The sequence below is a fragment of the Asterias amurensis genome, chromosome 9 (genome assembly GCF_032118995.1).
Source record: "Asterias amurensis chromosome 9, ASM3211899v1".
Taxonomy (NCBI): Eukaryota; Metazoa; Echinodermata; class Asteroidea; order Forcipulatida; family Asteriidae; genus Asterias; species Asterias amurensis.
The window spans coordinates 13090956-13156204 of record NC_092656.1 but is presented as its reverse complement, the minus strand read 5'-3'; the positions used below and the strand labels follow the sequence as shown (position 1 = coordinate 13156204).

The 65249-nt window shown below is 38.3% G+C and overlaps 4 protein-coding genes across 8 annotated transcripts; 2 read left to right on the top strand and 2 right to left on the bottom strand.

Moving 5' to 3' along the window:
* Positions 1-4515: 4515 nt before the first annotated feature.
* On the bottom strand, positions 4516-32638 carry LOC139942032 (uncharacterized). 3 transcript variants are annotated; one of them, XM_071938704.1, is made up of 10 exons: positions 32493-32638; positions 27402-27711; positions 17852-18009; positions 17321-17552; positions 13592-13816; positions 12479-12577; positions 10979-11115; positions 9332-9432; positions 8131-8483; positions 4516-7463 (listed from the first exon to the last, which is right to left on the bottom strand). In XM_071938704.1, exons 2-10 carry the CDS (start codon positions 27478-27480, stop codon positions 5929-5931), a joined length of 2919 nt encoding a protein of 972 aa, XP_071794805.1. In that variant the 5' UTR covers positions 27481-27711; positions 32493-32638; the 3' UTR covers positions 4516-5928. The 3 variants fall into 3 exon arrangements, with proteins under 3 accessions (XP_071794805.1, XP_071794807.1, XP_071794806.1); XM_071938706.1 differs by having other exon boundaries at positions 8131-8480; XM_071938705.1 differs by having other exon boundaries at positions 27402-27708.
* A 75-nt stretch (positions 32639-32713) lies between these two features.
* Positions 32714-39203, top strand: LOC139942033 (uncharacterized). Its single transcript, XM_071938707.1, has 6 exons — positions 32714-32737; positions 33740-34308; positions 34998-35081; positions 35416-35860; positions 36597-37247; positions 37449-39203. The coding sequence occupies exons 2-6, from the start codon at positions 33742-33744 to the stop codon at positions 38450-38452; spliced, it is 2751 nt and encodes a 916-aa protein (XP_071794808.1). The 5' UTR covers positions 32714-32737; positions 33740-33741; the 3' UTR covers positions 38453-39203.
* A 194-nt stretch (positions 39204-39397) lies between these two features.
* LOC139942036 (splicing factor Cactin-like) lies at positions 39398-59141 on the bottom strand. Of its 2 annotated transcripts, XM_071938711.1 has the most exons (19): positions 58958-59141; positions 57442-57717; positions 56577-56700; positions 55601-55666; positions 54613-54693; positions 54106-54177; positions 52360-52422; positions 51538-51592; positions 51151-51242; positions 49552-49705; positions 48958-49104; positions 48323-48432; positions 47112-47290; positions 45815-45853; positions 45143-45332; positions 43278-43433; positions 42751-42834; positions 42276-42389; positions 39398-41338 (listed from the first exon to the last, which is right to left on the bottom strand). In XM_071938711.1, exons 1-19 carry the CDS (start codon positions 59035-59037, stop codon positions 41213-41215), a joined length of 2208 nt encoding a protein of 735 aa, XP_071794812.1. In that variant the 5' UTR covers positions 59038-59141; the 3' UTR covers positions 39398-41212. The 2 variants fall into 2 exon arrangements, with proteins under 2 accessions (XP_071794812.1, XP_071794813.1); XM_071938712.1 differs by lacking the exon at positions 45815-45853 and having other exon boundaries at positions 39399-41338; positions 58958-59139.
* Positions 59142-59506: 365 nt separating this feature from the next.
* Positions 59507-63147, top strand: LOC139942044 (uncharacterized). Of its 2 annotated transcripts, XR_011786639.1 has the most exons (4): positions 59507-59628; positions 60406-60911; positions 61352-62460; positions 62618-63146. XR_011786639.1 is itself a non-coding variant. In XM_071938728.1 (3 exons), the coding sequence occupies exons 2-3, from the start codon at positions 60417-60419 to the stop codon at positions 61448-61450; spliced, it is 594 nt and encodes a 197-aa protein (XP_071794829.1). In that variant the 5' UTR covers positions 59507-59628; positions 60406-60416; the 3' UTR covers positions 61451-63147. The 2 variants fall into 2 exon arrangements, 1 of the variants encoding a protein (XP_071794829.1); XM_071938728.1 differs by having other exon boundaries at positions 61352-63147.
* Positions 63148-65249: the final 2102 nt, after the last annotated feature.

Sequence of the window (65249 nt, the reverse complement as noted above, 5' to 3'; positions counted from 1 at the left end):
AAAAATTGTATCTCGCACGATAAAGCCTTGTGTGAATGAACATCGTAGCTCAGCCAATGTATCTATTTTGACAAACTCACATGTATAGTAAGTGCTATTTTAGGAGATACACAATTTTTGGCACTGAAACAATAAACTGTTCAAGTACACTGTTCCTATATATGCTGCAGTGCATTCATTATTGCTGCATTTTCATACAACAAAAAATAATAGTTGAAACACTAAGAGAAGAAATTTTACAAAATAGGTTAACTACAACACGAAGTACCAGCAACAACAAAAAGCACTAACATACATTTCCAAAAAATTTAAGTACAGAATGGAAACATTGTCGTTGTCAATCGGAATTATTAAATAGTCAATGCATAAGATCGGTAACCATCAGCGAATACAAAAGTATACATTCTCAATACATCTTTAAAATAAACTCAAATGATAATTTACAGTGTGATTTTGTATGTTTATCTTTGGTTGTTGCAAACTGTCATTCAACAGGTGTTTCTGCAAATACTTTAACCGTATAACAAAACAACTTTTTAAAATTCTGACCCCACTTCTCTGTACAAAGAAATTAATTTCAGCAAACCGTTTTAACTCATTCAGTTAAGAACCCTATGGCACTATGGTTTTCTAGTATTCAGTCTTGATGACATAACACACAAACATTTTGGCTCAATATGTGGATCATTGTATTCTACTTTTAAAACCTCTTTCTAACCATATGCATTTTATAACAAAAAGTTACAAACGCTTTTCAAAGACCAACTCGAACGATCCAAGGCAACGTATTCCTTTAAGTTGGATCTAGATCAAGTCCTTTTTGAACACCCTTTTACACTCTTTAATAAAGACATACACACCCACTTTTGTCAACCCCATTATACCACGGACTTCTCTTTGTTCTGCCAATGTTAGGACTCATTTATTTTAATCAATGTCCCAACTGATTTTTTGCTCACTGACGTGAGACTTTCTCGATCAGTCCAGTCACACAATCCGGATCCATATCACCTAAGTCCCAAGTGTCTACGAATAGCACCCCCCTCACACACAAACAGATCCGAAGCAAAATCAAATTTCAAACACTGCTCTAGAATTGCAAGGGTCGTGGGTTCGAATCCCACCCGAGTAACATGCCTGTGATATTTTTTCACAGGACTCGGGAAAGTACTGAGTATACAGTTGACATTGTTTTACTCAGCTCTCAAAAACTACATCACCTCAGCAAGTAATATTTTCAGGGAAGCTTTCTATTATCATTACTTTCAAACTGTGCAAGTTACATGTAAATCTGTGGACATTGTTTTTTTGTCCTACAAAAAAGTACATAGACCCTTTAAGAAAAATAAACATTTCCGAAGAAACTTGTCAACAAAATTATAACAATAAAACTAGGACCAGGGTGACAGAGGGAATTGTGACATTTTCATGCTCATTTGTTTAAAAGCAGGTTAAATGTACATTCATAAATACCTCAGACAGTTTCGCTATTGGTGGATAGCGCGTCATATGGGTGTGTGTAAACCTTTGTTTATGACCAGTAAAGTGTTAAAAACATAGTCGTGACACGAGAGCTTGCACCTGTGCTTATAAGACAGTTTCTTCATTCCTATTGGTCGAGAGCAACGGATGGGACAGTTGTGCCACATCACGCGATACGCGCGACGCACAACATTCCCCTATAAGGAGTTGTTTACCCGAGGGCCTTACCATTTCATAGCTGGCTGGAGGGGTGTTGTGTTGAAAGAAATCATTGAACAATTATCGTTTTTGCATTTGTTTTACTTTTTGACCAAAAAGGGTTGATGTTTTTGACTGAAAAGGTTTATGAATGGGAATCAAAGTGTGTTGAATCGGTTTTCAACTAGTGGTTTAAACCCGCCGAGGCCTGGTTCTTGATAATTTACCTCAAATTTGTCTCGGTAAAATTATCAAGCACCAGGCCTCGTTGGGTTTAAACCACTGGTTGAAAACCTCTTCACCACACATTGATTCCCTTATTTTAGCAAAATTGTAATTAGTCCGTCATATTTGTTTTAATATATACAGCTTTATAACAGAGCTAATTTTTACATCTGGCAGATTTTAATTTAATTTAGAACTATTTCAGAGAATAGAAACATGCATAGCTTATATACATTATTATTTGCACGTTATACTTTGATAACACTTTATACAATTATATGAAAGCCCTTCTTACCTAAATAGAAAAAAAATAAAATAAAAACAAAATAAGAAGCTACCTTGCTATATAAGGATTGATTAGTTTGTATAAAAACAAAAATATATGAATTTTACTCAAAGGATATTTCATGACACCGGTTTACATAAAAAGAAAACTCTAAAAGCCTTGGGCTGCCTTTTAAAGGAGCGCAATTATTTTTAAATGTTTCTTTCCAACACTTGCACAATTAATAAAGTCTCTTACACAAGACACTGGACACTATTGGCAATTGTCAAAGACTAGTCTTCTCACTTGGTGTATCTCAACATTTGCACAAAATAACAAACCTTTGAATATTTGAACCCAATTGGTCGTCAAAGTTGTGACATAATAATAAAAGAATAAAACACCCTTGTCCACACAAAGTTGTGTACTTTCAGATGCTTGATTAAGGGACCTCAAAATCTAAGTCTGAGGTCTCATAATCAAATTGTGGAAAATTACTTCTTTCTTGAAAACTATGTTACATTAGAGGGAGCCGTTTCTCACAATGTTTTATACTATCAACAGCTCTCCATTGCTTGTTACCGAGTAAGTTTTTATGCTAACTTAATTTTGAGTAATTACCAATAGTGTTTACTGCCTTTAAGCATACATCTCTATGTACTTTCCTCTTCATCTACATTACATGTATCTTTTTTTTAAGGACGAGGGTGGGTGGAGCGTAGGCTCTGAGATTAGTGAGAAAAAATGGAGTACATTTTTCAGTAAAAACACTCACAAACTTTGCTTCAAGAGTCATGTTTACCAACTGAGAAAAACATGTTTGGCAAAATAGTTGTTTTACAAAAAAAAATTAAATTACAGGGAATGGGAAAATGGGCTCTCGAAATGCTTGAGAATGAGGGTGCTGTTTTGCCCCCTTTTGGGGGGTGATTGGCCATTTGCCAAAAACTATTAAAAAGTTTATGTTTCCATAATCATTTTATCACTCAAATAAATGGTGCATGAAAAGGTTAAAGGAGCACAGTTGATACGCTTTTATTATTGCTGTTATTACCTACTTTCATCCAGGTGAAAAAACTTCACCTTTAAGAGACACATTCTTCAAGACTTTATTGTACAATATATCCATGTTCTAAGAACCTCAATCAACAGATAACGCTCATTTTCCTGAGCTTAGACTATAATTTTGTCTAGCTCCTTTTTAAAGGATTTGGGTACCATTTCAAAATGTCCATAGATTTACATTAAACTTACAGGGTTTGAAGATAATGATAGTGGAAAGCTTCCCTTCAAATATTACTTACTGAGGTGCTGTAGTTTTTGAGAAATGAGTAAAACAATGTCATGAAAATACATTTGTAAATGTTTTCATGACATTGTTTGACTCATTTCCCCAAAACTACAGCACCTCAGCATGTAATGTTTTCAGGGAAGCTTTCTACTATCATTATCTTCAAACTGTGTAAGTTTAGTGTAAATCTGTGGACATTGTGTTTTTTGTCCTACAAAAGTTACATAAACCCTTTACAGCATGTGGACAAAACATTGGTAAGTTGTAAAAGATATTTTCCAATTTAGACCAATTTAAACAAAATTTCTTTCTTGAACCATATTTTCCAGTCATTTTTTCCTGAGAATGTTGTCAATAAACACAGGTTATACTATTAGTACCAACCACCATGACCACTGACCATAATTATTACCAATGTTTCAGCTGTTTAAACTAGTGGAGACACCCTGTACATGCTAGGGCCAATTTAAAGGAGCACGATGCCTTGGATCGGTCAAGTTGGTCTTTGAAAAGCGTTTGTAACCGTTTGTTATAAAATGCAAATATGCTGTAAAAGTAGAATACAATGATCCACACAAAAATGCCTCAAAATTGCACGGCTTTCCTTCAAATTTTTTACTTCAATTAATGGCCGACCGCGTTAGTCCGCAAAGTGAAAAGAAAACCACGCAATTTTGAGGTCAATTTGTGTGGATCATTGTATTCTACTTTAAAAACATCTTTTCAACCGTATGCATTTTATAACAAACGGTTACAAACGCTTTTTATAGACCAACTCGTCTGATCCAAGGCAGCATGTTCCTTTAAAGGATTTAGGTACCTTTTCAAAATTACATTAAACTTACAGGGTTTTAAGATAATGATAGTGGAAAGCTTCCCTTCAAATATTACTTACTGAGGTGCTGTAGTTTTTAAGAAATGATTAAAACAATGTCATAAAAATACAATTTTAAATGATTAAAATAATTTTCGTCTCATGAGATGAACATTATTTTCATGACATTGTTTTACTCATTTCCCCAAAACTGCAGCACCTCAGCACGTAATATTTTCAGGGAAGCTTTCTACTATCATTATCTTCAAACTGTGTAAGTTTAGTGTAAATCTGTGGACATTGTGTTTTTTTTGTCCTACAAAAGTTACATAGACCCTTTAATAGACATGCTTTAAGCACAAAATTTGCTTAAGCATGGAAATAACTTGCTTATTAAACACATGTTACTGGCCAAAATTCCACGCAATTTACGTTGGCCGGTAAACTAATTTCACTAAGCAAGGATTTTTTTTAGCTTTAACAGCAAATGTTTTGCTTAAGCAGCTCTATTAAATTGGGCCCTGGCATGGACTCTGTCTGTTCCTGCATACTGGTAATCACTCAACAAATTTATAATTATAAAAACTTACTTGGTATTATGAGAGAAGCACTGTATAGCATGACCAGGGGTAATGATGTTGGAAGCGCTTTGAGACGCCCTTTGGGTGTGAAAAGCGCTTCATAAAAACTGGTTATTATCATTATTATTAACTTATAAGTAGCATGCTTAGTGTTGGGCGAATAAGGTACTATTAACATGACAATTACACTACATGTATAAGTTTCCCCACCTTAAGGCACTGTTACAAAATATAACTAAATAAGGAAATACTACAATAAAAAAAAACTAAGATTCTCTCAAAATGCCCTAAATCCTTGATAGCTTAACTTAAATTAAGTTTTAAATATTAACTAAACATGTACATGTACATGTATAAACACCTAAAATCTGTTACTGTTAAAAATGTGTATTGCTAAGCTTCGCAATGCGTGCAATTTATTATTTGTTTGTATTTGTTTCAAAGAGAACATTCCAGCAGCACACACGCTACAAACTTTAAACTACTTCAGGAAAATGAAGTGCTCACTGGTATGCAGTTATTTTTACGTGGTCTCTTAAAGACACTGGACACTATTGGTAATTGTCAAAAACCAGTCTTCTCACTTGGTGTATCTTAAAATATGCATCAAATAAAAAACCTGTGAAAATTAGAGCTCAATCGGTCGTCGAAGTTGCGAGGTAATAAAAATTACCCTTGTCACACGAAGTCGTGTGCGTTCCAGATGCTTGATTTCGAGACCTTAAATTTTAAATCCGAGGTCTCGGAATAAAAAAGTGAATGAAAAAAGTGAATATTTCTGCGCCTTGAACACCCAGCAGGGTGAATATGTGCGCATTACAAGTCTTATTATTATTATTATTATTATTATTATTAATGATTCAGCTGGATTTGTCAAAGTGATCGATTCAGAAGGACTTGGGTGGGTAGGCCCAAGTATTGATTGCTTATCACAGGGTCAGGTATTCCAATCTTATCCAAGTCTAAACAGGACATGGGAGAAAAGGATATGGGAGGAATGTGGTCGCATGGTAGCTAAATACCTAGTCAGTAGAGTCCAGAACAGCAGTAGCCAGCAAGACGACTGCGCAATTCATTTCCTGCCAGGTTTTAAATTCTTCTTAACATCATAACACTGGGAACAAAGATAGTCAGTGCTTTCTGTACCATAGAAATCACAGCCTTTATTCTTGCAGGGCCTTGTACCCTTTGACTTACTTTTACCTGTTGTTCCAAAGAGTCCCTTTGACTTTTTGCCGGTATCCTTTTTAGCCAGCTTTGGGGAGTCCTTTGATGGAGGAAGCAAAGAGGGGGCTTGACTGGATTGAGGCACATGAGCGGAGAGGGGTCTCTGGGGCGACTGGGGTGAACGGGGCAACTGGGGTGAACGGGGCAACTGGGGTGAATTGGGCGATTGGGGCGACCTTGAACCAGTTGGTGTGGGTTGCAGCGACAGCGACGCCATAGTGGTAGAGTGATAAGGTTGCTGCGACACCACCTGGGCGGATCTAGCGACCAGTGGTAGCATAGTGGGTTGTTGTGGTGGTGATTGCTGGTACACGCTTGTAGGCTGACGTTGCTGAATACCCTGTGTGATGCGTGTCACGCCACCAGATCTTTCCTCAAACCCTTGTTGCCTGTTGATCGGGACTTGACGTTGTGGCATGACATTTACCTTATTAACTAGCACTGTTGACTCAACCGGGGCGTCCATCTGGTAGCCTTGCTGGTAGCCTTGCTGGTATCCCAACGGTCTAACCTGGAAGCTTGTTGAGTTGGTTACAGGCGGATGGTACTGTGGATGTTGAGCCCTGTGTGACTGTGGCACAGGATTACTCATTGTCTGTGTCAAGGGAGTCTGGTAACTATTCAGATGGGTTGGCTGTGGGTTGGATCGTCGGATAGGCTCAGGGCTCGGTTGCCTATTCACGTAACCCTGGTTCTGCCTTGGGTAGTTTTGGGACAGCGTCTGGGGTGCTGGGTTACTATGATAAGCTTCTCTGCTGTTAGAGTAAGACTCATTCCAATCAGCAGGAGGCGATACACGGGTGTTCTGATGAGAGCCTGTGAGGTTTTCACGCCTTTGTCGGTCCTCTTCTCTCTGCAGTGTCTTCGATTGGCATTCCTCTTCAAATCGCTCCTTAGCCTTGTCAATGTAATTCTTAATCATCTCGTCTTGTAGTTGATGACGCCGTTCGTTCAACCTCGCCCCAACAATAATGCTAGGGTCTTCAAGCTCAGCCAGGGATACAGGCCCACTGCTGTTCCTAACCCCCGCAGAGGAGCTTCCATTCTTACTCTTTTCAAGTTTTGTAAAGTGTTTCAGTTTCCTGCCGAATGATCCCTGCCGGATCTGGCTGGAGCTAGGGATCTTTAGACCGTTGGAAGACCTCGGGGAAGACCTCGGAGAAGACTGCTCCGATGAATCTTCTCCCCATTTATTTTTGATGGGTATCTTGACTAGATTCATGTACTTGTCCAGGAGCCTGAGCTTATCTGAGGCACTTAGAGTGTAGGTCTTCTCTGCGTGGCTGCTGGGTTTGCTACTCCATTGCCATGCTGGGCCGGGATCCACTGCAAACTGCACGGTGAGCAACTTGTGATCGCAGTCTGTGATTGGAATCACAACTGAACAAACAAAAAGTAATTGATAACAAAACATTTATCAGGGGCTTAATATGGTTGTTTCTAAGCGCACATTCACTATTTTCCTGCAAGGTATTTGAGACTATGTTTAATTATGAGACCCCCTTTTACATAGCACCTTGTAATGGTTTACAAGGTGCTGTGGCGCAATATGCTGCCAATTCAACCAGGAACACTGAGGCGAACCCCTTCTCTTTTCATAAGTGGACTGGGTTATTTTACGTCGTTACACAATACACGGGACCAACAGCTTTAAGGACACAGGTGTCACGACTAGGATCAGACTCTGCTGATCAGAAACACCAGAGTTTGAGTCCTTTGCTCTTAACCACTAGCCATGACACTCCACATGACCTACGTGTATAGGCCAGGGTGCCTTACTCAAATGAGGTCAAATGCATAAGGTCTATTGTTAATGACTTGGGCTAATTTGGAATTTCCAAGCTATAGGAATTTCAATTTCTTCACTTTTCTATTCACACTCATATTGGTCATGTGGTTTACATGCAGAACTTGCAATCACAAGGTTGTGGGTTCGAAACAAACCAAATAAGTGTTTTCGTGTACTGAATCGCAAATTCTTGATTTGTGCGATTCATAACCAAATTGATGTTTGTTGAAGGAAGTTCTAAAAAAACAAACAACTCACCTGGAAGTGAAGACTGGTTCTCCTCTTGCCCCTCATAGTCAACCACATCTTGTTCCATGGGGACCAGTGCAGAAAAATGTGCCGTGTCAAAGGTCAGGACCAGCGGCGATATCTCACAGTCTCTTCTGTAGGGATTCTCCAGTGGTAGATAGATCCCACCGAAGGAGATTGGCGCGAAGGCTTCACCGTTTGCGTCCCTCAGCATGGTGTCCGAGACGATGATGATGGGCCGGCGGAGGATGTGTGCCAGTACAAAGACGTGGAACTCTTCCAGGCTTTCGTAGGTCAGTTCCTCGCCAAGGTCTGTGGGTGTGGGGGGCTTCTCTTCGGACAGCGTTGGTAAGGAGCTCCTGCTAAGGACGTTCAAAAATTAGGATACACTTTTGAGTTACGATTGTTCTTCAAAATATGGTTCAATGGAACTCCACAGCTCAGAGAAATTGTTCAGTGTTTAAACATCTGAAATGATGAAGTGTTATAAAAATGATTTTTAAATCTATCTGCGCTCTTGTTTTCCAGAAAAACAAAACTTTAAAAATACAATTTCAAGAGGAAAATCTTTATATATTTTTCAGACAGGTTTAGACAGTGCACTTAGGCTGGTTATGAAGATGCGCGATCTTGTGTTTAATCCACATGCTCCATGCCTTTGAAACTGTCCCTCTCATCAAATCCATTCTACTGAGTCAATTAAAATCAGAAAACTGTCCTATTCAATATGGTTGATTGGACCTTTATTTATTTGCTTTGCTTAAAGACATAGCCTTCACAGTTGGTGTTTCTCAACATATGCATAAAATAACAAACCTGTGAAAATTTGAGCTCAATCGGTCATCGAACTTGCGAGATAATAATTAAAGAAAAAATACCCTTGTCACACGAAGTTGTGTGCGTTTTGATTTTGAGACCTCAAGTTCTAAACTTGAGGTCTCGAAATCAAATTCGTGGAAAATTACTTCTTTCTCGGAAACTATGGCACTTCAGAGGGAGCTATTTCTCACTATGTTTTATACCATCAACCTCTCCTCATTACTTGTCACCAAGAAAGGTTTTACGCTACTATTTATTACCAATAGTGTCCACTGCCTTTAATATACTGTTTCTTGTTAAGCGCTGTGATACCCAGTGACAGAGCACTCTATGTATGTTATTGTTATGTTTACTTAGTATGGATGTATTGCGAGTGACAGTTTGTAGTTACCTTGTGCTACCGGATAACGGTGTTCTAGGTTCAGCCGAGGCTAGTCGCAGTAAAGCTTTCCATTCCTCCTCCCATTCAGCTTCAGAGAATACAAGACCAGACTTGTAAAAAGAAAATAAATAAAACTTAAAAATCTTTGAACGCAAATTTTATTAGTGTCCTATGAAAGAAACTGTACCGCATACACAGTATTCATAATCGAGAGCTGCATTTTCAATGGTTACATTCAACATGTTCAAGTGCCAAGTGCTTTTTTTTTTTTTTTTTAACTTGTTTTTAATGAAAGATGGCCTAATATGACAACACAAGGCCACTAGGTGAGGGCAACACTTAAATAAATTGTCATCAGGGGCACATTGCAATCTCACTCCTGGGGCTGAAACAGGGTTACATGTACCATCACAACAACCCTGTGCAACCTAAAATTGTGTGCAGCTTCAAAAGGAATGAACGAGATAGATTTTCTTGATTGGAAGTTTTTTATTTCTTATCCCAGCTCTGGCTAAGAGCTACATCATCAATTTTGGAGCAGGGTACATTTTGTATGATATTTCCAGCATCAAGTGAGCGCCGGCGCTGAAGTCTAAAGGCTCAAATTTTACACTGGACCAAAGGCAAGAGGCCAGTAGTTTGAGTGTCAGGCCAGTCATAAACACACCATTCCCATTATAGGAATACTTAATTGTGTAAAATCTTGAAAACACCTTATTATGTTGAAATGCTAATTTAGCATCTAACATATAGTTCTACATCAATGGCCAGAAAGACACATGCTTATAGTATACAAATATTGACTGCTTCGAGTGCTATGGTTAAAACTATGACTCCCGAGGTGATCCCCGGGAGCGTTCTATTTTCCCGAGGCGAAGCCGAGGGAAAATAGAACACTACGAGGATCACCGAGGGAGTCATAGTTTTTAACCATTGCACGAGTAAAAGCAGTCAATATTTGTTTTATAACACTCCAAACATTTCTAAATACTGTACTATTATTATTAAGTTACAGACCTGAATGCTACAATCCACGGACGACGCGAATACAGATTGCAAACACTTTTACTGTGCTGCATGTAGTGTCGTGCGATCCGAAATGGTTACAGACTATTAATTTATCATCCTTGTACACGCAACGGACGTCTGGGTACTGCAGCATGGCAAACTGACGCACTATCACACGGCCGTCGTCTAGCAAAACTAAGACATGTCATGTGACACGCTCTAAACCAATGAGCAGGCAGAATACTTGCAAGGGGTGTTATAAACCTCAATAGCAAACACTACAGGCCTATTGACCCCTTGCATCTGTGCATGCTTGTCACACACGGCGACTGTGCCGCGCTATTGACAACCATTTTGGTGGTCAATAGGTTTATGTGTACTTCACTGAATAAAGCACAGCGACGTTGACCACCAAAAAGGCACATCCAAGATTATTCTGGTGAATTGGGTCAACTCCTGCTTGTTGTACAAATGTTGTATTGAGAGTTGTATTCAGAGTTAACTGAATACGGTTTTGCCAATCTATTTCTGAAACTACTCGATCATTCTAGTTAGATCCAAAAGAAGGACCAAAACTGTCAACTGAGAGAACTAATTGAGGGGCGTCAACCTTATCCTCTCCTCCCAGTCTCTAAGACCCTGTCTCACCTTATTATTGACCTCTGTCTGTTGCCATCGCCATCGTCTCTTCAGTTTCTCCATTCGTTGACTATGAGGGTTCTCTGTCAGGAATAGGTACAAGGCCTTACGGAGTGTTAACTGCCTGTCATGGAATCCCCACATACCTGAAAAGTAGAGGGAACAGCACTGCATTTAACTGGACAGAAACGTTATTGTTGTACCTCGGTAACAAACTGTGAAGTTGGATTGGTCGAGAACACCCTCGGGGGGAAAATGTCACTCACGGCTTCGCCTTGAGTGCCATTTCCCTCCTCGGGTGTAAAAAACACCATGGACCTTGTCACAGCGTGCAACAATGTATACTGCAGACCGTAACTGGAAACTGCAGCTCCACCAGGGCCTTGTATATTTTTCATGTTTTTATAGAATATGTTCTGGGGCATCAAGGCAACATCAAGGCAAAACCCACCCACTCAAAATGTTTAAATCTTGACAACTCTGAATGGCCTCAAGTAGGGTTCTCCCTACTTAAGTTATATATAAGAACTAGAGGGCGCCCTGGCCTATATACGCGACCCCGCATGCGCGCAGGCGGCCATTTTCTAAGTGTAAAAAAAAAAGGCATCGCACAGCGTGTGTTTGTGCAGCCATTTTGTAAGTTGACACAACAGCATCGCCTATAGTGTCAATAAACACGAACTTCAACGTGCACTTCACATTCAATGCTGTGCAGAATGAGGCGTGTGCAGAATGGCGCGCGTGCAGAATGGTGCGCGTGCAGAATGGCGTGCATGTCTCCTTGCGGTCCCGTCGTGTTTGTGCAAGAAGCATCATCAGTACACCCTCTAGTTCATATATATACCTCTATGGTTCTCCCTTCATATGCACAATGCACAACGAGCAGTGCACATGCACGGCGCGCGTCTCATGCCTAACATTTTGGGGGTCAAAACATGCAAGGATGGTACACATGTCTACATGCGCATTGGTGCATTGGTGCATAACCATCCTTTTGTGCTGATTTTGACCCCCAAAATGGTAGACAGGAGACGCCCATGTACGATTCGCTTTATGCAATAGGTCTATGCAAAAATGGAAAGAAAAAACAAAACATACATTATAGAACATGTATGAATGCTCCAGATTGCACAGTAGAACAAGTAGAAAATATTCCGAAGACCTTGTTTAATATCAGCGTGCCTTGGCCAAACATCAACAAATTTAGATTCAGAATACCCCAAAGTTTGGGGGAGAACCCTGTTAAGGTCAGAGGCTAAAAGAGGTGCAGGGAGGGCATTCTGCTTCAGAAAACACGCCCATCTATGAAAATGAGTCAAATGTTGCCACTTGGCATGCTTGGTATACTATTTGGACGGTGTCTTTACCAGAAACCTGCCATAGTGTACATCTATATAATGTGAGTTCTCAACAAAGCCTGTTCAGCATCTAGATGAGGAATGAATGAAACAGAGCAATCATGTGGCCAGCAAACAAATGTTCATGATGGGGGGTTTGTAACAAGCTTACCAAGTGATGCAGCATGAAGTAGACAGTTCCCATCCCCTGTGGTTGCCATTGGCCAGAGACGGCTGCAGGCCTGGCAGTCTGCCCACCAGTTCAAGCGACCTGTGTTGAGAGAGACAGTTGGTCATGCAATGAAATTCTTCATCATTGATGAATCTTCCAGGAAATGAAGACAGTCTTTATGAGAATTTGAAAATGAGGCAATGATTTAGAGCGCCGAAGGCTCAAGATGGAGAACTGGTGCTCTACAGTGTATCTATTGTAGGAATGTGAAACACAAATGGGTGCCATTTTCATTAAGTGTACAGTGCAAAGGAATGTCCACAGAGTAACTGCAGTGCAGAGCAGCTTACGGGAGTGCCCTTGTTGGCATGGTTGGTGTTCTTTTTCACAGTCTGACAGTGGAACAACGGAACCCACAAGGGAATTCTATTTTTCAAACTGGACCTCACAAGGGAATTCTTTAGAAAAGACGATATAATGGAACAATAGCAGGACCCCACAAACCGAGCTGTTACATGTAGGTTGGGTGGGTGTGTGTGTCCTTTTTGAGCACTACATGTACACTTTGGTATAATAATAATAATAACTGTAATAATAATAGCGAAGTCTTATATAACGCACGTATCTACCAAACAAGGTACTCAAGGCGCTGAGTATATACAAACTTTCAGAAAGATAGGTTATTCCAGTGATGAATTCTGAGACCCAACTATTTAGCACATTCTAAGGGTTTACAAGGTGCTACGGCGTGTACAGCAGCCACAGCCAGGAACACCGGGGCGAACCCCTTCTCTTTTCGATAAGTGCACTGGGTTCTTTTACCAGCGTTACACATGGGACCAATGCCTTTACGTCCCATCCAAAGGATGAAGCAATGGTTAAGTGTCTTGCTTAAGGACACAAGTGTCATGGCTGGGGATTCGAACCCACACTCTGCTGATCAGAAACACCAGAGTTTGATTTCGGTGCTCTTAACCGCTCGGCCATGACACTTCCATAGAGATTTTTGCACTTAACCCCTTTAAGTGTAAGCGGAGAACGGTGACCGTATAGCGCAGAAGTCTGCAGATCAGAGACAAGAAAGCAGGATCTACAATGTAACTGTAAACATACCTGCATGTTCTAGGTTTGCCATTGTGGCCATTTCTAGTAGATCCTTCTCCATGAAAGCCCTGAAGTCCGCAGGGAACATGGCCAGATCGGGTAAGATGAAGGTATACATGGGTGTGTCCACTAAGAAATGGGAGTGGTCGTGCTCGTCTTCAGTCACTTTCTTCCTACTAAAGTCCACCAGGGCACAGTTGGCCCTTGAGATGCCACGCTGGAGCTTCTTGTTTACTAAGTGAGAAAGAGAGAGAGAGAGAGAGAGAGAGAGACAAATTTCATTTTGATTAAACAATTGAAGTTGCTTACAAGTTTTTCTGTACATGAACAGACCTCTAGAGGTCAGAAAGTAAAAATGTTCACAGTTTGGGTCGCACAAGCACTTGTACTATCAGTACTGCCATTTTAATTACTTCATGCATACACCATACATGTTCATACATGTAGGAACAAGGTCCAAAATAAGCAGATGAGAAATTTTAAAAGATGTAGGCCCTATTGGTTCTCTCCCCGAGACAGAGGAACATAATCCCTAATGTAACTCTCAATTATCCCAGGCCCAGAAGTTCACAAGACGTTTTTACGTTTGTGCACTGAAATGGATGATCGCGGCAACATAATTTTTTTAAAGAATTTTATGGAAAGTGACTGTGAGTCTTCGGAAAAGTCTACAATGTTTAAAAGCTGAATTATAGTGATTTTCCTTTCTGAATACTGGGAACTCCACATAAATCTACTCAGATTTGCAGCATTTACGTCGGGCATGAATCTTTGTGCGAATCGATTGCGTCATATTTCTAGGCCTGTAAGCAACTTCGGCTATGGTTGTTTGCTGCAGTGACCCTGTTGAAGATAAGGCATTTTCAGTAATCTGACCACTGCCACTATTGAGCCATTACTGTAAGGACTAAATTCTAGGCCCAGCAGAGTTTGTAAAATTTTTCACTGTTGCAGGGTTATGCAAATCAGTCTTGCGTGCCTGAATGACCATTGACCTCTGGCAGTGCTATAGTATGGTAAGGTGTGGCTCACTAGCCTGTAGGAGTTCATGCAGTGAACATGTGTTGAGTCTATAGTGGCCAGGCAGTCATAGTGTGGCAATTTGTGCTGTTACCTTTGCTAATCGGTTTCATGGTTTCACATAAAGACACATGAAAGATACAGTTACACGTTTGGAAGTAGATGTTTGTGATAGATTGAGAAGTTATATGGATCCAATAAACTGTAATTGGGTCTGTCCACACTAATGGGACCATTTGATGTGACTTTTTTTAATAAATGGGTGACAAAAATAAACAAGAAGAGTTTTGTCAAGCTCGTTTCCCATGCACATTCCAAATCACTTCAAGGTTTTGTTTGCAAAGAGCAAGACACATTTATCTGTATTTTAGCAATAACTGGGGATCATCTTCAAGGTGATTATGTTTGTAACAGGGGAATGTTAGACAGACATTTCGTACATAAATGGTGAGAAAGGCATAATAGTATAAACCGATTGCCAAAAATGTTGTCCCCTACAATGCTGTCCCTGCAAAGAATGTTTCCAGGCAAAACCAAGACATCTGCGTGGGTACTCAAGAAACTACAGAGAATTATCTTGAAGATATTAGGTTTGTAACATGGACAGATATTTGTCACAATATGTCTGTCCATGTTAAAAACAAACATTCATACCAGCTGAAAAACCTCAAGGTACTCTTGGTTTTTACAGATAACCATAAAAATAGGGGCAATGGGTCTAACTTAATTAACCTTTGAGTAAATCAATTAATTAATTATTTGTGTCATCCATTTCTAGTCAATTCCAATACAAAATGTCTGTCCTCGTTACAAACAATGTGTCTTAAAGAAAACTGCGTAACTTCTTAAATAATAAGACATTCGTTATACTGTTTGGTAAGCACACTCACTATCAGCAGAGAATTGTACAAAACAAAATACAGGGGAAAATGTTGTATTTTGTGTACCCTCCCAGTCACAGTCCAAAAAGTTATCTTTTGGAACCAAAAAGACCCATTAGTGTGGACAGACCCAATTAGCAATCAACCAATTGTGTGTTTATTTGAACTTTGAGCTGGACCACTATAATTACTAGTTTCATAAAATAGATTCTAAAATTAAAATAAAATAATTACTGTATGAACAATTGTACAACATGTAAATGTACCATGTATTCTACATACATGTACGTGTACAAACATGTACCTCTACGCATGTGTACGTGTAGTGAGTCAATGGCAATATTTAGCCAATAATACCCTGGAGATTCAGTACATCCTGTTCATACACGGAGGGTAGATGTACCGTACGTGTACCACACATCATGTTCTATGTATTTATACATTGTAGGCAATTTTTAGCAGCCATGAGACAGCTGTTAACAATGTCCTCCACAGGTAACACAATGGCAAATACATTCAAAGATACAATGTTGTACAATTCATGTAGTGTACTTACATTAACAGATCATTGCACCTCTTGCCAGTTTGTTTCAGAGTGAACACTAATTAAAGGCAGTGGACACTATTGGTAATTGTCAAAGACTAGCCTTCACAGTTGGTGTGTATCTCAACATACACATAAAATAATAAACCTGTGAAAATTTGAGCTCAATCGGTCATCGAACTTGCGAGATAATAATGGAAAAAAAAACACCCTTGTCTCACGAAGTTGTGTGCGTTTAGATGGTTGATTTCGAGACCTCAAGTTCTAAACTTGAGGTCTCGAAATCAAATTCCTAGAAAATTACTTCTTTCTCAAAAACTATGTCACTTAAGAGGGAGCTGTTTTTAACCATGTTTTATACCATCAACCTCTCCCCATTACTCGTCACCAAGTAAGGTTTTATGTTAATAATTATTTTGAGTAATTACCAATAGTGTCCACTGGCTTTAAAATTCCTTTTTCGTCACCAGTGAGGGATCCTTTTTCAGGCAAAAAGCAGCATATTTTCTTTTAGCCAAGAAGACTGCTTTCTCCCATGTACTACAAAGACAATTTCTCAATGTTATAGATTTCAATGGCTCATAATTGACTAATTGCAGTCGTGCATATGAGACCATCAGAATTGGTGATTAACAACCAACGCACACAGTCAAACAGACAGCATCTGGAGATACAAAGCTCGATGGCAATCATCCGTCTTTACAGAAAGGACTTAGTGGCAGAATTAACTTTATAATTACTGAGCTTCAGAATTAAGTTAATTAGTTTTTAAAAAGCAATTACCAATCACACCTTGGAAATGACTCTTAAAACAATGTTTGTGACTTTTACCGAAGGCCTCCTTATAAAGATAGTATGGTAGTACATGTAAGTATCTTGTGGGAGTTTGTTTGGTCTGACATGCCCCCTTTGATAAGAAATCAATCAAAGTTAGTAGGCAAATGTTGATTCTCCAAAACTCACCATGAGGCAAGTTATGGATTTCAAACTTCCAAGGTGTCTGTTTGTGAATGATGTGGTTGGTACCAGCTGTCACCTCACTAAATGTGGACTGATTTAAAAATCTTGATGAAAATACAGGGAAAGTTTACTGGGGTTTTCTCAATAAGTAGACACACGGTATTCAGGTGAAACTTTCTCAATGTAAATTTTATATTTCTCTGTGATGTCGCCTATAAAAACAGCATTAGGTTGGCAATAAAAATCAATCTACATGTACAGCTCTATCATGCATGTTTTTTCCTTACGAATAGCTGTTACAAATGAAAGTTAAAAGCTATTTCAACAACTTACGACCAGGTGACCTCGGCGCATCCTTCTCGCCGGCTTTCGGGATGAACAACTTTAGTTCTGACGACGGGCGCGACGAGTCTTCAGTGTCCCTTCCTGCAGACGAGCTGCTACTACTGGATAATGACCCGACACTGTTATTACTCACTGTAGAGGAAGTCATGGGATGTACCACTTGTAGCTCGGGGAGGGGTGCCAATGGTTGATGCCCCAACTTCCTCTGTGGTGCTTGCTCCTTGAAGGGTAATAAAAATAATAATAATACAAGAGTATTGACATAGTGCCTAAAGGTCGAGTCAAACTGCAGCGATAACGAGAACGATAACGATCACAACGCACAGAGGACGATTTGTATTGGTTGAATTGCTCCACGCAGAATACGCACACGCTCATTCAGCCAATGAAACACGGTTTGTTATTTTATGCATGTTGAGATACACAAAGTGAGAAGACTGGTCTTTGACTGTTACCAATAGTGTTCAGTGTCTTTCAACTGAAAAAAAAAACCCCGGATACTGGCTAGTGGAAAGGTACCTGTTGGTTGGGTTGGTGGCCGATAGGAGCTGTTTGTGCAGTGTGTTGTAGGGTAGCAGCAGAAGGCTTTTGAGGAGTGATCCTGGAAGATGCTGGGGCGTTGTTGCTTGTTAGTTGCATGTAGTCCTCCATGGCTGCAACAAGATTCCATTGCTTCCCTGTACAATAGTGAGTCAGATAATTATTATTTAGATAGTTAAGTGTATTTGTTATTGTGAATACAACCTACACATCTACCTATGGTGTAGCACAAACAAAAATTAAAGGCAGTGGACACTATTGGTAATTACTCAAAATAATTATTAGCATAAAACCTTTCTTGGTGACGAGTAATGGGGAGAGGTTGATGGTATAAAACATCGTGAGAAACGGCTCCCTTTGAAGTGCCATAGTTTTTGAGAAAGAAGTATTTTTCCACGAATTTGATTTTGAGACCTCAGATTTAGAACTTGAGGCAGGGGTCGAAATTGCCACTAGCCCGCTAGCCCGGGACTACCAGATTTACAGCCGGGCTACTGATTTTTCCAGTTTGATAGCCCGACGGGCTAGTAGAAAAATAATGCAAAAATCATCATCACAAACAAAGAACTATGTTATTGGTGTATTGTAAAGTTTGAGCCGTGACGCGAGACATAATGTGTCTTTCGGGCTACCAAAATCTAATCAGGGCTACTAAAAATGATTGGTCACTAGCCCTGCTGACTACCATGGAAATACACTTAATTTCGACCCCTGTGAGGTCTCAAAATCAATTATCCAAACGCACACAACTTCGTGTAACAAGGGTGTTTTTTTCTTTCATTATTATCTCGCAAGTTCGATGACCGATTGAGCTCAAATTTTCACAGGTTTGTTTTTTTATGCATATATGTTGAGATACACCAACTGTGAAGGCAAGTCTTTGACAATTACCAATAGTGTCCACTGCCTTTAAACTTACAATAAGTGTATCACAGATCTGGTGGACTTGTACATCATTTTTGGCCTTAATTGTGTAGTCCCATGGCCCAATTTCACACACAGCTGCACAAAAAGCAGCTAATAAGAACATCAAAACTATGCTTACCAGAATAATAAGGTCACATTACAACCCTAATTTGTGACCATGACATACATAGTACAATTTGTGACTGGTATATCCTGCTCATTTCTGCTTAGCAGTTAAAGGGTATTGTACTTTTTCCTAACAAAAAACACAGTTTGAAGATTATGATAGTAGAAAGCTTCCCTTGAAATTTTACTTACTGAGGTGCTGTAGTTTTTGAGAAATGAGTAAAAGTAATAATTTTCGTCTCAGTTTTAGCATGTAAAAACGTATTAACCAGTTATGCTATGGTTTTGGTATACTATCATAACTGGTTAAGGGGATTTACATGTATACATGCTCAAATAATTTTGGTCTCATGAGACCAAAATGATTTTGTGACTTGTTTTACTCATTTCTCAAAAACTACACAACCTTAGTTAGTAATATTCAAAGGGAAGCTTTCCACTATCATTATCTTCAAACCCTGTAAGATTAATGTAAATCTGTGGACATTTTGAAAAAGTACCAAAATCCTTTAATCAAAAGCAAAAGTTTGGGGGTTTAAAGCAGCTCTTTGAAATTGGGCCCAGACCTGTGATACACATGGCAAATTTGTGACTTTCTCTGTTGCTCTGGTCATTGGTAGGAATCCCAATTCAGTGTTCAACCAAAAAATAGTTTGGTTTTGGTGTTACAACTTTGCTCTTTGAACACTGTCTGGTTTGGTTTACATCTTACCTACCATGCCTACATTGCCTGTAACAACAAATAAAAGTACAATCTGGTACAAAGGTTGCTGTACAATGTACTGATGCAGGATGAGTTCCTCAGTCCATATACTTACCAGCAACTGTTCATTGCTCGTACCACTAAGTGACCTATCACGTCCACAGTATAAACAAAAGCAAATTTGGAGATGTTTCTGATTGATTTTTTTTTAGACAGAAACTAACACATGTTACAACTTTTTTTTATAGTGTTCGCAATAGAGATTGAGATGTACATGTACTGTAGGTCACTTCATGAAGTTACTAAGGTAAAACTTCAGATACATGTACATTGTACGTAGGTTTGGCATCACTTTGTGAAAAAAATGTACAAAATGGCAAATCCAGTGATTCGTCGTTTTTGCTAATGAAACCATTGCATATTAGTCATGTTATACACACTTGCTGAAAATGTAAAAAAGAATAAACAATATTTGAGTAAAACATTTAAAGGGTCTGTACTTTTTGTAGGACAAAAAACACAATGTCCACAGATTTACACTAAACTTACACAGTTTGAAGATAATGATAGTAGAAAGCTTTCCCGAAAATATTGCTTGCTGAGGTGCTGTAGTTTTTGAGAAATGAGTAAGACAATGTCATGAAAACAATTTTCGTCTCACTGATCATGAGACGAAAATTATTTTAGCATGTCAAAATGTATTTTCATGACTTGTTTTAATCATTTCTCAAAAATTACAGCACCTCAGCAACTAATATTTTAAGATACGTTTTCTATTATTTTCAAACGGTGTAAGTTTAATGTAAATGCGTGGACATTGTGTTTTGTGTTACAAAAAGTACCCAAATCCTTTAAAATAACTTGTAAAACAAAAATAATATTTGCAAAAATGTGTGCTTTGTGTCAGACTGCATCAGTTCGTGGTACAAGCGACAAATTTACAAACGGTGACATTTTTGGATTGTAAATATTAGAAGAAAACATTATTTTTGAGGGGGGCTTTGATGATGTTGATCATGAAAACTTCGCACTGAGTTTAACCATTTATAAGGCAAAGACCAAAACCAAGCAAAACATTGTTTCAGACTGGGCGTGGAAGGTACATGTAGTCCTTTCCATTACATCCAGCGTTTCACACACGGTTTTTATTTCTTTCTTACACTGGTGTCATAGATTGTACACTGTACATTCCATACAATTCTTTACACAGGCTGTACAGTGTACACGCAACCATTCAAAAATGTATGCAATGCCAGGTGTGTGTAAACACCTGACACACAATTATTTTCTGAAATATTTGAAAGATTTGCTCGAGTGAATCTTTTGTTACTGCTCAGTAAAGGTAATGAAAAGGAAACGCACTGTTCGGTCGGACTGACACTTTGACAAGACACACATTCTTAAAATGTACGTACATGTATGCCTAAACTATTTAAAATATCTTTCAGTTTTGTTTTAAAACATTCAAGACAACCACAACATCGGAACAGAACAAGGAAACACGGACACAATGGTGCTGTGCTAAAAAAACTGTACAACACATACATCATGTTCCTAGAGCTGCTTGTCATCAGAAAAAAAAAAAAAATTCTGCTCACCAAAATTATCATCAGATATGTGGGATGATATTTTAGCTGGTAACCTTGTTAGGGTTTGCACTTGCTCCGAGGTCAATTTTAACTTTGTGATTAAAAAAAAATACTTGTCACTCCTTTTATGAAAATGGTGAAAAACATTGACTACAGGTCTCTGACCTCACATTTTAAAATGCTGATTACTTGCGATTGCATGTATACCCTTCCAGTGCAAAGTTTGTAACAATCTAAGTTTTATCACACAAACACAATTGAGTACGTATATAAAGTAAATTTACACAAAAATTACCATGATTACAGAGATTAAAACTGAACATGAACTAATTTAAAACATGTATCAGTGTTTAGTTGAAATGAACTTTTCTCTCACTGTCACAGCACTTGTGCAGTGTACACTGCTTAAAAAAAAACTTATTCTCAATACTTGAAAAGGAAATCTATCTCATAAAAATATGGGCCTGTACATTTTTTAAGTTCCCTGAATTTGAGAGATATTTTATTGTGTAATAAGTTATAACAACATTGGACTTCTTTACAGTTAGACTGAAGGTAAACATTCCTCTTCAGCATGTTCAGACAAATGACCATTGTTGTCAATAACCAATGACAATGTTTCAAACTTCACTCTGAAAAAGTATCTTGAGAAAACAATTTTCCATCTATTTTTATGTGAGGTTAGACTGTAATTTCTTTTCCACCAGCTCCATTAAATTTGGCCCTGAACAAATTAAATGTACTGAGAATTTCAGGGCTCCAATTTACCCTGGACTCAGTGGACTGGACTACAGGCCCGAGAAGTCTGTGATTTTAGCCCCTGGACAGCACTCAAGACCCAAAACGTACAGCAGTCTTACGCTTTTCAATTGAATAAAAATAGAGGTAATATCTTAAACAGCCAATAAAGGATGATCTCAAATATATAGATATTGCAGTTTTCTAATAGCTGCAGTCCATAGGAAACATTAAAAAAAATAAAACGAGTCTCTTACCTCACTTTAAAGGCAGTGGACACTATTGGTAATTTCTCACAATAATTATCAGCTTAAACATGTTAAAACCTCACTTGGTAACGAGTAATGGGGAGAGGTTGATAGTATAAAACATTGTGAGAAACGGCTCCCTCTGAAGTGACGTAGTTTTCGAGAAAGAAGTAATTTTCCACGAATTTGATTTCGAGACCTCAAGTTTCTTGAGGTCTTGAAATCAACTATCTAAACGCACACAAGTTCGTGTGACAAGGGTGTTTTTTCTTTCATTGTTATCTCGACTGGTCTTTGACAATTACCAGTAGTGTCCACTGTCTTTAAAACAAGGTAAAAATAGGTTTTTCTCCAGAACGCTCCAAGCCAAATTTCTGAAAAACGCGGGGTCAAACAAACCCGAGCGACAAAGGAATCGTGACATCAGTGGCGGCTATTTGGTGGAAAATAGCGCCCTCAGTTTGCCAAAGCTGGAGAACTGTGTTCAAACCCAATTAGGGGAAAATCGTCACTGGCGTCAAGGGGTCATTATAATAGATTTATAAGCCGTTTTAGACTCTCGGCTGAAAAAGCCGCGCGGCCGGGTGCATTTTTGACTCGAGTTATTTATTACTAAATGCAAATTTTGAGAGTAAAATGATTATTAACCGGTATCTACGATGTCTATTTGGCCATAAAAAGGTAATAGTTCATCCTTTATTGGCTGTTTAAACACAAACAAACTATGATAAAATGTTGGCTTTGAGGCTGATAAAATACATTGTAACTTTCAAATCTCTTGATTTAAAGTTATAACCATACTTGGGGCCATTCAGAATTCTAGTCGATGTTAATTTTATTATAATGTACGTACATGTATTTCAATTTTGTTTTTGGTGGGCGGGTCAAAAGATAACTGCAAAAAGAAAATTTAAATTAAGTTTTTAGGCCTATTCAAAACTATTTTTACAAGACAAAAATACTAAGCTGGCCAATATCAGCCTGACTAAACTACAAAGTCGTTTGTTTAATCCAGGAAAAGCCATATAATATTTGCTAAAATTATTCGCTCAGTGCATCTGTACTGTACACAGAGGATACTGTAGAGAAAAAACTGCCTATTTATGTCTGAATGTTTGATTAAATGTCAACAGTCACTTTCATTCATTGTCAAATTAATCAACGCAGTACATGATGTGTGTACCCAGCAGAGAACTGTCACTGAGTGGGAGATACAGACATACCGTACATGTAAATAAACTAATAAAAATGTTTATGTCAACAACTTGAAATGTTTACATCTGGAATATTGATTCCATGAACTTGAAGTCAATGCCTGAGAATTTTGAGTCGATGATGAAAATGAGATGTTGTCATACTGTACAAATTTAATTATTTGTTTTAAACATGAGTTCAAAAATAGCCTACCTGGTACTGAATTAAAGGGTGTACATGGTGTATGTAAGATATGACTTTAAAACAAAATATAACAAATCCCAGGTGATCTTACTTATAATTGGACGTACTTTTTCAGAAATTTATTAATTATTAAAGGCACTGTACACCTTTGGTAATTTTCAAAGACCAGTGTTCTCACTTGGTGTATCCCATAAAAGCATAAAATAACAAGCCTGTGAAAATTTGGGCTCAATCGGTCATCAAAGTTGTGAGAATATGATGTAGGAAAAAACACCCTTGTTGGACGAATTTGTCTGCTTTCAGATAGGAATAAAAGACTTTTAGCTAGAAGTCTTTTATTATTTTAGTGAGAAAATATACCTCTTTCTCAAATACTACATTACATGTACTTCAGAGGCAGTCGGTTCCCACAATGTTTTATACTATCAACAGCTCTCCAATGCTCATTACCAAGTCAGTTTTTAAGATAATATTTGTTTTGAGTAACTACCAAACGTGTACCTACCCTTTAAAGGGAATCATTTCTTTAATTTGAAAGGTTTTTTATTGACATTTACTTTTAAGCAGAGTCCAAGCATTGAATAACAAGCATTTTGATGAATGTGGGACAGTGCCGGAACTCAACATGGATATAGACCTACATAAAGCAACTTGAAATGTCAAAATCTTTAATATTGATTTTATGATCTTGAAGTCATGCCTGAGAATTTTGAGTTGATAACGAATATGAGATGTTGTCATACTGCACAAATTTAATTAAAGGAAACGTTGCCTTGGATCGGTCGAGTTGGTCTTTGAAAAGCGTTTGTAACCGTTAGTTACAAAATGCATGGGTAGCTAGATGTTGTAAAAGTAGATTATAACAATGATCCACACAATCATGCCTCGAAATTGCACGGTTTTCCTTTTACCTCGTCAACTAACACGGTCTGCCATTTATGGGAGTCAAATTTTTGACTCGGGACCATAAATGGCAGACCGTGTTAGTTCGCAAAATAAAAGGAATAGCAATTTGGAGGCAAATTTGTGTGGATAATTGTAGTCTACTTTTAAAACATCTTTCCAACCATGCATTTTATAACAAATGGTTACAAACGCTTTTCATAGACCAACTCGTCTGATCCAATTCTGAAATACAGCCTACTGGAAATAAAGGAGTGTATGAAAATTCTGCATCACACATCTTAAAACAAAATATGAAAAAATCCCCAGAGAATTTACTTATTTGGACGTCATATTTTCAGAACTTTGTAATTATTAAAGGGAATTCTTTTTCAATTTGAAAGATTTTAATAACACTTTAGCAGAGTTTTAATAAAAACCATACGTAAGAGCGAAGCATTTTGATGGGGACAGTGCAGGAACTCAACAATGTGTAGGACTCAGACCACTAATGATGGTAAAATGTTTGAACATCTGAACATTATACATACGTACATGATGTAGGGGGAAAATTTGATGATAGTTACTCTATGATCACAACGTACAGTACAAATATTTGTACAGAACTTGTTGTACAAAACATAAAGTATGGTGAAATGTATGGAAGGCATAATACACACAACACAGGACGTATACAGCAAATCAAATCAGATTTATCCTTGAGCAAACAATGAACTTAATTCCAAGCCCTTTTTTTCAACCCTGAATTTTTCATTTGTACTCAACCATTGCTCATGGTCACTGATTAACAATAGACCCTACATATGACACACGTGTAGGCCTACCCTGTTAAAATATGGCTGCACTATTGGCAATATGGTGTAACTACATATTTGTGGGCATTCACACAAATCAAAATGATCTTAAAAAAATTTGACCTGGAAGTGAAAAATAAACAAACTCATTTAATTTGTAATTGAAGTCAGTTTTTGAGTTAATATTTGTTTTGAGTAATTACCAAACGTGTACCTTCCCTTTAAGGCTCACTCCTATTTCGCAGTTAACCATGTAAACACACCATGCCCAGTTTTCAGGGCCCACTTTTTAGAAGCAGAAAATACTGCTCAGCAAGTTTGCTTGCTGAGCAAAAAATGAGTGGAGAACCAGTTGCAACATTGCAAAGCAGAATTTTTGCTGTAACCAGTTTCTATCCTCAAGTAACTGTAGGTATCTCGGAAGTTTTTATGCTTATGTACATGTACGTACATGTACATGTAGGCTTCCTATAATAGCTTACTTTGTAATACTTAAATTTGACTGGGTTTTTATTTTTATTTTTTTGTTTTTCTTTCAGAAAATGTACTGTTCACTAAAAAAAACAGGTTAGCAATTGTTATGTTTCATATAATTAAAAAAAATATATAGTTGCTGAAAATATCCACAATACACTTTTGACTTTTGTACAGGTGCAATCAGTTTTGTCAGTGGAAATAAACTGTTATCTCTCAGCACAAATACCCTGCTGGATTTGCATGCCTAAACGGGAATTTAGCAGATTTTCAGAGTTTACACTGTAAAGTAAGTTGTACTAGTATGCAGACATGTGTGCCAAAAGTTCGCCGCTAGTGGAAGCTTTTCTTATGCCGCACAAAATATGGTTTTGTTTGCATCGTCATATTATGTGTAAATTCACATTTAAATTCACCTGGAAACATATTTTTTTTCTTTCTTCAAACATTAGAGTATATGTTTCTGAACAATAAAATACTTTTTTTGAGTAATTTTTTTTCAACGATTTATATGTTTAACAAAATAAATAAAGTTGTGTGGGGGTGACTCCGCCTACCCCTTTTGTGACGTCAATCGAGGCAGACATTGCCTCGATTGAACATCGAACACACGTACGTGCAAGTACATTCAAGTCCTAGTCGTGAGTTTGTACGTTTCAAAAAAGTTTTTTTTGTGTGCGTTTTTCCGGCAATGTTGACCAGGTGTATTGCTGCTGTATGCAGCAAAACAACTAAAGACATGAAAGATGGGGGCAGTTTGCAAGTCTTTCCCAGCGTTTGCAGCAAACACTTCGAGCCGTTGTGCTTCGAGAATCCGGAATACACTACACATTTTGACATGAAGAGATTCTTTTCTAAAACATGACGCCATCCCAACAATTTTTCCAGCTAGTGGGGAAGTCGAGGAAGGTACCTGAAAGACGTAATGAACCTAAAGGAGCATTTCCCTAACGTGAAAAAAATCAGGTATTGTTTCAACTTTGAGTGCATGTTTTTAGCTTGCGCCAAGCATCACTATCTTGTGTTGGCACTGCACGCGGTTCATTGCACCTCGATTGACGTCACGAACAGCGCCCTCTCGGGTCGGGCTTATTTTCAAATTTGTAAATAACATGAAAACTATTTTTTTTAAACCTTAGTTAATTGTTTATTCATGTTCCACACATCAAAACACATATTTTAGTGACAAAAGCTTTATTTTGACAAAATACCACTTCCAGGTGACTTTAACACAGAGCACATACACAGCTCTCGGTGTTGAGCATGTTGAGTCACGTCTGTTCGATAATAATGAATACAAAACAGGTAACTGGTACGTAGCATGCGACTGGTACGTATTATGTGAACGTTCACTCAAAAAGATTAGGCCTACCCGCTCCTCCCCAGTTACTCTACTCCGCCCACACAAAATTAATTCCTTTCACAATGAAAATAATTTTACAGACACCTGTGAATGCTGAAATAAACATGAATCAAAAGCAACGAATTGAGTACCTGCAAGAAGATCTGAGGCCAGACCAGGTTCACTCACAAAGGACCCCAATCCTCCCCAATTCATGAAGTTAGGCCTACAGATAGTAGCAAGTAAAATGTTTTACAGACACGTATGGCCTAAACCTGTGAATGCTGAAATAAACAAATCAAAGCTACCTGCAAGAAGATCTTGGGCCAGACCAGGTTCGGCTCCAGTCACCTCCACAAACCGTGCAAGGATAGATCTGCGATCCATGGCTGTCCAATACAACCAACCAATCTAATCAAGTCATGCACAGATCCAACGTCACGTACACAGAAACTCCAATTGACGAGCTGGCTGTCCTGACTGGGGAGGGGTAGGCCTTGACCAACCAACATCCAGCCTCTCTCATTCCACTAGTTAGCCGTCTTACTGGATGTCAAATTGCGCTTCTGTACGAGTTTTCCCACTTTAGGTGCTGTATTTCATTAAAGAAATCAGCTGCTGTGGTAATGACAGAGAATTGTTTAAATTATTCAAGGTCTAAGAAATTCATCAACTGCACGGGCTGAATTTTTTTTTTTTAGTCTTTAAAAAGACTTTCCAGTTGAAATAAAATTGTAGTGCTGAGTGCTGCAGGATGGGAGGGGTTGGGATTTATCAATAATCAGGCATAAATATTGAGTCAAGGCCATTGCCTCTTCTCGCCCTGACTCTATTTTCTCAAAGAGGTTTCAAAGTTATCTGTGCCGTCTAGTGCCATCCCGAAGGAAATTTCAAGGAAATTTCATAATGGTCATCAACATATTTTATGTTACCAGGTAGAAATTTAATTTGGGCGTTGTACATGTATGTAATTGTAATGCTGTAGAACTCATTTTCTAAGCATAGAAAAAATATTTCTGATAATTTCACAACATTTTCATAATAAATTAATCACAAATCACAAATTGTTCCCTGAAAAAAAAGGATATAAATCATCGTTAATTAACAAGTATATTATATGCATGCCATGCACTACATGCAGAGCCTTGATCCAGCCCACAACAAACCAGGAACAGCAATCCAGGATGAACAGGTGAAGTGCACATGACTTGTCAGATATTAACATGATTAAAGGCAGTGGACACTATTGGTAATTGTCAAAGACTATCCTTCACAGTTGGTGTATCTCAACATGCATTTAAAATAACAAACCTGTGAAAATTTGAGCTCAATCTGTCATCAAACTTGCAAGATAATAATGAAAGAAAAAAACACTACTGTCACACGAAGTTGTGTGCGTTATGGTTGATTTCGAGACCACAAGTTCTAAATCTGAGGTCTCGAAATCAAATTCGTGGAAAATTACTTCTTTCTCAAAAAATATGGCACTTCAGAGGGAGCCGTTTCTCACAATGTTTTATACCATCAACCTCTCCCTATTACTCGTCACCAAGAAAGGTTTTACGCTAATAATTATTTTGAGTAGTTGCGAATAGTGTCCACTGCCTTTAATGCACAAAAACTAATATTGATGTCTTACGCCAATTACTGAGGGTGTCACTTGATTTCGCCATATAGAAATTACACAGAATTGTTTGTGTCATAATGGTATTGTAAAGGAAGAAAAAGGGGCACGCCAGTCAACCACTGAGGAATAAACTCTCCCTGAGTCGACACACTGACAGTCAAGCTATCCAAGTTCTATTTGATAAACAACTTCTTTTTTCTTCTTTTTTTCCTGCAAAGAATAGCCTATTTCGAAGCTTACAAGTCTTTGTAGTATCAATTTAATGGAAGCTATACGCCCTACCTACAGTAGTATATGTTTCAAATAAAATGACAAAAAAATGAAATTCAATTAATTCCCTTGCATGCCTGGCTGCTAAATCTCAACCAATGTGACTTTGTCATTGTTTTTAAACCATGAAATTAACACTGTTAACACTGTTAACAGCCAGTCTACATGTAGAGCAAGTATGTGGATCAATATTCTCAGGGTTTGTGAAAACCAAAACAAAAGCCTCCAGACTTATCACAACACATCTCTTCTCCTTTAAAGGCAGTGGACAGTCACTATTGGTAGTTACTCAAAATAACTATATTACATGTATATGTAGCATAAAACTTTACTTGGTAGTGAGTAATGAGGAGCTGTAGTATAAAACGTTGTGAGAAATGGCTCCCTCTAAGGGGGTAAGGTAGTTTTTGCGAAAGATTTTCCACGAATTTGATTTCGAGACCTCAGAATTACATTTTGAGGTCTTGAAATCAAGCATCTGAAAGCACACAACTTCGTGAGACAAGGGTGTTTTTTTTTTTCATTATTATCTCGCAACTTCAACGACCAATTGAGCTCAAATTTTTACAGGTTTGTTACTTTATGATATTGTTAAGATACACCAAGTGAGACTGGTCTTTGACAATTACCAAGTGTCCAGTGTCTTTAAAAACAAAGCTTTATCGATGTCAATACACATATTTATTATTATCAAACCATATTATTTTTATTATCACTCTCGCCTAAGATCGATTTAGTACTTTTAAATTATTTCATGAAACATGAGTTAGCTACAATGTAGCACAACCTGTTTCCTCATTAATAATTACCACTAAGTTGACTCCAGTCTACATGGTCTAGCCTGTTGTCATAGCAGTCAATGGAAGCTTTTAACTACCCATGGAGGTCAGTTCAGCTAGCATTGTCATCAAATCATTTGTTTGTGACAATTTACAAATAACAGCCAGTCAATTGACTTTTCAGTAACTGATTCAATGATGGGATAATTGGCTACCCTTAGACACAATGTACAATGTTCATGCCATGCATGATAGATTTACATTACAATATTACACAACAATGTCCAGGAGATTGGGGTTGAACAAAGAATTGACTGGAGTGGGATTCGAACCAACGACCTTTGGATTAACGTGCCAGCGCTCTACCAAACTGAGCCATCTTGCCCTATCTGGCGGTGTCCCTATTTTGTCAATATCTTTGTTCGGGGGTGCCAGTCAGAAGCCATACAACCGTTAACTGCCATGTAGCCAGGGATCACACCCAAATTATGATACAACCTGGGAAGCGATAGCCAGGGTTGTTTTTCTTCCAATATTGTATCTCGCAACTTCGACGATCAATTGAGTTCAAATTTTCACCATTTTATTTTGTGCCTATGTTGAGATTTAAAATAATAACAAGATTCACAATAGGCAGAGTATCTATACCACAAACTCTTGAGAAAGCATAAATTACATAATTTACATACATAGCTTAAAGGGAGTGTACACTATTGGTAATTACTCAAAATAATTATTAGCATAAAACCTTTATAGGTGAAAAGTAATGGGGAGAGGCTGATGGTATAAAACATTGTACGAATTTGATTTCTAGACCTCAAGTTTAGAACTTGAGGTCTCGAAATCAACCATCTAAACGCACACAACTTCGTGTGACAAGGGATGTTTTTTCTTTCATTCTTATCTCGCAAGTTCGATGACCGATTGAGCTCAAATTTTCACAGGTTAGTTATTTTATGCATATATGTTGAGAAACACCAACTGTGAAGGCTAGTCTTTGACAATTACCAATAGTGTACACTGCCTTTAACTGCTTACCAACCCAATGGACCCATGGCATGTGATATAATTAATTTATGCAATATTATTCTACAAAGAGAAAACACTTTACAATAGAGCAATAAATGTATGCAAAAAAAAAAAACATTAAAATTAAAAAGGCCTTCAGCATTTGCGAAATTTGTCTATTATTTTACAAAAGAGTTAAGGCAGTGGACACTATTGGTAATTACTCAAAATAGTTGTCAGCATAAAAAGTTACTTGGTAACAAGCAATCAAGCAATGGAGAAATGTTTTAAAGTAGTTTTTGAGAAAGAAGTAATTTTCCACTAAAATGTTTGAATTTGATTTCGAGACCTCAGAATTAGATTTTTAGGTCCCCAAATCAAGCATCTGAAAAGCACACAACTTTAGTGACAACCAAGTAAAATAAATAACATGTTGCTCGTCCCCACCCACCTCAATTTTGTTGTTATTTTGTTATTTAGAAAAAAAAGAAAAAAAGGGGGGAAAAAAAGGGGAGAAAAAAAAGGAAAAAAAGAAAAGCTATTTCAAATAGTACCCTTCATTTTTAGTGAGCAATTTCATCATCTTTCTTACATGTGCATGTCGGCCTAAAAAAATGCTTTCACAACGCATAATGAGATAATGAGAAACTCATATACTTTGAAACGTTTTGCCCTTCATCATGTTCATGTTTGCATGCCACAGTTCTTTGCACCAGGACAGGATGCCACACACACAGAATAACTTTGGAGCTAAAGCAAGAATAACTCTTTGGAAAGAATAACAATGTATCGAAATGGACATAGAAACACACACGGAATTTGAGGACATACAGAACATACTCATAAAACCATAAAACCATCTTCAAATACGATATGGCGGCCATCTTAGACATGGTGGCCATCTCGAAAAATTGAAAATAACAAATAACAAGGACCTCCCTCACCAACTTTTTCAAAAAGTCCGGACGAGCAACATGTTATTTATTTTACTTGGCCTTACAACATGTACAAGAAGTAGAACAAGGTCCCAGGTCACAAAGAGGTGGCCCTAAACTACTCCTAGAACTATTTCGGTTTCGTCCGCTATCGTCTCCCGTAACAACAATAGCAGACGAAACCGAAATAGTTCTAGGAGTAGGCCTACGGCCTAAACCATGTAAACTAAGTTCCAAACCAACCAATCAGGAATGGCAACACACCATCAACAGGCCTGATACTTCACGGAGGCAACGGAGGCGATTGTCATCGCCTTGGTGCCCTTGAAATACTCCACTAGAAATTTGCAATTTCCTCTTTAACTTTGGGTGCCCTTTGCCAAAGAGAAAATGCCTTGGTGCCCTTGCCCTTTCAAAAACGAAACATAGGACCATACACTAACAGCCCTGCATCAAGTTCACTTCCATGCTTTTTTTAAACCATAAAATTCACATTATTGTTACATTATATTAATGCTTTCTTAATGGCTGCACTAAATTTGGGGCTGCGACGGCCATTTCCCACCAATTATTGATTAAGTTAACCATGAAGATGTACAACCACTGTCTGACTGTATCCGCGGTGTGGCTGTGGTGGTGTGATTGTGGTATGCAGACAGTGACACTTACATTACAAGGCTGTCAACATGGAATTCGTCAACATCATACAAGATACATGGTGGCAAAACAAAAAAGTAGCAAACTGAAAAGTTATCAAGTTTTTTAAGTAATGTGACTTACACACTTGCCCAAGAAGGTTGGCAGTTCTTGTACTCTGTAGGATATGGAGACATTAAGGCTTACTCAAATGACCACAAATTTACATTTAGACACAAAATATCGAATTTTAATCCTGGTTTGAAATGAACACCGAAGTTCACGTCAAGTCATGTTGACATTTACTGCATGCATTGGATTTAGGTCTGCCGCTTGGTGGCGGTAGACTAGAAAAAATGAGGCAATCCGCAATCGTCGTCTGCAAAAAGGTGTGTATTATTAAACATTTGTGTCGTTATTTTTTCTTTTCTCTTGTTTCTTGGTTTCATCAACTGATATTCATTTTTTCAAAATGGAATTACCGCATTGCATTGTGCCAAGAGTGGGAACGAGGGAAGTAAGGACATAACATTGAATTGATGCCTGTGAGTGTGACACAAGTGGAACACGAAAGATTGATCTGTGTCAAAACGGAGGGATAACTTTCCGTATGGCGCCACCACTTTTTCACTCATTTTTACAAAAAGGGATATATCAATCAGGTAAATTAGATACTATATTATTTGATTTCGAATGAAAAAGTGGTGGCGCCATACGGAAACTTTTCCGAACATACAATTCCACTATCCAATTCACTTTATTTCAAGATCCAAACAAATAAACAAAACACCTGGGTAGTGAATACAGAATTGTGTTTTAGAAAAATACAAGCAAATGGAACAATGACAATGAGTAAATAACAAATGATAACATAATTAATACATTTACAAGCAAAAAAGGTAAAATATAAATTACGGAAAAACAAAACCAAATAAAACCAAACCAGAGCACAAGGTGACGGAGTTGGAGTATACCCTGCAATTGAGTTGGAGAGGGCCCACAGCAAAGCTTGTCGAGTGGACCCCCTACGCGTTGTCTGCAATGGAGGAGTTGAACCTGGGCTAGTTGATACCATCATCCATGCATTCTGTTTATTTCATTTTTTAATTCAAAGGAGAGGAATCTTTAATGTTTGGCAAGTAGAAAATGTATACAGTACTTCGTATAGGGGTTGTTTACATTGCGCGCAGTGGTCCCCCCCCCCCCCCAATGGCTCGTATTCAAGTCCTGTACTTACTAGTTGCGATAACGTAACCCTTCTGCCGTCGGGAGGAGGGTTACGTTATCGCAACTATGTTCACATACTAGAACATGACAGTGTTAAACAGGATGCAAATTTATTTAAATTATTCCCTGGTTATCATTATCAAATACTTCTTAATTTTCTGAAGATATGGAGAGATGTGAAATCAAAGAGCTCTACAGGCGGCTTCAAGATGAAGAGTGTGTCTGTTACCTGATTGAGGAGAGAAGAGAAACTCTCAGAAAACTTTCTTCTTTTGCCCTCTGGGTTGATGGACTATCTAAGGATGTGAAGACGGATCCTTCAAGATGGACTCCAAAAGAAGAGAGGGAGGAAGCCACTGGGGATGAAATCAACAGATCTGAAGATGATCAGGACAAACAGGAGGTTGCTTCTTCTCACTTATTGGAAAAATCGCACACAAGATGCTTTCCAGAGGGAGGGATGGCAATTGATCAAACAGCAAGGCCAGCGTCTCAAAGTAGCGGATCATCACTCTGTATCATTAGTCATCATACACAAAGTGAAGAACTAGTAGGAAAGTCTCCCATATTCTTGGAAAGAAAACAGGGGTCGTCATCGTTTTCTTCACCATCTCGAGACAGACTGCTCCTGTGCCTTACAGTTTGCAAGGAGTTGTTTGAGGTAGATGCTTCTTGTGAGTGGGTGTATACCCTTCAGCAAGAGATGATCAGCAGAGGTTTACTGGATGATTTGGTAAATGATGAAATTACTAGGAACACGTTGCCTTGGATCGGTCGAGTTGGTCTTTGAAAAGCGCTATGAACCGTTTGTTATAAAATTGGTATGGTTAGAAAGATGTTGTAAAAGTAGAATACAATGATCTACACAAATATGCCTCGAAATTGCGTGGTTTTCGTTTTACCTCGTCGACAAACATGGTCGGCCATTTATGGGGGTCAAAAATTTGACTCCCATAAATGGCCGACCGTGTTAGTTCGCGACGTAAGATGGAAACCGTTCAATTTTGAGTGATACTTGTGTGGATCATTATATTCTACATTTAAAAGATCTTTCTAACCATGCATTTCATGACAAATGGTTTCAAACGCTTTTCATAGACCAACTCGTCCGATCCAAGGCAACGTGTTCCTTTAAAGAAAGTTCTAATAATTTGAAACAGCAACACAGCACAGAGCTGTTCTCTTTCTAAAAAGGCCTGATAAATTCAACATTTGTTTTATGTCAAGCATGTAAAGTAAACAAGGAAAAACAAACAGCTTTCTTTAATAATTCGTTCAGATTTGCCAAATACAATGCAAAGTGTCTGTTTTGTTTTAAAAATGTGTAAACTTGTTGTACCATGTGTACAGAGCACTGTTCCTGTGCCCTGTTGTTGTTTGACAAATTTGATTGAAATGTTTTCTTTTTCTGTGTTTATGCAGGGGTTACTGATGAAGTCTGAGGATAGACTTGTTGCTTTTATGACATGTAAGATGCTGACAGCTGTTCTTCCGGCGTCTAAAAAGGTACATCTGACTCCATTATTTCAAGAAGTTGGGTAAATACGGTCAATCAGGGCTGGCACATACATGTACTGTGTATACAGTATGCAAGGTTGATACTGAAGTTTTGGGATTTGAGATCAGCAAAATTTCACTCAACCATTAACCAAAGTAAAACATTGAAACTCTGAATAATAAACAGTCATAACTCCAAGTTTTCTTTAATTTTTGTTTTAAGAAAAGGGGCACTTTTAAAATTAAATTTGTGTTGGTAGATGTTGTTTAATTACAGGATGTGCCACCAATATAGAAGCTTTGTATACAATTTTCATGTGATTTTCTTTTTTCAATTCTCTAGGAGATGGTCACTGCTGTTTTGAAGGGGCATCTTCTCCGATGCCTTGCGACCATCAATGCTTGTAACCAAAGCTTCTTCCTGGTCGAACAAGATAATCCAGATGATTCAAACAAAATAAACCCACCTAAGGAGGTCAATCAGTGTCAGAATAATCAAGGTCAGGTTGAGGCATGCCAGGATAATCTGAGTCAAGTTAACCCAATTCAAGTTGACCTGGGTCAACAAAATAACCCTACCCATAGTGACTCGTTACTAAATATGAGTCGGGGCCATGACACTCAAATCCAGGTCAATCCTGGTCAAATCAACCATGCAATCTTTACCTTTGACCTTGTAAGGTTACTCCTCATCAAAAGGTCTTCTATGGACAGCCCTCATCTGAAAGTTTTCAGCAGTAGCCAAAGATGCAAAAGAAGAGCGACACCTACGGCAGGTGATGAACAAGGTAAATATTTACAACCCCCCCCCCCTCCTCATCCACAAGCCACAACCTCATCAGATAAATTTGAGTGTTATATGCTAGTGGAGCCCTCTCTTTCCCAAAAGATGTAAGACTGGTTTGCTGATTTTAAGGGAAGGTACGCATTTGGTAATCACTTTTGACTTTTGAAATTAGTGGCAAAAAAATACTTACTTGCAGTTTAGAGGTATAGCAGTTTTTCATAGAATAAAGCATTTGAGAGACACTTCACCTCAAAGTAGTGTGGTTATGGAATGAGATATCAGTTGCATCTGAGACTCTGAACAAATATTTCTCAGTTTGTGTTTTCCAGTACTAGAGATTGTTCTTCATGTGATGACATAACGACTCGGGATTTTCAGCGATATTTAAAAAGCGCTACCAACTTTCCAAATGAAATAATAATAATGGGAGACTTTGGAATGCTAGGTGGTAGCACACTTACCAGGTAAATCTCCATTGTTTACGTAGTTCTGAGCCTGCGCACATTACCAAGAACAATGGATTTTACCAGGTAAGTCTGCTTCCACCAAACGCCCTAACGTCTCCCGTTATGTTAGTTTTATTGTGTACATTTATACAATAGAATTTAAACAATTAAACAGTTCCACAAACCAAAGGTATACTTTAAAATGCCAGGGGAGTCCATTGTATTCCCAAAACATTGATGACTGATTTACTGATTTAAAATGATTATATTTTATAACATTGACTTTTCCAGGTTTCCAGGCAGAAGTGTTACATCTCCTCTACACGCTTGTTCCAGACATCGTCCTATCATTTCTACCAGCAGTCACAGCGACACACCAAGGTTTATTGGCTGCTGTTATCAGCTCCAATAAAACAACTTCACTGATTCTGGCCTCATTTCTTGATCTAACTCATTCACTGTTCAAAGGCGGACCTGGTGAACCACAGTGGCATAACTTCACCTTCAAGATACTCCCACTTCTAATGAACCTCCTCAAGAAATATAACAATGATCTCATTGTCTTAAAGAAACTGCTGGATATTCTCACAGTAAGCATGAACCAATCAGCTGAAGGAAAAACACAATCGATCCAATCACAGCCAAGCATGAAAAATCTCGACATGCAACCCGGTGAACATTTAGTCACTATAGCAACATCATTTGTTGATATGATTGTTGAAGACTGCATTTTAGATGACATTCCATACAGGAGTGGACCAGTTGGATTTGGAGGTGGGGATTTTCATTCCTCATCAGGCATGTCAGGTGATGATGCTGCAGAAGGTACAGAGTGTGGGGACCGAACTTTGTTAAGGAAACTCTGCAGAGTGACACTATCCTCCTTGAAGATTCTTGTAGCACACAAGTGTGAACACTCAGAGATGATCCTGAATGAAGCAGGTATGTGTAATTTGAAAATCAAAAATCCAGAAAAAAACGGTGAGATTTCATTTAATTTTTAATTTTTTTTACTCTGAAAAGCAGTTTTAATCATTAGCCCCCAAAATACATGGAGAGAAGACAAAGACTTGGGCATGTTTTCACTCAGCCTTAAAGGATTTCCTAAATAATAAACTGAGCTTAAATTATTTTCTTTTTCAGAAATCAGTAAGTGCTTCCAGACTTTATCGATGTACATCTGCGGCAAGCTGAACCTTCCCCTCATATCCAAGCCTCCAAGCTGGATCTTCAATCTCTTTGCTGAACAGGATGACTGTCTCATTTGGGTCATGCTCTGTGTATTAAACATCCATCGGTCCCTCCATGTCCTCGAACCTCTGTACCCTCTCTTAAAGGATCAACTCAACCCTCATAAGATCTTCATTGGTTTCTTGGAGACGGTGGCGTATGATCCCAGTGTGCTGTTGGATCTGCTCATATCATCCGAGACGCCTTTTCTTGAGTATTTAGTGCAGTATCTCCACACGGTCATCAGAGACTGGGAGGTGTTTTACCAGTCCCATCTAGAAGTGGGATCAGTGGGTTCGGGATTACATCTACACTCGGAGCAAGTCACCTTGAATGAAAATGAAGATGATGTAAGTGATGATGAATTAGTTACAGATAACTTGACGGTTTGCACAAGCCAGGTATCAGACATGACAGAGGGAAATGATAATAGCGGATATGGAAGCCGCATAGATACTGAACTGAAAGGTTCACCACGACCTAAACGGATGAAAACGGATATCCAAAGAACAGTCACTTACATAGATCAAAATCGTCATGACACAGACAGTAACGCCTTGACTATGTTGGATAAGTCTCCAGATATAAACAGTTCAACGTCTCCTACCGACTCAAACATAAGCCAACCAAATAAATTCAGGGATCAAATTGAAGATCAAATCTCATTGGATGTCTCTGATCATGGGATCAAAGTCTCAAATCAAGAACTTGAAGGATCTCTTGAAGATGTGATGACCACACTGATTAGATTACGCTTCTTGATCGAGAGGATTAGTGGCCGGGATTTATTCCCGTATCCCATCGCGCCATTGTTGCGACTACTGGAGCGGGTTGAGGACATGTATGATGATATGGGTTCTACCTCGCCGAGTGCAGACCATGTGGGGGTTAGCACTGACCAAGCCTCCAAGCGGTAATATGGCTCAATAGAAACCCCCTCAAACTTCACTTCTGTAAAGCTTGTTAAGATTAAGCCTGGTTCATACTTCCTGCAAATGCAAATGCGATACCAGTTTTGACGTCACAGCCCCGTTTTCGCTGCAATTACTTCGCAGGTGTTGAGCACATTTCAACTGATGCAAATTATTTGTTTCGAATTTGTGATGTCAAAATTCGCTTCGCATTCGCAGGAAGTATGAACCAGGTTTTAGTCAGAAATACAATCCTCTTGTTGCAACCCCCCCCCCCCAATAAAAAAAAGAGGCAGAAACTGCCAAACAAACAAAACTTTTGTAAGGAGTTTTTCAGCTTACTATGGAACTGAATAAAAAGAAAAAGAGGAAATACATGTAAGCAGATTAGCTGAAAAGTGTAATGCCCGTTTGATGGTTCATACAGTAACGTGGTTTCAAACAATTTTTAGCACAACAAAGTTTTTCATTTCGTGATATTGACAGTTGAAGTCATCGTGTTGTGGTCAAGCATTGACTCGCGCTCTGGTTGTCTCTGATCTGTATGTACACGTGTTGGTTCGAGTTCCGGTCATGACACTTGTGTCCTCGAGTAAGACACTTAAATGTTGTTGCCTTGTCCTTTGGATGGGATGTAAAGCCATTCGTCCTATGTGTTGTACATATACTGCACACAAGAACCAAAATATTATTCAGAGAAAGGGTTTTACACCACGTTTTCTGGTGTAATTGGCTGCAAAATGTGCAGCATCTCAATGTTAAATGTCAAGCCGATACTTTGTAAAAAGGGTCTTATTATTCCAAAGTTAAGCACATATCCTGAACTAAAAACATTCGCAAGAACATGTAAGGTGCTATGATTATAAGAACTGATGATCATTATTTATTATCAATAAAGAAACAACAAAGAAAGCTTCAATTGCTTCAATACACAGTTGGTGCATCTGCATTTATTTCTTAAAATATTTTAGAAAAAAAAACCCAATGGGAATAATAATTGTACAAGTTCAAAGGAGAAAATTCTGTAATATTGTCACAGTGAAAATTTACGTACAATTATGAACAAAAAGTGAAAAGCATACATTTGTACCGGACCCAGCAGATATGTCATTGTTTTTTCTATACATACACTACAAAAAAAGAAGAGAGTGAAATGGGCTAGAAAGAAAGTGGACAAAGTCATGTATTTCCTCAGTTTACCTTGGGCCTTTCTCAAACCTTGGCTTGGGCTCTGCGTGCTGGGTACGCAGTTGAAACGTGGGCCTATAAATTTCTGGAGCAGCATGTGTTCGTTTGATCATCAGATGGCTGAGCCTTGAGCCGGAGCCTAAGCCAAGGTTTCAGAAAGGGGCGTCATTGTCCACGATAAATCTTGCGCCATTTGGGCAGTTGGATTCCTTGAGGGTTTCTATGCCATGTGTATTTGTGTAATATCACAACGAAGTGAGCCATACATATCTGTTAATGCAATTTGACTCGAAAAATGGCAAACGAGGGGCTCACAAGTAGCCGAGTGTAACGGAAGGTTAGGAGTGTGTAGATTTTTTTATCATCCAACATGTCCAAAGCAATATTGTGAAGAATAAAAAAAAAAAAAAAAAAAGATATTGAAATGGTTTAAGACACCTTCCCCCCTCCAACTTCCTTTAAAATATGTATAACTTTGTTCGCAAACTGCACACATGCTTACATTTTTTGTGCCTGGCCCCCAACTTTATAGAGCCCTTTTTGGTTTTTATACACAATATGTCATGGTTCACAAAAAAGTTTTTGAAATCCAAACCTACATGTAGCTGTTACTCCATGTACTCCCAAAGCTGTGCTAGCTTTGGACTTTCTTGGGGGGTAAACTAACCAAGCCAATGGATAACTTGTGCCAGCTGTATTACATGTACGTATGAAACCCTTGCAAACCCAACACTAGCCTGGAAGTTATGCTACTTTGTGGCAGTCTGTGGTACCAGTGTATGACTGACTGAATAATTTAAAATTTTAAAAACAAACTTTAATTAAGTGTTTGTAAGTACAAAGTTGGGACGATGACAAAAAGGTGTTGTTTGAGCATGTGCCATATTCAGAGCACAACGGAGGCAAATACATGTACCCCAATGCCCTAGTCACTGCCTTGGTGCTCCTTGAAATATTCCGGGAGAAAAATAAAAATCCTTGTAAGAGATGCCATTCAAGGTAAAACTTCTTTGCCCTTTCAACACCAAAATAACGAGATTTATGCTATTAAAGATATTGTTTTTATTTCTTAATAATTTAGACTGTCCTTTTGGTCAATTATTTTATTTTTGTCTGCCTTTATGAAATTTGATTTGCAACTGTAGACTTGGTATTGCATTTAAAAATTAAAAATCTTAACCACACCCAACAATTTAAAAGCCAACATCATATTTTGTTTGATATTGTTCGACTGAGGAACTGCACTAGTAAACTAGTCATACTGAACAGGAATCAGGTATACCACCATAATCAAAGTCCAACAGTTTAGGTGTTGAGTTACTGAATGGTGTTGGACTGAGGACTGCACTAGTAAACTGATCATGCTGTACATGGGATCAGGTATACCACCATAATCAAAGTCCAACAGTTTGGTTGTTGCGTTACCATCTGGTGTTGGACTTTGTTAGACTGAGTACCGATCATCTTAAAGAACCCTAGAGGGTTAGCTTTGCTTGGCGCGCTACTCATAGTTGGAAGCTGTAGTCGTCGAGTCCCTGCTACATCCTTGAACCATCCGGATGCCTCGTAATAAACTGGTCATCTTCGGTAGCGGTAGCGTTTGAAGCGGAACCACAGCTGGAAGATACTGTTGTTGAACTGACAGCGGAAACCATGGCGATGTGAATATTCCCATTCACGATTGACGATCTTGAAGGCTATGTCCTGCAGATGAATAGACAAAATACTTGAGGAACAAATCTGATAAACACCCATCGTTGTCATACAATATGTATCATGTATTGCCTTTCGGGGCACTATCACCGTCAAAATCCAGCAATTTGGCAAATTAAAGACTACATCATGACTGTACTGCTTTTATGTCAAAAGTGTTTTTTTTCTTTGTTTTTTTCTGCAAGTCCCCTGACACACAAGGCCTTAAGGCCACTTCAAGGTGTGGGCTACAATTATTTTTTTTCCAGAGGACGTTGCCACCTACACCTAGGGCTGAAACAGGGTTACCCCTTACACAGTCCATACGAATGTAGGCTTGGGTATCATCAATTCGAAGCCTGGCCGGTAGAGCAGAAAGCACTACCTCCCCAATTTTATGTAGCAAGTGTCACGACCGGGATCCAAACCAATACACCCTGCTGTTCAAACACCAGTGCTTGAATCCGGTGCTCTTAACTGCTCGGCCATGACACTGCGATTACACCTACATTTTGTAGACCAGTGCCGACCAAGCAGTTGTTTCTAATGCGAAATGGTTGCCAATGGTGCTGTGTTTTTATTACGACCACAGAGATCTCACTACGATGCTACCACCATGACCACGCTTGTACGATAATGGCATTCCCAATACATTCTTAATAAGACTTTGCCTCGCTAATTGTTGGCTATGACCAGGCTATGCTTACTGTGAACACGTTCAAAATAAGCGTGGGCAGAGAATGCAGCTTCCCGACCTACTGTAGGAGATCCCACTGCATGTAATGATGATATGTAGGACTCGACTTTGTGTGGGAAATGAATGTAGGTGAAAGGTGAATATGGACAGGGATTAGCCTAGGCTTGAGACCACTCTCTGGTGTGTAATTGACGAGCCTCGAAGTGTGACGTCGCATGTTCTGGCAATGAAGCTCAGCCAATATTCACTCACCTCATAAGGTGGTCCAGCATGGAACCTGAGCACAGCAAAGTCTTCACTCTCATTAGAAGGTGTTAGAGTGTACTCGGGTGTCTGTCTCTTGTCAATAAGATCTGGGTAAAATATCTGGAGGAGAAAATAAAGACATAGCGTCAATCAGTTTGTCTGTGTAGACAAAATATTTGATGGAGAAAAGCTTTAATTCAGTCTCACACTGATGTGTATTAAGCACTGCATGCTCAGTACTTTTCCCAGTCTTGTAAAACAAATCCTCTAGGCATACCACTCGGTGGGATTTGAACCCTTGACCCTTGCCATGTTAGACCAAAGAGCTAGCCTTGTAGCTAAAAGCAGGTTGAATCCTATATTTAGCAGAGAGTACCACAACTTTTTTATAGATGCTGCTTTTTCAAATATGTGAGCATAAATAATATTAGCGATAGGGAGTTTGTGACTTGATGTCCCACTATGGAATATAAATACTTACATTGAACTTATATCCCTGTACGACCTTGGGTGGAGGGTTGTCCATGTCGTAATGGGTCTGGTTGTATTTATTCCACTCGAAACCCTGGAAAGAGTTAAGAAAATCGTTATTGCTTTGGAACAACCGTTTCAAGAACGGTTGGCTTTAGGACAGCCAAAGTGACTGCTCAAGTATGGTAACCTGAAAAAAGACATCCAGTCAAAGAGCAACTGGTACCTTGTCTCTATTTTGTTCTTGCGAAATGTCTCACTGTGTGCAGTTTGGGGTGACTGTGTAAAAACTTTAATCAAAATGGAATCGCATCAAAATACTTGCATTTTACACGCGCATACTAAGCAATCTACAACCGCCATTCAAGCGCTTGAAATTTTTTAACAAGCATGCACCCAAAGCTGTCACTTTTTGGAGCCAATCAGCAATGTTTTTCAGTACACCCCTAGCAGGGATAAATGATGAGAGGTATTGATACAGCGGGCTGCCATTGGTAGAGAGGCTGGATTCCATAGTACTGTTGCCACAAAACTTACCGTGTGTACTCTGTTAAAGAAGCGTGGTTTACGAGGGCGGTATTTATCTGACCATAAGTAGGGTTTGTTCTGAACATCCACCTCCACAGCAAAAGTGGCTTCTTCTGAATTCATCCCCTCTCTCGCTTTCTTGATGAACTCAGACTCTACGGTATTCTAAAAAATAAAATAAAAAAAGTGTCAAAGGGACAGAACTAATTTCTGGATAAACTCCTTCATATAAAAGTTTTAAACACAGTTATTAGGTAATAAACCACAAGGGAATCTGTCAGAACAATTTATAGAACATAAAGAACAATTAGGTATTAAAAAAGACAAAATGACCAGTAAGAAAAAGATCTTTGCTTTGTAAAATCAGATAATAGTAACCCGTTTTTATATAGCACTTTTCACACCCGGAGGGCGTCCCAAAGCGCTTCACATTATTCCCCCTGGTCACTGGGCCTTAAATCACTCCTTAAACCATCTCAGCTCCCTGGTGGGGAGGGGAGTATACAGCCTTGTGCAACATTAATATGCGCTACTCGGCTAAATCAATCACAACATTGCACAAGAACCATCTCTGCCCTCACAGGTACCCATTTACCCCTGGGTGGAGAGAAGCAATTATAGTTAAGTATCTTGCTCAGGGACACAAGTGTCACGACAGGGATTCGAACCCACACTCTGCTGAACAGAAGCACCAGAGCTTGAGTTCGGTGTTCTTATCCACTCGGCCACGACACCCTACAGATTACCGGCTGAGACTCCACTCAATTGTTATGCTTAGTAAACAATAGCTAAATATTAGTCACAAGCAATGTACATGGCATGAAATTTTTGCCAGTAACATGTGTAAAATAAGCAAGCTATTTTCGTGCTTAAGCAAAAAATTTTCTTGGGCCCTGATTTGAACCTGCATTTTCCAGGGTTTATGGGCTGGTGCTCTATCAACTGGCTGTTCTTGCCTAATATTGGCAGTCTCCCTATATTTGTCAATATCTTTGTTCTGAGGGTCCCAGTTATACGAGTACAACTAAATGCATAAGTTTTGTTGACACCAAACTAAAGCAATCTTATTGTAGGTCTCTCTTGTGTTCCTGGTACATGGTTATATACTTTTATTATTTCTAATAATTCACTGCTTTTATCAATCCGTGACTGATTATAAATCAAATTTACAAGTTACAGTCCCAGTTGATATGGAAAACAACTATATGATTTTTATTACACGAACATATTAAACACAATGTGCTTTAGAATAAGATTATTTACGAAATATACATTGATATTTATTATTATTACTATTAATATTTATTCGGTAATTTCACAAAGTACAATAACAATATTTGCAAACAAAAGTTGAGCATCAGGATAAAAATAAAATAAACATGTTGTACGGCATACAGACTAAATAGCAAAAGCACTGATCCTGAATGAAGATGACTGACAGCGAGGTTTGAATACAACGAGGAACATGGGGAGAATAATGTAGAATTTCTATTCGTTTTCGCACGACAAGTGCGAATGTGTGGTATTTTGTATTACGTAACAGCGCTGACTATAGCCAAGTTCGCATTAAGCAAGGTTGACTAGCGACCGCAACAAAAGTTCACCAAAACCAAATGTTTAAATTTGTGATTATTGTGTTTGTTTTTAAATTTTTTGTCCACATGAGGTAGAAATATAATAGAAATGGACTTTCTGACGTAAGAATGGAAGAAGAAAGTAGATGAAAGATGAGGGTAGATTGGGTAAGGACAGGAAATGGGGTGGTAGGGAAATGGGAGGGAACAGCAGGGAAGTAGGGACAGAGACAACCCATTTCATGCTGGCCAAATGATGGCTTATAAATGTCTGTACATTTATTTGTTTCCACGGCCTACCTCGACTGTTCCTGTAGTCATGAGCTGTTGACGGACTCGCTGTAGCTTGGCCTTGTCCTCATCGGGGTCAAAGATCAACGTCTCCGGGGGAAGAGTCTTATACTGATGGAGACGTGGGCTGTAGGAACCTTTCTCATACTCAACAAGACATTCCTCCTCAAGGTCTTCTTGAGTCAAGACAGACTCTGGCCTGTTAATCAAGGAGAGACAAAAGGGTGATTTCAAATCAATTTAGGTATTAAAGGCAGTGGACACTATTGGTAATTACTCAAAACAATTATTAGCATAAAACCTCACTTGGTAATGAGTAACGAGGAGAGGTTGATGGTATGAAACATTGTGAGAAACGGCTCCCTCTGAGGTGACATAGTTTTCGAGAAAGAAGTAATTCTCCATGAGTTTGATTTTGAGACCCCGGATTTAGAATTTGAGGTCTCAAAATCAACCATCTATAAATGCACACAAGTTCGTGTGACAAGGGTGTTTTTTCTTTGATTATTATCTCACAACTTTGACGACCAATTGAGCTCAAATTTTCACAGGTTTGTTATTTTGTGCATATGTTGAGATACACCAAGTGAGAAGACAGGTCTTTGACAATTACCAATAGTGTGTCCACTGTCTTTACTCACTGGACACTTTACTCAAATGATGCTTAGCATAAAAACTTACTTGATAGTGAGCAATGGAGAGCTGTTGAAACTGCTCCCTCTGAAGTAACATAGTTTTTGGGAAAGAAGTAATTTTTCATTAAAATATTTGAATTGGATACAAGACCCTGGCAGAGGTCTCGAATTCAAGCTTCTGAAGGCACACAATTTGTGCAACAAGAGTGTTTTTTCTTCCTTTTTCTAGTAACTTCGACGGCCAATATCCTGGGTTGTTATTTTATGCATATGTTGAGATATACCAAGTGAGAAGACTGGTCTTTGAAAATTATCAATAGTGTCCACTGTCTTTAGCTTCTCTAATAGTTTTCTTGGGAGAACTTTAACAACACAAACACATGCAACAAAGTGTGCAAGTCTTGCGAACATTGAAGCCGTTAAAGTGCGCCAGCTTGCAATGGAAGTGTTGTCCAAAGGGGGACCAAATTTTGGGAAATTTGCGTGAGACTTGCACAATCTATACAGAGTGCAAAAGGGTTAACAAAGAAATCTTTACATTAGACAATTTAAAGGGAACATTGGTCAATGAAACCATTTGATTGTTGTTATCCTTTACATAAGTGTAGATATACAATCAAACAAGCATTAAAAATATTTCATTTTAAACGGTGGCTAGCGTTTTTGAGATAATGGCGTAAATCCGGAGCAGTTTATTGAAATACACAATATGACATGTCTGAGAAACGTATCTGAAAGAGTGTTTTTCAGATTCAAATTCTTAGTGGTAAAAACTGATAAATTTTTCAATATCCACATCACTTCAACGTGAAGTGATTCTCAAAATGTTATGCTATTCAAATTCTGGGGAACAAAAAGCTTTATATCATTCCCTAACCATTTCACTTCGAGATGAAACGATTTTATTGAAAGCTGCAGTACTTTTACCCAAGTAAGTTTTTATTGCCAATCATTTCAAGAGTGATTAAAAAACGTAGATCAGCTGAAGAAGGACGCACATCTTTTTTGATGACAGTTTTTTTTTTACTTTTGCCCTTCCCTGGACGGCCTGTGCTCATTTTATTGTTTTGCTTTTTTTTGTCCGAAGAATTAAAATAAATAAATAAGAAATAACTGAGCTTAGGACGCTGATGCTGGACCAGGGTGCTCGGAAGGCGACCATCAGAGTTTCCAGAGAAGGCAACGGCTGAAGACAGCCTCTCGCTGACTGACTGACTGACTTACTTACCAAACGAGTGACTTCCCTCTAATAATGTCCAGAGTACCATGAGTACTGGCAAAAATTCTCAAGTTGTGGAGTTTTTTTCTATGATAACTCTAGCCATAGGAACTGAATTACTCACTCTTTAGCATCATCATCTGGCTTACTACTGGGGCCTGCTGCCTCTTCTGCTGATTCTGGTTCTTGCTTGATACGTTTCCTGATCTCATGATCCTCACCATCTGAATCCGACGGAAGCTCAACCTTGACGGATTCCTGAAACCCTGAAGGCGAGTGTTTTGGATCGTTCAAAACTCCTTGCTGTAGAGTAATAAAACAAGGAAAAGTTTAAATAATAATAGTAATAATAATAATAATATTACTGTAAAAAACAATGGCCAGTTTTTATATAGCCCTTCCAACATTATTTACCCCTGGTCATAATAATAATAATATTACTATAAAAAACAATGGCCAGTTTTTATATAGCCCTTCCAACATTATTTACCCCTGGTCACTGGGCCCTAAATCATTCCTCAGCTCCCTGGGGAGTATAAAACTTGTGCAACAAATATGCGCCACTCGACTAAATCAATCCCAAGAACAATCTCTAACCTCACAGGTGCCCATTTGCTCAGGGACACAAGTGTCACGACTCTTGAACCCACATTCTGCTGAACAGAATCACAAGAGCTTGAGTTCATTGCTCTAATCTGCTTGACCCTGACACCATACTTTGGAATGGTTAGCATTGTGATGTCACTATTACTAAATAATACGATGCAATCACTGAATGAGATTGGCATCTAAATATCATTGAATGGGATTGAGTTTCAAATATCACTGAATGAAATTTGGATCACAACATGAATACGGTGTGTGACAACCATCCTGCATCAATTTATGGGACCATGGATAAATTAAGATCGCGGTCGCCCACGGGCAGACGCGTGACAACACAAGATCATTCAAAAATTGTCACAGGCACCTCCCATGAAGATTAAGCGCTCCAGTGATTTTTACGTTGTTGGTGCATTTTGTTGTTTACATTTTGGTGCAGATTACACGGACAGTAGCCCACAAAGGGGTGAAGAATTAGTATTTGCGATCTACCTCAGGTATACCATACTACACAGTGGTATTTTTGCCAATACCATTGTTCCTTTGTAATACAGTGGTTCTCCTTCAAAACCAGGCGATTGTGTGAAAACGTGCGACACTGGGTAGGTTTTCTTTTGTTTGAGTTGTCACACGAAGGAACGCACCCAATCGGGCCGGTGACATAATTTAAGTTAAACCCAATCAATCAAGACTAATGCCAAACTTTCTTCCTAGCAATGCAACCCCTCATACCTGCTGTCTTAGTGATGCTAGTTTCCTCTTAAGTTTCTCCTGATGTTGTTCCTTTAATCTAGCCCTGGCCATGTAAGCATTCAACTGTTGAAGCAAAGACTCCCAATAACCTATAATAAAGAGGTACACAAAATCAACATGTTGAGTCTCCCTACAGACATGACAGACAACAAACATGAAGACAATATTAAAGAAAAGTCTGTTTTAAGCCTCGGTTCATACTGCCATGACTTCACAGATTTGCAACAAACAACTCTGATGTATACTTAGACATGTGACATGTTGAACACATGTACATGTATACAGAGGATACTTTCTTCCAAGCCCATGAAAAAAAATCTGGGATTTCCAACCCCCCTCCCCCCACTAGATACATTGTAAGTGCAATATCCCAGGATAATAAGGACATTCAACTCACTCTTGGCATTGCAACTTGGATAACAACCAAAATCTTTACGTGTGACAATTAGCAGAAGGGTGTTCACAGGTTCAGAAGCACCAATACCACCATAAATAAATAACCAGTGAGTTCAGGCCAGGACCTAATCCATTTTGGAAGATCGACAAACTTTCCACATTCACATAACTAATAAGATCTACACTAGGGCTTTGTCTGTCTTGTACCCTGTACTCACCGATATCTACACCAGCATCTCCACTCTTGATACGGCGCATGATCTGTTCCTTTAAGGCCAACAACTGACTGTGTTTCTTGGCCAGGAATACCCCAGCAACGTCACCACTAACAGATGCATTGATTCCTTCGCGTCGATCAGCTCCATCTGAAAACAAGGAAAGTTATAGTTCGGTGAACACAAACACCTCGCAAGCCAGTCTATTTCTGAAAATTTGACCTACAATGTAGGTGGTCCAAAAATGGTAGACTTTTGGACAGCAACACGAAAGTAGTAAAGCGTGCCTTTGGCCATCCGGAGGCACCGTGTTGTTGTGTCACTTCTTGTTTGTTTTAACTGTGACAGCTATAACCCCCCCCCCACAAAAAAAAGAAACACAAATTAAAACTTTATATAAAAGAACAAGTTAATACAAAACTAAACCCAGAAATTTTGAAAACTTAATCCTGTCTGTGGTAAGTGGTTATAAAAAAAGAACAAGTTAATACAAAACTAAATCCAGAAATTTTGAAAACTTCATCCTGTCTGCGGTGAGTGGTTACAGTACATGTATGCAGTAAGAACCTGTATTTCAATCTGTATGGTCACACTAACCTTGTCCTTCGGGTGTGATTTTCTTGAGTTTGGTCAGCTCATCCTCTGCAATAACCGTCATGTCCTTCCAGAACTCTAGATTACTGGCTTTCTCTAGCTCCTTGTACACTATAATGTCTTCCAACAAATCCTCCAAGTCCGCAATTGTCAAACCCTTTAGGCATTAAAAAAACAAGTACATTCAAAGTTTACAAACTCACCGGCGCAGAATTATAAGGTATTTTATTTTGTGCAATTTGGATTTCATTAAATTGCATTTGCATATTTTGGAATTCCTGGTAAATGAAGTTAATTGATCAAGAGTGGTCTCCAAAGTAATTGTTTAGTTTCTAAGAAAGACATTTAACCCCTTTATGAATGAAAGAAAAAAAAGGCACATGTTCAAAGTTTACAACTCACCAGCTCAGGATTGTAAGGTGCTTTTTTGTATGGATTTCATTAAATTGGATTTGCATATTTTGGAGCCACGGTCAAAAGTAATTGGTGTCCAAAGTAATTGTTGGCAAAAAAAACAAAGAGTTTCTAAACAGAATATTTACAGATAAATTTTGTGAAAACTTATACACAGTTTCATTTAAAGGCAGTGGACACTATTGGTAATTACTCAAAATAATGGGAGACTTTTTGAAAGCTCTGCCACTAGAGGGCAGCAGACCTACCAGGCAAGGGTGCACAACTCCTATAGCAAATAATGGTAAATGCTAAACATTCAAAAATACTCAAACAATATTTAGAAGTCTCTCAGCCTCTTGAAAATTAATTCAGATACATTGTCATACAACTAAACTACAGATTTCTTCTCATTTTTTGGTAGGTCAGCATTTTGGATTTTTTGCTAATTACCCTAGAAGAAACACTCCCAAAACCTCATGCACACCGCTTGTTATCATAGGGCAACTCGTGTCCAGTACGTCCTGTTCCAGAACAGTTTGGTTTATGCTGGCATTGTATTATGAGAAACAAAATACAGTTTGGCTAAATCTAAAATACAAAAACAAAAACACGCAAAACACAAGGTATTTGCTGTCAGTGACCGTCACTCATGCTTCTCCTATTCCTAAGTTGTTGACATTACCTGGTGGAGAGCGCCCTCTCTTGGTGATTGGCAGATAGTCTAAAGTTTCCCATTATCATCATAAACCCTTTCTTGGTTATGAGTAATGGGAGAGGTTGATAGTAAAAAACATTGTGAGAAACAGCTCCCTCTGAAGTGACGTAGTTTTCGAGAAATCAGTAATTTTCCACGAATTAGATTTCGAAACCTCAAGTTTAGAATTTGAGGTCTCAAAATCAAGCATGGGAAAGCACACAAATTCATTATCTCGCCACTTCGAGGACCGATTGGGCTGAAATTTTCACAGGTTTGTTATTTTTTATTATTATGCATACGTGTATGTTGAGATACACTAACGGTGAAGATTAGTCTTTGACAATTACCAATAGTGTAACCTTTTGATTATTAAGAGAATGAAATTGTTATTAAGACCTCATATAGTACTGAGCCAAAAAAAAACAAGAGGGGGAAGCAAAAGAAAAAGGAGATTCCCATTCTAATTTAAGATGTTCTGAAAATTTACAAAAACATATCTTTGTACAAACCTTGAGTACATTATAGGGTTCTTGCATCTCAACAGATAAGTCATCATCACCGTCTGGGTCAACATACTGGGCTAGTAAATCAATTGGCTTGGCTGAAACATACATAACAAACTCATCATTAAAATTAGCATAAACAAAAATGTGAAAAATATATGTAACTGGGCACAAATTGGGAACTCAAAAGCTGGATTTTGAAAAAATAATAACCCTCCCCAGTTTTTATATGACTACAACCTCCCTCCCCCATCCCAAAAAAGATAAAATAAAGTAAACACAAATAAATAAACAAATTAAGAAAAGAACATGAAACAAAAATAGACAGGAAAGCGTGAATGAATTCTAATGACACACAATTTACAAATATATTTTAAAGTCACAGGCTTTTACCTCGTCCATCTTGGATCCTGATCTTTGACCTCAGCTTGGCTTGATGCAAATGGAACTGAACAAAAAGAAAACAAAAAAAATCAAAGAAACATTGTAAGGTCAGAACAGAATTGCCGGCTACATCTAGGAAGGTTGCTTAGGGTGTTGCTAAGGTATCCTACAATTCAATGTATGATGACGCGACAATCTAGCTATAGCCGTAGCCAAAGCCTCAATCCGGGTTCATACTTCCTGTGAATGCGAATGTGATATGAATGTTGACGTCACATAAATTTTATGCAGTGAATGTTTTGCAAAAGTTGAGCACAAAACAACTGATGAGAATTATTAGTTATGAATTTGTGGCGTCAATGTTCATACCACACTTGTCTTCTGATATCAACCGATCAAACAATGAGTTTTGTTATGCTATTCTCAAAAGCTTACTGGGGGTTTAACAGAAACCCCTGCATCATCATACGAGCACTCTAACAACCGAGCTATCTAGCCCCTTGTTGGCAGTCTCCCAAATTTGTCAATATCTTTGTTCTGGGGTGCCTGTAAGAAACCATACAACTGTTTACTGCTGTGTAGCCAGGAATCACACCCAAGTTTACGATACAACCTGGGAAGCAACTTTTAATTTGAGATATCACAATAATAAAATAGAAATGAGCTCTTGACAGTTAACAGTTCAAACTACTCTCATGTCTATTATAACTTTTACCTCTGTTTCTTTATATTTTTCAGAAGTGTGTTTTAATAACAAGCATGAAACTAGAGAATGGCAATGAAACTGCTCCCCCAAGTTACAATCATGTACTTTCCCTATGAACAACTTACAGTGTCTTCTTGTTTTTCCCATTCCTTGAATGATTCCGCCTCCCTCATTCTCTGCAGTTCTTCCTGTAAAAATATTATTAAACGGAAAATATTGCTTAAAATATTGATGTGCTTCATACACAAAACATCCTGCATGAATATTAAAGGAACACGTTGCCTTGGATCGGACGAGTTGGTCTATAAAAAGCGTTTGAAACCGTTTGTTATGAAATGTATATGGTTAGAAAGATGTTTTAAAAGTAGAATATAATGATCCACACAAGTATCTCTCAAAATTGCACGGTTTTCTTTTTACATCGCGAACTATCACGGTCGGCCATTTATGGGGGTCAAAATTTTGACTCCCATAAATGGCCGACCGTGTTATTGGACGAGGTAAAAAGAAAACCACGCAATTTCGAGGCATATTTGTGTAGATCATTGTATTTTACTTTTACATCATCTTTCTAACCATATGCATTTTATAATAAACGGTCAAAAAACGACTAACTCGACCGATCCAAGGCAACGTGTTCCTTTAAGAGAGACGTGTAGGCCCTAGTCCAGTGCTGTGCTCAAGGGCATATTGTCATGACTGGGATTCGAAACCCACACCCTAATCAACTAAAACATGAGCCCTGTGCAACAGACCCCTGGCATTGTCCACTATCACTGACCGAGGTCAAACAATAGAAACATGTACACGTTTTTCGATCAACGCACAAGTCTCAGCAAATGATTGGTCTTCCTTTGACCTCAATAAGGGCGCTGTGTGGGCTGGTGACATCATACATTGCAAGGGGTCTACAATATTTGATTAATTATGTACACGTGAAAAGCTACCATTGGCTGAGAGTACACGTGTGCACTTTTCCAGTGTTAACACATCAAAAATGGTGGTCAATGACGCGTATTGCAACCAATCTATCCCGGAAAATTGTTTCATTTAAATAAATTTTCAGTGAGGTCGGTTCAGAATCTGTGCTATGATTGGTCAGAGGGCGATGCAATTTTGTCAGATTGGACTTTCAATCGTCTACATGCAGTGTGTGCAAAATGTTTGTACATCATGTAATGTTGTTTTATTTACTATGTCATGTACATGTATGTTGGCCTAAGTGTGAATTGACTGCGAATCTGCATGTGGAATGAATGGAGGTCAATGGTACATCTTGCAGGATCCGGTCAGGCAGGTACATCTGGTGTTATTCATGAACATCGTAGTGTGATGTCAGTTGTTCAGACTAGGGGCTCTGACAGACCACTTGGCCATGACATACCTGTACTCACAAAAAATGTTCATGCAAATCTTCCGATCACATAACACCCATTTTATATAATTTCCACTGGCTTCCTGTTAAACAAAGAATACAATTCAAAACCTTGCTTCTCACATTCAAGGCCCTCCATGGGCTAGCAGCTTGCTACATTACACATCTTTTTACAACAATGTAACACCAGACCAGGCCTTAGATCATCATCATCACACATACTCCATGTTCCCAAAACTCGTCTGGCAAGTTACGGAGACCGTGCCTTTTCCAGCTGTGCACCGCGTCTCTGGAATTCCTTGCCAGGCAGGCTGAGGGACACACCTGATCTAAGTGATCTGTCTACTTTCAAACACAACCTCAAGTCTCATCTGTTTAATTTGTCAGCTTGCTAGTTTCCGGCGGCTTTGAATGGAACTATTCCAGATACTGTGCGCCTTATAAATGTTGTGTTATTATTATTAAGTGGTTTTTATTCTGAAGAAACATTACTCACCAGTTCTTTTTCTCGTTGTTCTCTTTCTTTCTCCCTCTCAATCCTTCTCTGTTTTACCTTCTGCAGTTCAAGCTGGAGTTTACAAAGAAGGAAATATTAACACATTAGCACATCAAAGTCAATCAAAAAACACAAGGAACAGAGAAGTATTTGGAAACTTCCCTATAGCTTTAACAGTAAGAAATTGTAACCAGTGCTGTAAATCCTTTGCAAAATGCGATCAATTTAAAACAAAGCATTGTCTTCCCATGGGGGCAGGTAAAAACTTCTTGCCAACCAAAATGTACTGGCACATGTGAGTGTAAAAAGTTGCCAGCTGAACGTAAATGCATCTGCATAGTTCATAGTAAGTTGCTCTACCACAAACAAGAGCTATAAATGAATGGCTTTGTGTGGATTAATACACAAAAGGAGAGCTAACTGTAAAATAATCCTTCAAAACTTTTTGTATCATTGAACACAATACAGACACCCTCAAAAGAAGAATAAATCTGAATTTAAACTTACCCTGTTTTCTACCTGTTTCGACTTCATTATTCCTTTCCATCGCTCATTTTCAAGACCTACCAATCCAACCTTTTCATTTTTCTGACAAAAGGGGAAAAGTATTGCAATAACCTTCAGAACATTGTATTTTCCTGGCACATTTGTTTTTATTAGAATTGTTATAATCGAGGCAACAAGACTTACACAATTTATTTGTGACAACAGTTTCACGATCAGGCTTGTGTATATATAAAAATACCAAAAAATTGAAAGTATACAGGATACTGTATACACATGTACTTACAAAAATAGAAATTTTCAGTTTGCAAGTAATTCAACTTTCTCAGAGTAGGTTTTTTTGTTTTTTTTTTTGTTTTGTGCATCGTCTACCTACCCATATGAGCAGCCCAAGTGCATTTAAAGTGATCGAGTTTTCTCCATAATGTATTTCCAATTATTATACACCGGTGGCATAGACTGTCACAAAGTACCACAATGTCCAAGCTAGCATTGGGTGCATCTTCCGTTTGTACATTTGGTATTAGGTGGAAACCTACGTACCACATGCTTCCACAAAGTACCACATCTTCCAGGCTAGCACTGGATGCATGGGTTTTTTCTTCCGCTTGTACCGCTAGTACTACATGTACATGGAAACTCCATGGCTTAAGTACGTTAGACTTTGTCTCTACAGTCTACTTTAGATAGTCTGTTGTTTGGATCGTCTACATGTTGGACAGGATATTAAACCAATAGTATGGGGTAAACTATATGTGAAAATTAACCTTGTACCAGAGTCTGTTGTTTGGATCGTCTACATGTTGGACATGATATTTTACCAATAGTAATGGGGTAAACTATATGTGAAAATTAACCTTGTACCAGATTTAAAGAGAGAAAGAAAAATACCAAAACAAATCCACTAAAGAGGAGATTCACAAAGAGAAACATCTGTAACAATATTTGTAATTTCCGAGCTCTTCTTTTAATTTCGTTCTGTCTATCTTACCTTTTGCCAAACGAATGTGTCCAATAGATTGGGATCTCCAAAGGGATTGTCAACGTTAGTGTAGCCCTGAAGAACAAAGAAAACCAAAGTATTTTCATTTAACAGCTGTGTTGCTTACAAAGTCAGAATTGACTGCATGTAGAATGTTCCACTAACAGAATCTTATTGCAAATATCAAGTAATAAATCACAAGGGAAACTGAATGGGTAAATTTTAAAATAATTTGGGGCTGAACAGAAATTGTTTACAAGAGCGGGATTTGAACCAACTACCACTGGTTTAAGAAGCCTGCGCTATACCAGCTTAGATATCTAACCCTATGGTGGTGATCTCTCTATTGTCAATATCTTAGTTTGGGGGTGTCATTCAAAGGCCACTCAACCTGTATAACTGCCATGTAGCCACACATCCAAGTTTATGATACAACCTTGGAAGTGGCAGCCAGGGGATCACCTTAAAGGATTTGGGTATTTTTTGTTACACAAAACACTATGTCAACAGATTTACAAGATTTGGGAGACTTTTGGGACGCCCGGGTAAATCCATTTTTCTTTGTAATGTGCACATCCTCAGAACCACCCAAAAAGTGAAAATTTACCTGCTAATTCTGCTGCCACCTATCGTTCCAAAGTATACCATTGCAGTGCAACATGCAGCACTTGTGCAAACAAATTTGACAATAAAAGCAAATAGACCGATCCATTAAGCTCCGCTCCATGGCGTATTGACCAATCACAACGCAACGAAGGTCCAACATGCGTGCGCGTATGCTTGGCGCGCGCGGCAGAGTTGTACAGAAAAGCATTGGAGAGACCCACATGTTCTTGCTCACACGTGCGTCATTGGCGGAGCCTACTGGATCGGTCTATTGCCTCCAGAGCTTGGGTTTGAAGGCAGCCAACTGACATGACTGAAAGTTAACTGAAACCGTTTCCAGATTATAACCAAAGACTGATGCGGTTATCTTCTTACTTACCATCATTTCTTCGTCCCAGCCCATCTCCTCCTTGCGTTTCCGATCCTTAGCGAGTTTCTTGGCCAATCTACGGGTCCTCTTTTGCTCAACACTTTCTGTAATTTTCATCAGCTCCTTCTGCTGTCTGTAAAAAACACAAAGTAAGGAAAGCAGAGGGAGCATTCACAACCGGTACAAGGAGAGCTAATAAAACTGGGGTGTTATCGAATGAGTGACTTTGAACAGCCTCCTGTCAAAATGCAACCATTTTTTGCAGATTTCTTTTTGTAAATTGATATAAGGTACAAAAGAAAATTAAAAATGTTTATTTTTGTACTCATATATTTTTTGTTCCAGGGAGTGGGGGAGGGTAACATTTTTATTTTGTTTTTATATCTTTAATTCATGTGCGTTTGTAAACGTTGTAGTCAGTAGCATCGGAGTTAAAGGCTTTTCAGTCACAGTTGTTTAGTTAACCTTTTTTAATTCCAGGCATGTGCCAATGTCTTGGTTTGTGATTCTGTATATTGTTTGTACCTTTTGCGGACAGGAAAAAGAAAGATGTAAACATTAAATTTACATACTACGCATTTCTGTGCAATTACATATAGGCCTATACACAAACTGTTGGTTTAAAATTGGTTTCCGGTGGCTCTCAACTCGATGGAAAAAGTTTCATGGAAAGTAGAAAAAGGTTATGTAGTTATCCAATCCAAACTATTTAATCTATCAAACATCATTTCAAAAAAGCTCTTTGTACAGAGAATTTGTTGTCATTTTCAAGAAAAACAAATATTTGCTCTTAAGTGTGTAGTTTCTGCAAAAGTGATTGCATTTTTTTCCCGCCAGACATTGATTGATTGGTACATGTACATGTAAATCTTACTTTCTCTCCTCTTTTGTCAACTGCACCCGTCTCGGCTCTTCACGTTCCTCTCTGCTGCGTTTCTTCTCTTTCCTCCGACTGCTGGATGACCTTGATCGCGACCTTGACGTTGACCTGGGTCTCCTGGAGTGCTTCTTGTGCTTGTCATGACGTCTGGACGGCGGTGGCGAACTTGATCTTTCCCTTGAGCGTCGTCTGTGTTGGTTTTTCCTCCTCTTGTTGTAGCTGTCTTCACTGCTACTGTCGCTGCTGACCGAGTCGGAGCTTGATCTTGATCTGCATTTAAAGAAAAATACAAGTTCTTGTACCGACACTACTGTTTCGTGAAATATTTTAGTCAACAGATTTGCTCATTTTTTACCACTTTAAAAAATAATGACACAAATTCTATGAACACGAACGTAATCCTCATGTCTAATGAATAAGATTCAAAAACACAATTGAGAAAATATTTTGAAAAAAAAAGGACAAAAACTTACCAGATTCCGGGAGCGAAACAGTCACAAATTTCCCAGGTTCTATTTTTGAACCTGTCGCTGGTTACCATGCGCAGCCCCAAGCGCAGAACCCAACCGCAGGTACCAGCCGACCGAGCCGCAGCCGAGTTTGACTAAACCATTCTGTAAAAGGGGTGTTACAAGGGGTGCTGCAGTGCGGCAGTGCTTTAAGTGAGTGAACAGCGGGCATAGTAAACGGACAGCGCACACGCACTGCCTTATAACACCCCTTTTACAGAATGGTTTAGTCTAACAGCAATGAACATCGGGAAGTCACAAAATGGCGAAGCGACAGGTTCAAAATAGAACCTGGGACTGTTTCGCTCCAGGATCTGGTAAGTTTTTGTACTTTAGTTCAAAATACTTTCTCAATAGTGTGTTGAATGTTATTCATTAGATACTGAGGATTAAGGTCGTGTTCTTAGAATTTAAGTCATGATTTTCGAAAGGGGAAAAAATTGAGCAAATCTGTTGACTAGCTGTTGAAATTGTACGTGTTTGACCATTTCGCCGTTTTTCGATTGAAGCGACTCGTAACCCTCCGGCTACGCCGTCGGCAGGAGGGTTACGTTATCGCAACTAAGTTATTTATTAATATTAATATATTAACTTTTATTTCATAATCATTCATTCACATAAAAAAAATCATAATCATAATATTTACAAGTGTTTATTAATAGTAATTATTTTTTAATTTATCCCTAAAAAATAAAAATAAATTCAATCTAATAAAATAAAAGTTTAATTTTTATTTAAACTTTAATTTAAAAATATTAATAATAATTGTTGAAAACAATAACACCAACTTATTTAATAATGGAAACGAGACAGGCTTTTAACACATCGGCATAAACCTGCACGCTTTTATTGGGAGGATAAAACATTATTGAGTCCACTCAACTCAATCAAATCAAGAAAGAAGTTTATCTTTAAACGTAACTGTCCGGAATTTGGGCGGAAAGATAGCCCCGTCTACATTCGAGATACATGGTCTAACTACGAACTAGGGAGTTTTTTACCTTCGTCTTTTGTCATAACCCCTTTGTTTCTCTCTTGATCTCGACCTCGAACGTCTTTTTCTTTTCTCGGTTCTTCCCATGACGAATGAGACCCCTGAGTGAGACTACATGTACTTACAAACAAATTTCCCACGTCAAAATATCCAAAAAACTAACAACCCAACTTGATGTGTCTCGCGATCCGTGCTCTACACTCGCAAAACGTTTCGTGTTTTTAACATTGTACTTATTCCTAGCATGGGAAAGGCCCGTCGCGTCTTCACACTGTTTTGTTTGATTGTCTTAAAGCAACATATTTTAAAATAAATATACACTTTTTTTACCAGTTTTAAATACAAACTATGCTTTTATGCATTTTTGTATTAAGTTATATGTAACATTTTATTAATTATATTTTAAATAACTTTGTTTTTTAAAGTTTGGAAGTACCATCAGACTGTGCGCCTTGCGCAGTGCTGTTTTGCTGTGCTAATGACATTGGAAGCGTACAGGTACCTTTATTGCCCTTTGCCGTCCTATTATTTAAAGAAAATACTTTCAAACGGAATCTTGGCGACGGCGGACGCTTCTTTTTCCACTCTTGGCATAGGCCTAACTTGTAATCTAGTGAAACTCTTGAGAATCGTTGAATTGTGACTGATTTGCTTGATTGACGATGAGATGAGATCATGGTAAAGTTAACAATCAGCTTCCAAATTAATTATGGATTCTTTTAGTTTTATAAAGTGGTTTCAGTTTAACTAGACTAGTCAAGTTTCAGAATCATTCAGACTCAGGGTCTCAGTCAGATAAGATTCAGATTCACTCAGAATCAGTCAATCAGAGAATGCAATGTTTGTTAAACTTAAATAAGTTAAACACTTAATTAAATTTCGATTTGATTTGACAAACAAAACTAGGGTTAAATTTTACTGATTATGATTTGCACAAAACATAAAGAAGAAAAACAGGCATGCCTAGTTACATTATCCAACTAACTACGCCCCTCCCCACTTTTGGTTATTTTATGTGACTTGTTGTAACTTCACCCAATTTAACTGAAATGTGTACCAACTGCAGTTGTAAACATAAGGTTTGTCTTCCGTCTTGTCTTGTCTTTACTGCACAAACCGCCGCCACTGGGCTGTGTAAACGTGCACACGTGCAATGTGCAGACCAGGTTTATTGCGATTCAGAACCGCAATGCGTTGTGGGTAGGTAGATGGGGCAGTTTGCTATGCGGTGTATGTTGTCATGCCTGACTCGCGCATGCATCGCCTATATCTTTGTGTGGGTTCAACAGCGCCCTCTCTTGATAATTTGCTATTTGCGATAAACCTTATTGTATAAGTAACAACCCCTAACTAAACTATTAAAGACCCATTAGTTTGAGGGGGCTTTGTTTTAGTTTTTGTCAATCGCCAATGTATTACCTTAAAATCCTTTTATGTTTACATCAACATCTTCAGGTAAATGTTAGATGACTATTGAAAGACTGAATAGATCGATGGAAGACACATCTGCAGGCCTCACTGAGCAGGTGGCTGACCAGGCCCTGACGGACGAAGGGAAACTACGCCACCATGAAGACTTTGAAGTTGATTCCATCTGCAGTGAATTAGAACACACAGAACTTACCGATGAGGAGACGTCTGCACTCCTCAATGATGCCTTGGAATTAAACAAACGTCTTAAGGCGGAGCTGAGGAGACAAGAGCACCAAGATGAGCAAAAACTCAGTAGAGATGGGACGAGAAATAAGGCTGCGGGGTTTGACAATCGTGGGAGATCTGTTGGGATGAGCAAGAGAGGTGACGCTAAGAGTGCATCCCTGCCGCCCATCCATCCAAACAAAGGACTGTCACACAATCAAAGACGGATCCACAATTCAATGGAGTTTAGAGGTCATGTCAAGAAGACAAACTCCAAACCTGCTCCTGTTATGCAGAGAAAAACCCAAAGTGCTGATAGACAAGTAGGTGGAAAATGATTGGCTTATAGTGGTAGCTTAAAGATGCTATTTTTTTGACCCAAATATTTTGACTTAAGATACCATTCACTCAAAAAAAAAATATTTTTTAATGTTTGGGGCCAAAAATCTGACGTAGCATCTTAAAAGACCTGCTTGAACGAAAGGCCTGATTTGTTTGCCGATAATTACAATTTTTTTTCACAAATCAAAAATAACATTTAAATGGTGAACAAACGCATTATAGTTAAAATAGCATTTCCGAGGTAAACTTTCCGCTCAGGTAGCTGTTTAATTGTTAGGTTGTAGAAAATGTTGTTTTTTATAATCAAGAAACATAACAATAATTAAAGTAAACATTTCTTGTTTTTGTTCCGCTTGGTTTTGTGTTTCTATTAGAATTTTTTAAACAACAAAAGCTGTACAATTGTTTTTCTCTTCTCCAGGCAAGTCAACGACCTGCATCATCAGGAAGTGTGCGGAGAGTAATTCAGTCAGCAGAGTCCAAACAAAGACCGGAGTGGAACGATAGGTTTTCCTATTGATTTTTTGATATTTGAAGTTGAAGCTGAAGGGACTCACAATGGACTCTTCCCTTGAAATTTGCTAGTTACATTCGCGCATGCGTACAAACTCTATTTGTTGGCAACTATAGAGTTGTGCACTTGGCAGATGCGCAAACGCATTTGCGCAAACGCAGCGCGCGATGATCCCTCATTTTGCCAACCAAAATGTTAACACAATGTGCAATTAACATTTATGGGAAGGGTCTATATTTGTGTTAGGAATGATTTCAAGTCTGCTTCATTTCAAGAGTGTGATGATCATTTGAGTTTATACTTTTTATGTTCTTTATGTTCGTTTGTTGTGTTCTTTTTGGGATGGGGCGGGGGGCGCCATCCGTGGTCAAATATACCTGACGGTGCATACCAAAGTAGGTTACAACTGTACTGTGTGTACATGTTGTAGGATTCTGTCTATGCAGAGCACATGACATTGTTTTGATCTTTTGCGTAAAATATAACTTCAGCTTTTAGTTGTTTTGATATGTACACATTTCCTTTTGTCGTTACATCAAACATGTCAAAACTATTTGAATGACTTAAAGGCAGTGTCCACTGCCTTTAAATATCACAGTTGTTACCACTGCTGTTTTTATTTGTACTATACTTAATCTGTTTGAGTTTGCCAAAGTTTTGCTTTGAATTTGTTTTATTCCGAACAGGCTACCTGTAGATGGAATGTTGAGATGAGAGGATAGGTACAAGAACTTTCATTTAGCTGAATTGCAGACTCTTTTAGTGTGAAGGTTAAAACATAATCTGTTTGAGTTTGCCAAAGATTTGCTTTGAATTTGTTTTATTCAGAATAGGCTACCTGTAGATGGAATGTTGAGATGAGAGGATAGGTACAAGAACTTTCATTTAGCTGAATTGCAGACTCTTTTAGTGTGAAGGTTAAAACATAATCTGTTTGAGTTTGCCAAAGATTTGCTTTGAATTTGTTTTATTCAGAATAGGCTACCTGTAGATGGAATGTTGAGATGAGAGGATAGGTACATGTACAAGAACTTTCATTTAGCTGAATTGCAGACTCTTTTAGTGTGAAGGTTAAAACATTATCTGTTTGAGTTTGCCAAAGATTTGCTTTGAATTTGTTTTATTCAGAATAGGCTACCTGTTTATAGATGGAATGTTGAGATGAGAGGATAGGTACAAGAACTTTCATTTAGCTGAATTGCAGACTCTTTTAGTGTGAAGGTTAAAACATAATCTGTTTGAGTTTGCCAAAGATTTGCTTTGAATTTGTTTTATTCAGAATAGGCTACCTGTAGATGGAATGTTGAGATGAGAGGATAGGTACATGTACAAGAACTTTCATTTAGCTGAATTGCAGACTCTTTTAGTGTGAAGGTTAAAACATTATCTGTTTGAGTTTGCCAAAGATTTGCTTTGAATTTGTTTTATTCAGAATAGGCTACCTGTAGATGGAATGTTGAGATGAGAGGATAGGTACAAGAACTTTCATTTAGCTGAATTGCAGACTCTTTTAGTGTGAAGGTTAAAACATAATCTGTTTGAGTTTGCCACAGATTTGCTTTGAATTTGTTTTATTCAGAATAGGCTACCTGTAGATGGAATGTTGAGATGAGAGGATAGGTACAAGAACTTTCATTTAGCTGAATTGCAGACTCTTTTAGTGTGAAGGTTAAAACATAATCTGTTTGAGTTTGCCACAGATTTGCTTTGAATTTGTTTTATTCAGAATAGGCTACCTGTAGATGGAATGTTGAGATGAGAGGATAGGTACAAGAACTTTCATTTAGCTGAATTGCAGACTCTTTTAGTGTGAAGGTTAAAACATAATCTGTTTGAGTTTGCCACAGATTTGCTTTGAATTTGTTTTATTCAGAATAGGCTACCTGTAGATGGAATGTTGAGATGAGAGGATAGGTACAAGAACTTTCATTTAGCTGAATTGCAGACTCTTTTAGTGTGAAGGTTAAAACATAATCTGTTTGAGTTTGCCAAAGATTTGCTTTGAATTTGTTTTATTCAGAATAGGCTACCTGTAGATGGAATGTTGAGATGAGAGGATAGGTACATGTACAAGAACTTTCATTTAGCTGAATTGCAGACTCTTTTAGTGTGAAGGTTAAAACATTATCTGTTTGAGTTTGCCAAAGATTTGCTTTGAATTTGTTTTATTCAGAATAGGCTACCTGTAGATGGAATGTTGAGATGAGAGGATAGGTACAAGAACTTTCATTTAGCTGAATTGCAGACTCTTTTAGTGTGAAGGTTAAAACATAATCTGTTTGAGTTTGCCACAGATTTGCTTTGAATTTGTTTTATTCAGAATAGGCTACCTGTAGATGGAATGTTGAGATGAGAGGATAGGTACAAGAACTTTCATTTAGCTGAATTGCAGACTCTTTTAGTGTGAAGGTTAAAACATAATCTGTTTGAGTTTGCCAAAGATTTGCTTTGAATTTGTTTTATTCAGAATAGGCTACCTGTAGATGGAATGTTGAGATGAGAGGATAGGTACAAGAACTTTCATTTAGCTGAATTGCAGACTCTTTTAGTGTGAAGGTTAAAACATAATCTGTTTGAGTTTGCCAAAGATTTGCTTTGAATTTGTTTTATTCAGAATAGGCTACCTGTAGATGGAATGTTGAGATGAGAGGATAGGTACATGTACAAGAACTTTCATTTAGCTGAATTGCAGACTCTTTTAGTGTGAAGGTTAAAACATTATCTGTTTGAGTTTGCCAAAGATTTGCTTTGAATTTGTTTTATTCAGAATAGGCTACCTGTTTATAGATGGAATGTTGAGATGAGAGGATAGGTACAAGAACTTTCATTTAGCTGAATTGCAGACTCTTTTAGTGTGAAGGTTAAAACATAATCTGTTTGAGTTTGCCAAAGATTTGCTTTGAATTTGTTTTATTCAGAATAGGCTACCTGTAGATGGAATGTTGAGATGAGAGGATAGGTACATGTACAAGAACTTTCATTTAGCTGAATTGCAGACTCTTTTAGTGTGAAGGTTAAAACATTATCTGTTTGAGTTTGCCAAAGATTTGCTTTGAATTTGTTTTATTCAGAATAGGCTACCTGTAGATGGAATGTTGAGATGAGAGGATAGGTACAAGAACTTTCATTTAGCTGAATTGCAGACTCTTTTAGTGTGAAGGTTAAAACATAATCTGTTTGAGTTTGCCACAGATTTGCTTTGAATTTGTTTTATTCAGAATAGGCTACCTGTAGATGGAATGTTGAGATGAGAGGATAGGTACAAGAACTTTCATTTAGCTGAATTGCAGACTCTTTTAGTGTGAAGGTTAAAACATAATCTGTTTGAGTTTGCCACAGATTTGCTTTGAATTTGTTTTATTCAGAATAGGCTACCTGTAGATGGAATGTTGAGATGAGAGGATAGGTACAAGAACTTTCATTTAGCTGAATTGCAGACTCTTTTAGTGTGAAGGTTAAAACATAATCTGTTTGAGTTTGCCACAGATTTGCTTTGAATTTGTTTTATTCAGAATAGGCTACCTGTAGATGGAATGTTGAGATGAGAGGATAGGTACAAGAACTTTCATTTAGCTGAATTGCAGACTCTTTTAGTGTGAAGGTTAAAACATAATCTGTTTGAGTTTGCCACAGATTTGCTTTGAATTTGTTTTATTCAGAATAGGCTACCTGTAGATGGAATGTTGAGATGAGAGGATAGGTACAAGAACTTTCATTTAGCTGAATTGCAGACTCTTTTAGTGTGAAGGTTAAAACATAATCTGTTTGAGTTTGCCAAAGATTTGCTTTGAATTTGTTTTATTCA

Bases quoted from the DNA above. Each gene is read 5' to 3' on its own strand.
- LOC139942032 (XM_071938704.1), bottom strand. From the start codon at position 27,480: ATGGATCGCAGATCTATCCTTGCACGGTTTGTGGAGGTGACTGGAGCC. The intron at 13,817-17,320 runs GTAAGTTGTTGA...TTTCTCACTTAG, and splicing joins TGCGCCGAGGTCACCTGGTC to TAAACAAGAAGCTCCAGCGT. The intron at 7,464-8,130 runs GTGAGTTGTTTG...TTGTTTGTTCAG, and splicing joins GAACCAGTCTTCACTTCCAG to TTGTGATTCCAATCACAGAC.
- LOC139942033 (XM_071938707.1), top strand. From the start codon at position 33,742: ATGGAGAGATGTGAAATCAAAGAGCTCTACAGGCGGCTTCAAGATGAA. The intron at 35,861-36,596 runs GTAAATATTTAC...TGACTTTTCCAG, and splicing joins TACGGCAGGTGATGAACAAG to GTTTCCAGGCAGAAGTGTTA. The intron at 37,248-37,448 runs GTATGTGTAATT...TTTCTTTTTCAG, and splicing joins GATGATCCTGAATGAAGCAG to AAATCAGTAAGTGCTTCCAG.
- LOC139942036 (XM_071938711.1), bottom strand. From the start codon at position 59,037: ATGGGAAGAACCGAGAAAAGAAAAAGACGTTCGAGGTCGAGATCAAGA. The intron at 54,694-55,600 runs GTAAGATAGACA...CCCTTTTGTCAG, and splicing joins ACACATTCGTTTGGCAAAAG to AAAAATGAAAAGGTTGGATT. The intron at 45,854-47,111 runs GTGAGTAATTCA...ATGTTACTTCAG, and splicing joins CCAGATGATGATGCTAAAGA to AGGGAGCAGTTTCAACAGCT.
- LOC139942044 (XM_071938728.1), top strand. From the start codon at position 60,417: ATGACTATTGAAAGACTGAATAGATCGATGGAAGACACATCTGCAGGC. The intron at 60,912-61,351 runs GTAGGTGGAAAA...TCTCTTCTCCAG, and splicing joins CCCAAAGTGCTGATAGACAA to GCAAGTCAACGACCTGCATC.